At 39.0% G+C, this 71,021-nt stretch overlaps 2 protein-coding genes across 4 annotated transcripts; both read left to right on the top strand.

The window, feature by feature from the left end:
* The first annotated feature begins 14,869 nt into the window (after positions 1-14,869).
* Positions 14,870-63,206, top strand: PIK3C2A (phosphatidylinositol-4-phosphate 3-kinase catalytic subunit type 2 alpha). 3 transcript variants are annotated; one of them, XM_072338190.1, is made up of 34 exons: positions 14,904-15,005; positions 17,962-18,133; positions 26,134-27,308; positions 32,456-32,556; positions 34,191-34,348; positions 37,165-37,285; positions 37,910-38,021; positions 38,571-38,650; positions 38,752-38,815; positions 41,355-41,498; positions 42,865-42,907; positions 42,995-43,208; positions 43,289-43,411; positions 45,032-45,199; positions 47,456-47,564; positions 48,322-48,464; positions 49,081-49,269; positions 49,355-49,448; positions 49,714-49,808; positions 50,121-50,301; positions 50,909-51,013; positions 51,959-52,051; positions 52,786-52,915; positions 54,426-54,562; positions 55,315-55,484; positions 56,372-56,528; positions 57,044-57,153; positions 57,694-57,901; positions 58,803-58,927; positions 59,313-59,430; positions 59,527-59,608; positions 60,091-60,200; positions 60,390-60,515; positions 61,058-63,206. In XM_072338190.1, the coding sequence occupies exons 3-34, from the start codon at positions 26,220-26,222 to the stop codon at positions 61,238-61,240; spliced, it is 5,082 nt and encodes a 1,693-aa protein (XP_072194291.1). In that variant the 5' UTR covers positions 14,904-15,005; positions 17,962-18,133; positions 26,134-26,219; the 3' UTR covers positions 61,241-63,206. The 3 variants fall into 3 exon arrangements, with proteins under 3 accessions (XP_072194290.1, XP_072194291.1, XP_072194292.1); XM_072338191.1 differs by lacking the exon at positions 17,962-18,133 and adding an exon at positions 20,975-21,041 and having other exon boundaries at positions 14,922-15,005; XM_072338189.1 differs by lacking the exon at positions 17,962-18,133 and having other exon boundaries at positions 14,870-15,005.
* Positions 63,207-63,340: 134 nt separating this feature from the next.
* RPS13 (ribosomal protein S13) lies at positions 63,341-66,797 on the top strand. Its single transcript, XM_072338367.1, has 6 exons — positions 63,341-63,442; positions 63,663-63,711; positions 64,845-64,923; positions 65,359-65,528; positions 66,145-66,245; positions 66,717-66,797. The coding sequence occupies exons 1-6, from the start codon at positions 63,420-63,422 to the stop codon at positions 66,748-66,750; spliced, it is 456 nt and encodes a 151-aa protein (XP_072194468.1). The 5' UTR covers positions 63,341-63,419; the 3' UTR covers positions 66,751-66,797.
* Positions 66,798-71,021: the final 4,224 nt, after the last annotated feature.

The following is a 71,021-nucleotide window of genomic DNA, read 5'->3' as shown; positions in this document are numbered from 1 at the left end:
CCAAGTCTCCCTCCAGACAACCTCAGGATGCTCTGCCATGCTGTCTTGCATTTGAATCAATGCTTGCAAGACTGCAAGGTAGATCAGTTTGTTGCTGAGTATTTTAAACATATGCTGCTTTTTTCTGCTGCCTCTACTGGGAGCAGTACAGAAGAAAATTAAGGGAGATAGAGATAGAACCAGTATTGACATCTGATCTGATGGCAGTAGAGGACATCCAATGCAGTTTTCTCTTGTGGTGCCCTGTGCTGAGCTGATCTGGAGTTCTTGAGATTAAAATATCTGTGGCAACTTACACAAACCGCCTTTAAACCGTCAGGGTGTCCAGGCAGTGTTCCTATCTCTATTGACCTGATCAGTATGTGAGATGCCCTGGAGTGCAGAAAAATACATCTTGGTGTTTGCTGAGAGATTAAAATATGCTCACTTTAATGCATTGTCCAAGTATGTTATGTTACATGTTCCTGCTTTATTTCCTGCTTTCTTCTATTATGAGTTACAAGATGGTGATACACTTAAAATAGATTCTTCTTTTTGCAGCTATTGCTTCCCCCTCCTCCCCCCCACTTCCTGTATTTCTGTGGGGGGCTTTTGGGTCTCTTTAGCTCAGATCTTTACTGACTCTGTCCCCTTAGCTAAACCAAAAGCTGTTTAGTTTGGAATATGCTTTTCAGATTCTTAACTGTTATTTCAGTTTCAACATGCAGGAAGTTGCAACGTTTGAGAATGGCTTAGGATTTCAGTATTGCAAAGGAAGCAGTTAATTTAATCTGATATTGAGAAACATTTTCTTGGATCTAGCATGGCAGAGTAAGAAGGCTGTTTGTAGGCTAACACTGCTATGTTTATCCATTATGTTAATGTAAATGGGTGGAATATGAAGAAGGGTCCTGGATACTAGTGTGCTTGTTTATTATTTTATTTAATAGAGGGTTATTGATACTTAAACTTGGTTCAACAGAGCAGAGAATTAGGTAGTCAAATGTCTCTGATGCGGAAGCCCTAAATTCTCACTTCTAAGAATTCCCTCTTCTGTGTCTCTGCTCCATGGAATACAGAGACAGATGCCTCTTTTTCCATTAACGGTGGCAAATATTATGTCTTCAAAGTGGATAGAAAGGCCAACTCATTAGTGTTAGCTTCTGTTTTAACCACAGGCAGCTGGTAATACCAAGGCTGTCTTGAGTAAGTGTTGATACTACTTTATTTCACCACACAGTCTGTCCGCTGGAAGCAACAGCACTGAAAGAAGCCATATTGTAGCCATGTAATGATTTTTCATTTGAGTTAGGAAAATACAACGAGAAATGAAGGGGAGAAAATAAGCTTATTCTATGTGCTTCTCTGACCATGGTAATGATGTTACTGAAAAAGTGATGCTGAGCTAGCACAGCATGTGGATTCCTGTGATGTGTACAGGCACCTACTAGCCACTGAAGTGCTGCTGCTGAGGTAATTTTCTGTTTCTCAACAGCAATGGATTAATAGATATAACCACAGGCCTGAAATGGAAATGAAATAGTAATGGTAAATTTAAGAAGGTTGTGGTTAAATGCCTAATTTGTCCAGTGCAGGGAGGCTGTGGATTAATTGACTGCTGAGACTCTGCTGGGCCTCTTATTTGCTTGGGGAGGCACTGGTTTCAGAAGAGTTCTGTGAGGTTTCTGTTAGCTTAGTGTATGGACCAAATGTTTTCTTTTTCTTTTGTACTTAGGCCTGGAGTTTTTCCCCAGTTTGAACAAGTACAGCTCACATCCTCCCTGATAAATACTATGCAGGTTTATCTGTGTATGTAAATAGTTGGAAATGCTTTTTCTTTGCTAATTTGTCAGTTAGGGTTATATTCTGACTTTCTGGACACTGTAAGAGTTATATCTTGTGGTGGGTGTTGGCTCCTGTTGTGACAAGGGTAGACGTTCAACAAAATTACTTCCTTACGTTTAAGCCAGGCTACAAATTTCCTGAGTAAAATGGATGTGGAGGACTTATGGCTTACTTTAGTAGCATTCCTAAGTGAAAACTCAGAGAACTTCAGTCTGTAACCACTGCTTCACAAATCAAAATGAGCTGTGTTTTATATATATATATATATATATAAAATTTCTTAGTCTCTTTCCTTTAGGCAGGGAGGAATATTTGCCTCAAAATGTGTTGACTTGTATGTAGATGATGTTCTCACTCTAGTAGATAGTATGCGAATCTGATTTATTATTTACTGTACACCTGAGATGAATTTATTGACCAGTCTTTCTATTCCAGAACTGCAGTAGCTTTGTGTATTAATTTTGGCTACTACAAGCCAAATAATATGTAGAACTTAAGAGTTTGGATAGGGCAACTCAAAAGCAGCAATTTAGAGTTCAAAATTGCTGTCACTTTTGAGGAGATCTTCTAGCCTGGGTTGAAGGAGTATTTCTAACCTGTTGCCTTTTAAGAAAATGGTATGAATTCATAAGTTTCTGTGAATTAAGCCCCAGCATGCCCTTCTGCCATGGCAACTGTTCTGAAACACAGCTTGAGATCTCTGCTCTCAGTAGTAGAAAAAAGCAAGCAACAAGGTCTTGTAGTTCTAGAAACATGACCAACAGCTGAAGTTTGATCTTATCCATTTTCTCTCAGGTCCTATGCTGTTGTAAGACTTGCTGCTGCTTGGTATGGAGAAGACTTCCATCCCGTTGTTTTTATGCACTCTCTGACAAGCTGGTAAGTACTGTAACTTTGTTTTCTGCACATGCTACAGCTACTTCATCTCAGACTGTTTTAACTGAAGGGTGTAGAATTTCTGGGTGGAGTGGATCCTTGGCTATCTGGGGCTGTGCCAATACCCTTTTCCGTAATCAGTGGCTCAGCTGTTGGTGTGACTGCAGCCAGGGGATGGGATGTGTGCCTATCTGGTGACTGGGAGTGCCTGCACTTTGGTCTTGGTGGATCTGCTACTGGTCATGTCATATGATTAATTGGAACAAATTACTGGGTGGGTTGTTCTGGTTAGTTGATAGAGGCCTCTCCAACCTGTTTTGGTGTTAGTTATCATTAAATTACATATAATGATAATGTATTTATTGCATCTCCTGAGGAGCATTTTGTTAGACTAGTTAATTTGGAGAGTTAGGGATGAAATTCATGCTCTAGCACTAAGGGAAAAAACAAAAAAGATACAATAAAGATGAGTTATCCTTATTAATGTAACTGTTTGTGGCAGCAGGAACTCAAGGACCCCTTTATTTTAGGTGCTGAACAGCTCAGGCACAGAACTAGACATCTTTATAAAACTTTGTAAGTCTAAATCCATCTTGTGTTATGTCATCTTCTGCCTGTCCATTCTTGGGCTTGTACTGAGTTGTCCTGCTAAGGATTTTATTGTGCAGTATATTTACTTCTAGACTGGATTTCTGAGTGAAAAAAGTAAGAATTTGTCTGTTTCTGTGTATTGTAAGTGTAAAGTTCAGTGAATGTGGAGTTGGAAAGGGGGAGGATGAATAAATGTTTTCATGATAATAAAGTTTTATTTACTGAATTTTAATATGGGGCTACACGAGAACAAAAATAATATTAGTCTGATCCATGAGGATACTGTTGTAATTAGATGTGTTTTATAAAGGTAAGCGTGCTTAATTACATGCATCTGTTTTAAATCTAGCAACTCTTGCACAGAAATTTATCAGTCAAATGACTTTCTGTGGGAATAGACACATTCATGCCTTGGTACAGCAAAACTCACAAGCATTTGTTTAGGTCTGTGCATACTTTTGAATGCTTCTTTGCATTTCTATTAAAATTATAGATGTATTTCTAAACAAATAAGTCAGTGACTCAGCTTATGGGTTTAGCAGTAAGAGAAGAAGGGTTTCCTTCACAATTTTACCATTATACTGACTAAAAAGAGATGGCTTTTATGCTGTAGAGGGAGATTATTCACATGCACATTAATTAAAACCTGGAAAAAAAATGCACGGTACTTCAGAAGCAAAGGAGGTGAGACTAACCATTCCTCTTATATCTCCACAAGGTTTATGCTTAGGACTGAGGCAAGGCCTAAAATGTATTCTGAAGAAAAGAACAGAGTAAATTGAGGAAGGAAGCTTAGTTTAGAGGGAAAGAAAAAGTTTATGGTCTTATGAAATAGCTGTAAAGAAAACAGAAGAGGAATGATATCTTGCTTAAGGAGCTAAGACATCTGAGTTAGTACAAGTTATTGTGATGCTCACAACTGAATAGTGGGTGGCTTGGAAATTAGATGAGGTAATAATGAGTAGCGATAGAAACAAGAAGTAAAAGGTAGGTTGCTGTGGTTGCAGTAAGATTTGTGTCATTTACGGCACTTCTTGGGCTTCTGATTTCCTTTAACGGAAACATTAGAACAAATTGTCTGTAGCTAAAGCATATGCAAAATACATATCTCATACCAGTCTAATGCTGAACAAGAAGTGGTATAAATTTCCCATTACTGGAAAATCCTTTCTTTTTTCTTTTCCCTTGGTGCATTGTTACTTTTTCACATCATCTGCAGTTTGTACAATAGAGGCGTAGTAGAGGTGAGGAGCACCTGAACATCAGGCAACAGTTGAATACCTTCCAGATATTTGCAAGATTATGGTATGCGTTTTTAAAAAAGTCTGTCCTTTTTATCTACTTCTTTCCTGTCACAGAATCTGAAATAAGGTGTGCAGGTCTGATCCTGTATGAGTGGCATGCTGTAGTTACATAGACACGTTCACAGTTTCTCTAATTCTACAAGAAAAAAGGCCATCAAATAAACAATTGGGTGACAGATTCAAAAGTTTGTGCTGTGCTCACTTTTACCCGTGTTTTGCTGGTTTCACATGTCTGCTCTGTGAAATTATCCTGCCTTATGGGCTGGGTTATCAGAGTTAAAGTATAAGCTTTTTAACTGCTTTGCTAAGAAAGATGTGGTAGAGTCTGATGTATCTGAGAGATTAAAGTTCAGCACACACTCTTCATTTTCCTACATGTGTTGTGCAAAGTACAGTTCTACTCTTACAGGTGAAAAGTGCTATTACTTTGCATTTTGAATCATGCAAACCAAAGGTCTTCATTTTCTATTAATCTTTTAAATTAACCATGTTTAGATTCTGGTGTATTTAAGTACAGACAAAATAAGAAGTGCCATTAGTGGAACTCAAGGTTATTGTTAAGCATACAAAATGCTTAGCTGAAGAGTGACCAGTTGCTTAAGTAAGAAAATCTCAGGAGAGAGGGAGAAGCACCTCTGAATGTAAGGAGGTGCAGTTGTGTTAGTAAGTACATGTGGACATGTGCAATGGTGGCAGAACTGAGTGTGCGTCTGCAAATGGACGCATGGGAGCTGTGTGTGAATGTAAAGAGGCATCAGTGTGAGTGCACAGAAGCGTGTGCAAGCGTGAGCTGGAATGCAGATGAAAGTGTATACTAGAAGTGTTTTTCAGGGAGTAAGAAGGCTGAGGAATTAAACCGGAATTTACCACTTTCATTTCTCTGTGCTGCAGCCATGCTTGTGCAGAAGTGGTTCCCACTCCCCAGTCCTTTGTGTGTTTGCAGTTTGGACCTGCTATTATTCAATTGGGAATGTGCTGAAGACTCATCTTCCCTTGAAACCATAATAAGAGCATTTCTGGTCTCCTGGCTGCTTCCTCATTTTATCCAGACATTCTATAGAATAAAGCAAGTACCTTTTTTTTCTGTCTAACCTGGACTTTAACATGCATGTTTGTCAGCACTGTTCAGTGGTTTTGGAAGTTGAAAGAAATGCTTTGGTATTCTCATCATAACAATGAGTTAAACTGTAAGCGTATGCTTCCTCACACTGGAAAAAATGAACACGCTGTAGCAAAATGTATTGTTGGTGTCCTTGCTGGGCCTCTGTATTATCTTGTTCCTGAAAAACTTGCTGAGGAAATGTGAATGGGAGGATATGGTTTGCTCCATCCTGCGTTGGTTCAGGTCCATCAGGAGGCATTTTGCCTGCATTAGAAATGAAATGTTTGCCCTTCAGTAGCAGTGTTATGGGCAAGAGGTGTAAATAATCTGGCAGGAGTGATTTTGTTATAGAAAGGGAGATCAATCCAACTTCTCTCTCAGATTAAACTTTAAAAAGGGATTGTTGCAGAAGATGTGGCAGAGTGTTTATCTTTGATGTGTATAAGCTCTAGCTAAGCACACAAATATTTTAAAGGTAGTTTCACACTTTATCTGTTATAGGTTGCACATCATCATCTGTCTTTATTCTCTGGCAATTCCAACAAGTATAACACTGCACTAGAAATATTTTTCCTTGCCTTAAAAAGTACCCATAAAAATCAGATTGGGTGAGAATATTTGAAAAAGCATGGTATGTAATTCTTTTTTTCTGTCAAGTGGAAGGGCTAGAAAATAAAGATGCAGACTTGTACCTAATGGAGAGGAATGAAAATAAATCATTATGACCTTATTCAGAAAAAGCTACATATCCTGGAGCAGGCAAACTGACAGACCAGAATAACGTTTCCTTGTACAGGTTGATCTTTATTTTAGAAGGCATTGTCTGTACAGACATTTCCTTTGACATCTAACTGGGCATTTTATTGAATATATCAGATGTGGATTAAAAGTTCTGTGACCTAGGTGAGCATTTGGAAGGAAAGGGTATGGAAAACATTAGACACTATTTCTGCTTACAGTTTAAATACAAAATATTTCATAGCAGTTACTATTCATACTTACTGTGTGAGATAAGCCAATAGTTTTGTAACTTGTGAAGCAAAGAAGTTATTCTACATTGTGTACCAAGCATCACACGGGGAACTGGAAGCTTTGATTCCAAGTTGGTGGATACAGTTTAAGATTGTGAGAGTTGTGCTGTGACTCATTACCTGAGAGCTTCCTAGAAAGGTCAGTTAAGGGCTGCTTGCTTTTCTGGTGTTGATGTTGGAATAAGGATAGCTAATACTGTCTGTCTTAATGGAAACTTGCAACTACTGGAAATGTTTACAGTTGTGAAGGGTTGAACTGATAGGAATGTTGAAACATGCTGACCTATGAAATGGAGTAGAATTCAGTGACAGTTCTTCTGGGGTTTACTTCCTTTATGTTACTTTTTTCTGGCCTAATTCTCTCAAAGCATTTTGCTGTGCCCTCCACCAACTAAAATGTAAGGTGCAATTTAAAAGCTTTTGTCAGCAAGACAAACTGGTTTGCCTGTACAAGTGGGATCTGTTGTGTTATCCAAGTGTTTTGGCAATCTCATACTGTAGTTGTGTAACTTCATCTAGGAAATCGTTCAAGCTTAGTTGCCTTGTTACTGGAGGACCAGCAGGTTTACTGAGCAACAAATCCTTTTCATCTCTCCTCTAGTTTGTCTCAGCCTCTCCTCAAAACTTCTCATGCAAAAGAACACACGCAGCCTCTGCAAATACTCTGAAAGGGACATTCTTTCAAACTGCCTTTTTAATGACTGCAAACATGGGGTTCCTCATGAGACTCAAGATTTAAGCAAGAATTGATGTTTTCTGTGTATTAAAATGTTTTGACTTTTATATCGCTAAAGGTTATACTAACCTCCATCAGGTTATTTAATTGTTTGAGGATTTTCAAAGCCAGTACTAGATCTTTGTAAATCCTAATTTACAGCAGTAGCCCAGAGCTTTCATTCCCAGTGCTTAATGGTTACAGAGTGACATACAGCTTAAGCATGGGTTTAATGAGGGGAAATAAAAAAAGCTTTCAGTACAGGCTCCACCTCTGTCACCACATCTGTCTGCCTTTTGTCATTAGGTGAGCAGTGTCCGTCTTTCAAGTCTCTTATTTGCAGAGGTGCTAGGCACACACTATTCGTACAGTTTAGCTTCCATGTGTTGTGGTCTATTCTGTGTGCACTCAGTTGACAATGTAGTACAGGATTTATTCTTTTTTTGATAATTAGTGGTTTGTTTGCGGGACCTTTAGTATTATCTAAGTGCTTTTTGGTTCTAAATGTCTTGTCCTAGGGTAACTGCCTGCAGTGCTAGGTGAAATAACTGTACGCTTATTTAGAAAGGGGAAAAAAAATACAGCCATGGAATAATGTTGTTATTGGTGGTTGTGCTTGTGAAGGATACTGACTTCTCAGAAGTAGGACATGTGAAACGAGACTCAAAAATTATGAGGCTTTCTGAATCCATTTAGGCATGAAAGGGAGTTTCTGCTAGAGCTGATGTGGGGTTGGATACCTGTGTCCTGGTTTGAACCACCTGCTACCACATTGTGTAGTTTTCAGAGGTTGGCTGGAAATTTCCTATGTGTAGGGATCGCGTGTAATCTTAGCAAACTACTTGGACACATGTTGTCACAGAATCAATTTCAGCGTTTTTGCTCTGGTACTTAACTTTTTCCCTTCTCTAAAAGCAATATAATGCTTTTTGAGATTGCACATAACTGATTCCAAACTTCCAGGGAGGCTTAGTTAGCAGTGAGATAAACCTGTTCATTTTGGTGTAAATAGAAAATGAGTAAAGCATGTTTTCCATTAAAACCAGATTAAAGACAAAAGGATTGTCAGATGTTTTCAGTGTAAGCCCTCTACAGCTGTCAGGCTATCTGCCTTTTTTCCATAGACTATTGTTTGGTGACTACAGAACTCATGGAACTGTGATATTAAGGAGAAATACAGAACTGAGAGCTGGATTTTAGCCTGACTACTCCAAAATGTGGGATCTGTGATAGTAATAACTTCAGCACAATAACAAAACCCTTTTAAATGTCTATCTTGGCTCTTCAGTGAAAGCTGTAGGAACATACTGTGTACCTAATCAAAGCCATCTCAGAATTCTAGAAGCCTAGGAAGATGATAGCTTCTATGTTTCTTGTATTTTGGGGCTTGAAAAGAATTCCACTTCTATTTGACTTAAGAAGAAATTATGAAAGTTTTTCCTAATCAGAGAGAGATCAGTGCATATTTTCTGCTGCTTTAGAAAGTGTAGTAGCAGCAAATACATGTATAATACTTCACTGTGTGACATGGCCTCTCTGTAATTATAGAATGATGTAGGTTGGGTGGAACCTTAAAGCCCATCCAGTTCCAACTCCACTTCCATGGGCTGGTTGCCACTCACTAGATCGGGCTGTCTTGGGTACCTCCAGAGAGAGAGAACATGCAGCTTGTCTGGACATATTAATCTTAATTTAGATTTCAAATCTAGAAAGGCTACTTGTTTATAGAAGGAAAAAATGACTTTTCTCACTTAAACCTTGCAGATTTTGGAAGGCTTTTAATATCAGGTAGGAAATTAATAAAAAAAATAAATTAATTTGAGGACTATAGTTGGACTTGTTCTTAACTGTGTGAAACTAGTAAGAACAGGATGACTTCACAGAGTATAGACAAATAGCTGGAGAACCTAGCTGTTAATTAGGTTGGCATTTTAATAGTCTTTCACAGGTCAAAGATTCAGCCTGGTACCTTTAGGGGGTGCCAGAACGTTGCAGGTAGATTCACCAATTGATTCTATAGGAATAAAGCAAAGATAATTTATTTTATTCTTTTCAGGCTCTTCTTTAAATGAATCTAAAGGAAAAAAAATAAGCATGATTTTCATTTTTGCATTAGTGCTGCTGTGATATCTCGCCTGGCACGGTGAGGGATTTCTGCTCTATGGAGGAGATGCTCTAATGGAAATATTCTATTGGAAGTAGTAGTTGTATTAATCAAAGCAAAAGAATTTTCTGTTTTAATGGAAAACCACTTGGACCACTCCATACTTTCACCAAACACAAGCATTAACTTGAATTCTTGCTGCGCTGTCGAATAGAAGGTATTGTAGTCAGAACTGGTTTTTGCCACTACACTGAAATGCCATACTCTTTGTGTTCTCATTTGTATCCTTTACCTACTCTTCAGTGTGTTTCTCAAGCAAAGATCTGCTTCTATTTAAAACTTAGTATTACATATGTTTTTAGAAAATAAGTAGTTTTCTTAAGGTTAATACTAGGCTTGCAAGTGCTTCAATACTGCTCTTAATTAAGATGAATACTGTATTTTTTTTATTTATTTTTTAATGACCTGGTGCCTCACTTTGTAGAAGGATGACTATGGATCCTCAGATTTGTTGACCAGGTGATTTCTCTAACTGACTTTTTGGAAGATGAATTCTGTTCATGTGTTCTGCACACCCATGTTTGGGCACATAAATCTGGTCCTGACAAAATAACTGATAGATCTGGTGGGATTATCCTGATAGGTGAGGAGCATCTATGAAGAAAGAGTTAATAATGAGACTGTGTATGGTATGCTGATGGGCTGGCCTTCTTGAAGTTCTCAGTGAGCAGGTGAATTCATAAACGTGCTGTTTTTCTTCTTCCATACACATGCACACACACATACTCTGTCTTAAGTTGTTCAGGTGAGTTGCAATGTATATTAATACTGCTAGCTTTTTTGGCTGCTTGCTAACTACTACTATCCTATCTAAAAAGTCTTCCACTGAACTCAGCTCAGTTTCATTAAAATGACATTCAGTTTTGTACTTCAGATGTATGGATGTCTTTATATGTGTTAATGTAAACAAGCAATAATAATGTGTATGTGTACTGGATAATGTGTACTCTTGTAGGCAGTACCCTACTCTTACATAATCATCATTCCTAAGCATGAGATGCTTATTTACCAACTAAAGCATCTTGGCAATGATTTCGAGCAATTTGAATTACTTCCACTGCTTCCAGCATCCATTAGATAAAATCTTGAGTTTGAATGATTGAGCTTTAACCTGGTAACCAGTTTTACTAATGTCCTCCAGGAAACACATTGTGCGCTTAACTTCCCCTGTGGAAACTACAAAAAATTGTACACCAAAATACAAGGATTAAGGGCCAAGCCCATACCAGAGTCAGACTTGGGCAGAAAAACTGAGCTTTGATATGGTAATTTCTTCTCAGTGTTATATTCTGTGCAATTATGAACAAGTCTGTGACATAAGCAATTGTTCAATCTTCCTTAAGGGTAGAATATTTCCATTGAGTAACAGTGCTTAAAGGACTGTGAAGTCGTGTTCCTGATGAACATGGGGTTACTACAGGGAGCCTTGTGCAGTTAGCTTGTATCAGGATTTGGGCAGCTGAAGGGAGACAAGAGTATCCTTTCTAATGGCGACCTGACAAAGAGATCACTGTGGAAGTCTCATGCTGAAGGATTCCTACAGCTCTTGCTGATTTTGTTTTCTTTTAATTCTTTGACACAGGGCAGTTCTAGTGAGTAGCTGGTATGAAGCTTTATCATCCTCTATCTTTGGATATCTGATTAAGCATGACTTGCTGTAATTGGGATTTTAAATACCTGATTTGCCACAGGTCTTCCCGATTACCTCTATTACCTTTACCCAAGGACTGATAGCTGTTCCCAGGTATGCATCCTGTTGTCCACAGTTTTGCCCTCAGGTTATTCTGGCGTCATGCTTACATTAATTGCCCTTGCCTTTGTATACTGAAAACTATCCAATGGCACCTGCAGAGCATATTGCAGCACCACCACAGATTCTACATGTATTTTGTATCCTGCACTCTGTTTTAAGAATGTTCAGAAGCTTATTTTTATTTAAAGCTTTCAAACAATACCAGCTGTGCATATGTACAGTTAATCAGTCATTCCTATCCAAAACCATTTCATGTAATTTCTTCTCTATGTAAAGTATCTATAAAAGAAAGTAACATGAAAAACAAAATCACAGAATATTAGCAGTGAGGTCAGTAGTAAGGTTTAGGAGATTTTCTGTTCTTCAGTTCCCTGCTCCAGCAGCTTTTGTGGATATAATTTCCTTTAGGCATGTGAATATGAAATGCATGTAGCTAAAATAATTTTGTGGATTTTGGAAGCTGTATGTGGACCTTATACAGTGAAAACCTGGAACTGTTGCTTAACAATGAAACAATAAAAACATAACTATGGCCAAAGTTGTTCTTCATTACCAACACCGATATCCTGTTTCTGCCTGAAAGACCTCCACAGTGAAATATTAGTAACTTACCTCTGCAGATGTTAATTCAACAGTAAGCAATAGGTGTTTAAGCTTGAACAAACACTCAGAGCACGCAAAATGAGGATTGATAATGAAGTTCAAAATTGCTAAGAAAAAGCTTTGTGAGACTTATGTAGGAAATTATGCTGAATGCTCAGAAGGTTTGTTTCCACAGAAAATGTGTTTTCCTTTCTTCAGGAGTAGAAAAGAACCTGTCTCCCTCTGCTGGTTTTAGAGAAGAGAAATACGTGTAGAGACAAAAAAAACTACAGCTAACATTTTGATTAAAACCTACTGAAGATTGCACAATTAGTGGTTGAAATTTGTTGCCTGTAAGTAAGCTGGTGATGTTGGAACTTTACCTGTCTTGATTACTGGAGACTGGTAGATTGTTGGAGAAGCTCAAAATAATAGGTTCTAAGTAGTTTAAAACTGTTTGTTTGTTTGCATTATTAATAAAATGTAATTTAAGATTAAGTGTTTAGCTTCTAATTCACGCATCACCCAATGTCATAGCTGTATGATGCCAATGTTGGGCTGCTTTTCAAGAAATCTAGATGAATAAATTTCAATCCCTGTGTAGTCTGAGTATTTCATGAATATACCTTTTTCTTTCAAACCTGAGTTCCTACACTACTCTGTCCTTGTAAGTCACAGGCCATGAGGCTTTCCAGGACCACAGACCCAAGGAAAGCTACACTTCTCCACCTTTGACAACTGCTGAGTTTCCTTGAATCGCATGGGGACTGTGATGTTGAAGCTGAGTGCTTTGGGATGAAGTGTGGGGCCAAACTGTAGCTGTGGGCCGTGCAGTGCTGTTGCTGCTCTGGGAGGCAGTAAGAAACCCTGGTGTGGTCTGCGCTAAGGAAAGTGCGCAACAGGGTGTGGGTGAACTTCATGTTGCATTCCCACCCTGATGAACAAACGTTTGGGAATTTCCTTGGAATAGATGTGCATAAAGTAAGCACCATGTTCTGTAAAGAGATTTTTGTCCTTGTTGGGCTATGCTCTTTCTATTTGCAGAGGAAGCATGTTTTGTCCTTTTAAAATTCCCATGCTGCTACTAACAATTTCTCATTCTCAGAAAGGATGCTCTAACAATAGACAGCGAGTTTATTGCTTCCAATTAATGAAGGTCAAGTAGGAATTCCAGTAGTTATATTAAGGCATTCATCTGTTAAATTTGGAAGGCTTACGTCAATGTGTTTCAGGCTGAGAAGAAAACGAAGGGAGTTTTCTTTTGAAAGATGTTTGTACTTCCGTATGTTATGTTTGCTGAAGCTTTTGTTTATGTTTTCATTGCGTGTAGTTGTCCTTTTGATCCGGGTATGCATAAAGCTTCTTTATCATAAAAATGGTTTTAAAAGGCATCTACCAGCTGCGGTTCATGAGATTTCTGGTTAATTCCAGTATTAGTCTGGTTATTTACATGAGGTGATTTGCTCTTTGCATATGTTACATTGGAGTTCTTTTGTGAAGTCTGAGTATTAAGGGCGGTCAGCACAGTGCTTATTTTCTCCAAATATTTGAACAAATGCTCTCATGTTTATTCTGCCTGTAACATATCATTTAAATTTACTAAAAAATGTCAGTAACATTATATGGATATATATATTTTTAATTGCTTGTCTATCTGCAGTATCTTGTCTTTCTGCTGCACAAGATGTTATGGTGTTTCCTGAAAACAACCAGAGCAACTGTGACACTGGAACAGTGTATCAGGCAACATATATAGTAACAAGATAGTGAGGCTGCTGGGACGTGCACCTTGTGTGCTGCATCTACAGCCACATATTAGTAACTTCCTGTGTAAGAAATACTTTCAAGCTGACGTCGTGTTCTCATGTGGTAATGTGTGGCCTGTAATTACCCATTCAGAAGGCAGTCTGCAGGCTATGCCGTTGTTCCCTTTATTGACTCAACTGGGGGTAGCGTCCTTCTTCCTAGAAGCCCAGCTCCCAGGGCCAGACAGTTCTCTCTCTGGAAGCAGAACTGTTCTCCCTCCCCATCACTAAAAGCTAAGCTGTGGGGAATGCTGCTTGTCATCTGATGTATGACTGCTGTTTCCAAGGGCTGGCTGGTAATGCTTCTGGTGCACACCTGTGCATGTAGTGTGGGTGTCATAGGAGGAGGTGGAAGCAGGGCTAGCAATGCTGGCATTGGGGTTGCTCTTCAGTTTGAGGAGTGTAAGCAAGGGAATGGCGTATTTGGTTTGTGTGTAGAAAATCAGTACCTACTTAATGAGAAGTACCCTAAGAATATGTAAATGTACTGGGGGGAAAAGCACTTAAAAGGGTGAGCTGAAGTTTTAAAATACATGCTAAGGAGCTTTGCTATTTAAAGAAAGATTCCTACGTATTTTCCAAGGAATGTCTCAGAAGATTCTCTGGTAAACAGGCATGGAGATGGTCTGAAAGTCTGCAGTAGTCAACAGAAGGAAGCAAATCATCTTTCTTTCTTGCTGCTTCTGTGGTTCCTGTTTGCCCAATGGCACTGCCGTGCACTGACTAATGTTATGATGCAGTTAGTCAATCGAATAGCCGTGGTCTGGTTGAAATTGCCCGATAAGATAGCTGCTTTGTACATTAACGCACCTTAGGGATGGATTCACTTATGTTGTTGGTTTCTAAATGGATGCTTTTCACTTGTCTTCTGTGTTTAAGCAGGTGTTTTGCATTGTTTGGAACTTGGTGTATGAAATATCCTTAGTGAATGGAACTGGATTATTGGAAGTAGTGTCTCCTGGCTGTTAGCTACTGAACGGAACATGAGGCTGTTGTCTGAGAAGCACTAGTGCTGCCAGCTGAAATCCGAAGGGGTGCAGGTGAGGCGGTGTCGGGGCGCGCCCCGCCCATCTCCTTACAGCGAAGCCCCGCCCTTCTCTCCGCCCCTGCTGCGCGCCAGCGGTGGGGGCCGGGGCCGGAAGTGGGCGCGCGGTGGCGGCGGTGCGGCGAGAGGGGGGCGACGAGCGCGTAGCGTGCAGCCTGGCGGCGGGGGGCAGGAAGCGGAATGGCCGCGGCTGCGGGGCGGCGGCGCTGTGAGGTGGGTGGTGGGACGCGGCTCCGCTCCGCGCCCTCCCGCCGGCGTCCTCTCGCTCCTCGGGGGTCGTGGCGCCGCGACCCTCGGCGCGGCGCTGCCCGCTGTCCTGGCGGGTCTGAGCGCGGCTGGCGGCGCTGTCCCGTCTGCAGGGGCCTGCGCCGCCCCGGAGCCGCTCTCCGGTTGCGCGGCGGTGCGGACGGAGCCGGTGTCCCCGTGAGCGCGGGGCCTCCCGCGGGGGGTGACAGCGGTCGGGGCGGGAGGGGGCTGCCTGGTCCCGGGAGAGCGCGGGTCCGCTGCCATGAGGTAACAGTTGTCGGCTGCTTGTGTTTTGTTACTTTGGGACGGAACTGAGGGTGGAAGAGAAGCTCAGTACTGTTTGTAAGAGTTCGTTGTGCGGTGCGCGGGTGGTGGGGATGGGTGGTCTGTGAAGTATCCCAAAGGGAAGCGGAGGGCGGGGGAGCGAAGTAACCGGCAGCAGCGCTTTGCCCGTGGGGTCTGGGGCTCCTGGGGCCTGTCCCTGCTCCTCCGGCGCCTCAGCGCTGCGAGTGGGCCTGGGAAAACTTCCTTTGTGCTGCGGGAGGAGAGGCTGCCCGGCACGGGCTGATGGACTGCATCTGGTGGCAGAGACTGCGGCGTCCACCGGGTTCATAAAACAAATCAGAAACAAGTTGTAGCAAAACTACTGAGAATAGGTGGACGAGAAGAGGAAGTTGCATAGAAGGTAAAGCCAGCGGGAGAAAGTGCAGGGAAGAGAAGCCAAGTAACAAATGTTTGAAGTTGCAGCCTTCTGTTGAATAAATTAGAGGTTGGCCCTCTTTGATGTTGTGTTGTGTTTGGAAATCTTTTCTATAAAGGCAGTTGAATTAAAATAAAATAAAAATACATAGGTCTCAAGAAAGGAGAAAGCGAAACACCCTACTTTTTTCCTGGTAGTTCCATAAAATAAATGTGACCTACTTAACCACAGTGTAGTAGTACTCCTGGTTCAGAAACTTGAGATTCCTCTTTTGGGATGTTGTTATGTTCATGAACAGGGTATAAAAAGGCTTGTCAGTACAGTTAACCAGTGTATATAAGCATACATTGGGGATTTAATTGCTTTGGTTTGTTTTTTAATCTTCTTTGACACTCTATACAGCAACAAGGGAAACTGAATGCCTTGAGTAGGAAATGACACCTTTCAAAATGCCAAGTAAATAATTTCTTTCTGAATGTGTATTCTTCTGTTTCGTACTTCTCAAACTGTGTGAAATTGCAACTTCTGGTATTCTTTAATCATATGCTGCTATTATAAATTTGTTCCTGCTGTCTAGCTGAAGAAATTTGAATTCAAAGCTTGCTTACAAACATAAATATGCTGGGGTGATGTTTGGGATTTTTTATCATGTTAAGTTTTGGTGTGGGACTAAAACTAGACCAGTATGGGGCTAGTTAGAAAAACTGATGCTATCAAGAGTTTGGATGTAATTAGAGAAGGGTTGCATACTGTGTGTCTTTTTGGTCCTGATCAATCTGAAGGTTATCCTGTGGGAGCTTTAAGAAAGACCAATAAAGCAGCACTGATCGGTAGCATGCTGTAAGCATAACGTATCCTATGTTGTTTTGAGATCGCATTGAGGTAAAGATATTCTGCTTTTGAGACTGCAAGCAATGATTGCCTCTTAGTGTTCACAGTTAGTGCAGAAGTTACACAAGGATGGATTTATTTTTTGGCTAACACAGCAATTAAAAATGAGCAAAAGTAGCACAAATGTAAAGTGTTGGCTTTGCAGCAATATGTCTGTAAATATATTCCTCTGCTGTAGCTGCAGATGTGTAATTACTTACCAGAACCAGAGTTCAGTTTTATCAGCAGTGACCAATAACGTCAGTCATCCATCTCATACAGCATTCATTCAGCCCCTTTGTACATGGAAAGGCTGCAGCATTGTCAGTTTCTTCAGAAGAATGCAGAAGTTGTTTCCAGACTAGGCAAGTAGGCGAAGGAGGAAATGTTTCTAAGCATGCCAGTGATGTATAAATCTCATTTGTTCTATAAGTGACTTAAAGTATCTTCCTCAAAGTTCACATTAAAGAAAAGCCATGGGAAATATTACTTTTATCTATACTTCTTAGTAGAATTGGATTCTGCACTTATGTACTGCAGAGTAAGCTCAGTTTGTTCCAAGTGGTAGACATTTGGGAATGCTTTCACGGAGACTTTGGAATAGAGAGAGGAAGTGTGTCTGCACGTTTCATGTAGCTCATACTTTTCAGGTTCTTAGCATTATAGTGTCACATTGATCCATTTAAGAAAGAAAAAGCTTGGAAGCCTGCAGTCTGTAGCACATGAGGACCTTTAGATATCTGTGTTGAGACCGGTGCCAGCTTAGATCCAGAAACTCCGTGCTGCATGCTGACCTCGATGAACTAACTCAGTGTGCACTGAGCAGTAGCTGGTTGCTGCAGTGTTGCCACTGATGCTGGTAGTTTTAGCAGACACGTCAAGAACAGGTGAGTGCTGACTGATGCACTCTTTGCTTAGGTTGTCATTGCAGCAGCAAAGTACAAGGTGCTGCCAAGTTTACTTGAGGCCAGTGTGCAACTCAACAGATTCCTGGAGGTAAAATCCAACTTGGGTGTTAAATATTAGAAAAGTTATCTCAGGATTCGGGAAGCCTTTGAGCTGCTAATTAGTAGAAACTGGAAGAGTATTTTGGGGAAAAGTTGTTATGTGCTTGTCTTGTTCCTGTGCACTTCTGAATCTACCCATAGAAGCAAGGATGAGATAAACTTGTTGTCTGACACAATATAACCATCCTGTCACCTTTCTACCTACCAGTGTAGAGTCTTGCTTTTATTTTTTTGTTTTTAAAAATAATTAATACATCTTAAAAGCATTTTAGTATGTACAGCTAAGAGGTCTGTGTAAACAGTGAGTTGGCTCAGTCACTAATCAACAACTGTTTAATACTTTCAGACATACCAGGTTGGTGACTGAGAAGCATCAGCCAGTTGTAACTGAAACTGTGCAAGTTCCCTGCCTGCGGGGAAGCTTGTCTGCTGAAGCAAGTGGCAGAAGTAATTTGGCTCCTGCAGCAGAGTTGAATTTGGTTGGACTGGTAGCCTGGTACCAACACAGCACTGCAGAGGTAAATCCACAATAGAACGGTGATTGCATGGTCTTCTCCATATTCTACTGTTCTACTTTTTGCTATGTTAAAGGTGCACACAGTTAGTGCAGAAGTTACTCTAGGATGGACTTGTTTATTTTTTGACTAACACAACAAAATAAAAGTGAGTAAAAGTGGTGCAAATGCGAAGCACTGGCCTCACAGCAGCATGTCAATGAATATATTCCTCTACTGTAGCTGTGGACATGTAATTACTTATTAGAACTAACTCTGCTTTGAGCGAGGGGTTGGGCTGGACACCCTCTGAGGTCCTGTCTAGTCTGTCTTTTTCTATAATGTATATGTGACATTCTAAAGGGAAATTATTTTGCAAATTGTGGATTACTGAGTGAATTATTCAGTTGGGAATCAAGTTATTTGGGGGCACTGGCATTGCTTGAAAAGAAGCCATGCCCTAAAGCAGTAGCTAATGTTGATTCTATGTGGTGTATTTTCTCATTATACGTGGGTTTTCAAGTGTACTTTGAAGACAGAGATTGATGGGAAAAGTGCATGAATCGTATGAGTGATCTGGAGAAAAGCTCAACTTTAGGGTGGTTGAAAAGCAGAAGAAACCATATAAAAGTTATTAATCAGGAGTGGATATGAAAACATTATTCTGTAAGAAGAAACATTGCAACAGAACCAAAATTCTTAGCCTTTGTCTAACAATGCTGGTAATAGGCTTGGCTGTAAGGGATGGAAAAAGTCTTGACTAAGTGCAGTGGAGTGAAACAGCCTGGGATGCCATCAGTTTCATGATTGCTTTTTCTGCTATCTGCATCCATGAAGTGCTGTGCAGGAACAGAACTGCAGCTGTAGTGTTAGTGAGAACAAAAAGGGGAGAAATACGGAGATATCAATGTCAGTTTTACAGCTGACAAAATTGATGTTAAGTTTCCTGTTGATCTGTGTCCTCAGCTTAAAGAGCAGCATGACATGATTCAAGTATTTATAAAGATTCTTCCAGTAGGAAATCTGCCATGTCCAATAATTTAAGTTCATGTTACTACTTTCTTCAGCTGTGGCACCGCTATTGGCTGCCTTGAGTTGCTTGATTTTACACAGCCTGGTGGAATTTAATTAAGATCTCTATCTCTTTAGTAGACAACTGAAATGGTAATTCAGAAAGGGGGAGTGTAGCAGCATAGATATGCCAGAGAAGCTCACAAACTTGCTGTACTAATCTGTGTGTATCTACATCCACTGCTGGAATGGCTTGTGGTGGCTAGGGATGCAAGCTGCTGGTTCAGGAAGGGGAAGAATGTATTGTGGCCATGAAAAACATCTGTAGGTTGCTACAGCCGCTTGTGTTGGCGTTTGGCTGCGACACTGTGATGGGTGCTTTCTTGGAAATGTTGTCTGGGAACATTGGTCAAAAGTCCCAAGTGAACAATCTGACAAGAGATGCTGTGTCTAGAATCTTCTGCAAAGTGCTATGGGTGATAACTGACCAAAGTAGACGAGTTCCAAAGTGTTCTCATATGCATTGAAACAGCTGATGCTGTTTTCTGTTTGTTTGTTTTCCAAGATACTTGTTGCCAATGTTGAAAGACTTCAAAGCATTCCTGGAGGCTTCCTATTCTAGTATTAGAATCACCCTATTCTTACTTAGCTGTTAAAATCAGAAGCTTTGTGATGAAATTGTACTTTCTGGATGGAAATGAGTTTTTAAAATCTAAATGAAGAGGTGCAGTTGTTGGTCTCAGAACAGCTGTTTGGGTATTTAGAGGCTGGATGACTGCAGCAAAACAGAAGGGAGCACTGTTCCAGAGTTTGTGCCCAATTAAAAATTGCACCCTTATTTAAATTACTGAAACCATCTTTGAAGATCCTATGGACGTGATCTGAAAGGAATTGGATTTGACCTTTTCGGCCAACAGTTCATTTCATCTCTAAGGAGGAATCTTCCAGTTTTGCTACAGTGAGTTACATCAAGGAGCTATTAATTTTTGGTGGAGATATAACACAATAGAACTGTAGCAGAAACCCTGACCTTTCAGTCTTGTACACCTTATTGAAACACTTGGAACAAATGGTATTTTTAGAAAGTGCATGTCTTGTCTGTTCCAGAACTTGCACATCTGTTGGTAAATTGAAGAATGTTTCTTTTCAGTTTATTTGCAATATTTTACGTTTTGTATCAGGTGTATCTGCAGCATGTAAGTTCTTCCAAATTAAAGCAGTAGAAAGAGGTGGGTTTTTGTTGTTGGTGGTTGCTTTTTTTTTTTTTTAAGAGATGGTGCTATCAATCTTATTTTTATACTTCTTGCTTAGGCTGTTTATTTGACTTTGAAAGTCTTTCTAACAAATAAACAGTTCACATACTTTGTGGAGAATGACCATGGAAATGGGAATAATTCAAGCTCAGGACAAGCATGGAAAACCACTTAATACGAAAGACTCACTTGATGTGCAGCCTGTCACACAAGAATCTGTTTTTTCCCTAAATTTTAATGTTCCTGGAGACCATTATGCTATTAGATGCATGGGAGGGATAAACGTTGGAAGCCCAGCTTAATGCATATACAAGAACTAAATATCTGGTATGTTAGCTGCTGTGTGTACGTGAAGCAGAATAAGGCCTTTGTTCTCTCAAGCATTGCTGGGCTGATTTCTCTGCTTTTTGCTGTATCTTCTGTTTTCAGCCACTTCATGCATAGCGATCATACTGTCAGAATCTCTTCCCAGTTAACATTTTGTCATACTTCCTTCCCATTGCCTCCCCCCCCTCCCTCCAAAGTTCCCGCACTACAAGTCTGTAACTCATCTGATTTACTTAATTTGATGAAATATCTGTTCTGTTTTCTCACTTCCTAGCAATCTGTGAATGCATCTGGCTAGAACAGAGGGCTTTTGAACATCAAAGTTCCTGTGCTTTTTCTTGGTAAGGAGTTTTCCTGCTGTGGCAAACGTGTTGTTATGAATTCTTTTCCAGGCGAATAGTACTTTCCATAGTATATTACTGTCTTATTTTGCTGAAGTTTTCGCTGCTATTCTGTAGAACTGCTGCTGTCTCTGCCACTTTGCTAATTCTTAAGTTTGCTGTCATTCAATAGTAGAAAGATGCTTTAAATCTGTTTTAGTTAATGGCAAAATAACCACAGGGAGTTTTTGTGGATACTGCTCTTGTTTTGAGGAAGCTCTGCTTGAAGGCTTTATAAGGAAGGCAGGAAGCGGTCTGACATGTTATCGTTGCTTCTGTATTTAGTGCTGGAACTCCAGGGAGTTTGTGCACCCATGTGCAATAGCTGTAACGTGTTTCTGAAGAATGCAATACAAGTAGTATGAACACTGTGCTTGTTTAGCACTAGAACAAACTATAAATAGAATGCTAAAAGCCTTATTTTCATACTCTTGCTTTTTGAGAAGAAAAATGTTTGTGCAGCTCAGCTTAAGTGGAGGAATAACTTGTCCACGAGCAGATGGTGAGATTACCTCTGCTTGAGGTGGTAGGATTTGTTTCTAATAAGGACATTCCCTGTTCATTTACATAGGAAACCTATTGAGATTAGTCTCTGTCATGATAGAGATATAATGTCCCGTACGTTTGTTCTCATGGTGATTCTTACCAAAAGTCTGTACATTTCTCATTAGGAAAAATGGCTTCATGGTCCAGTTTTGTATGAATGCTGGAGCAGTGTGTATGGAGATGTTTCATTTTTATGCAAATCTCTGTAAATGAAAATGTTCTTGAAATTAATTTCAGTCCTGTGTAGAGGCTTTGATCTGAAGGAGATTGCCAGACATCTTCCCGCCTATCTCTTAAAAGGAGCACTTGGCTCCTTTGAAATTCTGATTAATGAGCATTGCTCTATTAAATAAAATGACACGGCAGTGTGCAGATACTTGACTAAGTGAACTTCACACTCTGAATATCTGAATACATTTGAGTACGTGTAAATGTGTGTGTTCTAAATCGCCATCAAGGAAGTGCTGTGTTTAGGGAAACTGCATGACTCGAGTCAGAGGAAGAGGTCTGTGGGTTTCTGCCCTACCGCATCTGATCAGATACTCTCAGAAAATACTGTATTTGAGGTGTTTGTCTGATTCTTTATGTGTTTGGAAAGAGAAATGTGCCTTTGAAGGTGATCAACTGCTGCAAAGCTTGTTTTTAAATTGTTGCTTAGATTAGTGCTCGGTAGTTGAAGAGAACGATCTTGACTTCAGAGATACTCCTTTGAGCTCTGTGTATGCCTTCAGCTGTTGTAGAGGTTTGCTGATTGCCCAGGGTTCAGCCCCTGATGGTTCTGGTTGCTCTTTTTCCTGCATCTGTGCTTAGAACTGAAACCTTTGGGGGGTGGTTGGGTGGTTCCTTACTTTGTCCCTTCTCTTTGTAGGTGTTGAACAAGTTTAAGTTTTGCTTCTAGTCTGCTTTTGAGTTTAGGTGGCTGCAACTTCAAAAGTTCAAAGTGGAGCTCATCTTTTTAAATGACCATGTTGGCTGCTGCGGTGTAGTGAATATTACAAGGTAGGCTTGCCCTTTTTTTTTTTTTTTTATTTTTTTAGTGACCTTTAATTCTAGGGAGCTTCTGATCTTTTCTCATGTGAATGTACTGTTTGAAACTGGCATGCCGGATGAAGTTTTTCAAAAACTATTGTAAAGATATCAGATGTTTATACACTGTTTTAGAAGTGTTGGAGGACAGGACTTAAATACAAGCCATGTTTGAGCACAGAGCAGCACACCTTTACCTGCTGGCATGGTTCACTTAAGCAGAAGCTTCTTGAGAGGAGGAAGCTACTTTGCAAGCATGGAGATTTTCAGTAGAAAAATAAGGCTTCCTGGTTCTTAAGGAGCCCAAGTTATTGTTTTTTGTTTATATATGGTTACCTTGAAGGCCATGTAATCTCAACGTCTTTTCTCCTTCAGAAAAATCACTTGTTCTCACTACTGTTGTTATCAGTGGGTACCAGGATGCACCGATAACCTTCAGAGTTGTCCAAATAGTTTTCAGCTGTCTTAGCAAGTGTGATCCTGTTTCCATTTGTTTGAATAAAATTCAGGGAAAAGATCCAGTTGCTATTGAGAATCCTTAGGTGCTCCGTGCTGCAGCTCCTTGGAAAAGCCAGGTAGGAATTACTGAGAGAACTTCATAAACTGGGAAGAATGGGGTGTTCTTGCTTCTAAAAATGTGACATGGCAATCTTAACCAGCTGGAAGCTAATGAAGAGATTAAATCCTGCTTAGATATCCAGGCAGTCTGAGTAGCTGGTGTAAAGCATATTAAGCTTCTCGTTAGAATGTTGTCTGTGGCTAGTGGGCTTAGATCATCTATGAAATACATCTTGAGAAGATGGAGGGAGACTTGTGTTAGCAGGAGGATAGAAGCTAAGTGAATGTTGCTGAAGGCTGCAGCTGAGCTGTAATCTGGGTTGAAGCCTGCCCAGATGGCAGAGTAGCCCGGCAGCTCTGTGTTCCTCCTGACATCCCTGATCCATTCAGCACTCGGCTGTACCAATGGGCAGCAGGTGGGACAGGACTTCTTTCCTCTGACAATAGCTCTGGCTTTGATGAGACTCTAACTGTGCAGCCTAATGTAGAGAGGGAATGCATCTGGAGTCTGCTTTTTTCCATAGATTTCCCCTGCATCAGTGAGCAGTATTCATGGGATGAATTCATACGAGTCACCACCAATGCTCCTCTTCAAGATTTTATTATCCAGGACTTCAGTTGTGTGGTTTTGTTTTTGTTTTTTTTCTTAACTGTGTTGGTCTGTCACTGTTTCAGTCTTTGTTAATCAGCACTTTTCTGAAACATACAAAAGAGAGCAGAAACTTCAAAAACATGAAGTGTTTTTTCAGCATGGTGTTGACTTTGAGATACACTGTACATAGGGGCCTTAACACTTTTTAACAGAGCTATTAAGAAGTCAGGTTTTAGGTTTTAATAGAGAGGTTACATTTGCTGTCATTCATCATGTAAGTAAATTTAATGCTTTAGCTAACTTGCGTGCTGTTTTGTTTTGATTTTCTTCCTTTTTCTCATTTAAGACAGTGCAAGTTTCTTTTTAAAGCCAGAATAAACCTCTCCTTGCTTGGCTTATACCTAAGGGGTATAACACATTGATGTGGAAAGATTATGGTAGCTTTTAATTAAGTTGATGATAAGCAACTGAGTTGTCTGTTAGTTCTTTGGGATTTAGTTGAACTAAGGTCAGAAAAACATTGTATTCTTGAGCTGCCAGTGGCATCTGTTCAATTTGAGGTATGACTTTCAGTGCTTTGCACTAAAATATTCCTATTTCCTAAGGGAAATCACTGTTTTTGACCTAGGAGCATGCTGTAGGCATTACGGATACAAATGTCTTTTTTGTTTGTTTGTCTACTTTTTGATACAGGTTGAGATGTTATAAACATTATCTGACTCCTTACTGAAGCAGGCTTCATTTAAAATAGAAGAAGGGGGGAACATCTGGTAGAAGGGGAGAAAAAGCTACTTTTCCTTAAAGTCTTATGGTACCTACAACATCAGTTCTGGTTTAATGTTGATTTTTGACCTGAATTTGTTTTCAGGCTTGGCTGAAATATAGAATAATTTATAAATATGTCTATCCTTCATAGTATAGTCATTGAAATGAAGTAGATCAAACAAAAACTTGGCTGGAGTCTTCAGGAATGTAAAGAATCTGTTAGAATTCAGTTAAGAATCTTGCTGTCTGTGGCCTGTTGACAGAAGTACAGTCAGTTTGTCTGAAGCCACATATCTCTGGTCTGATTCAAGGAGGAAAAGGATGTCTGATTGGTGTGAATAGCAGTATCCATGTATTAATACAGTATCCATGTATTTAATAATTATGAAATGTACTGTGTATTACTTCATACAGATACTTCTATTTTTCATTTGTAGATTATTGCATGACTTAAACCCATGATGATTTGCATCCAAAGGGCACATTTAGTTCAGTGAAACTGTGTTTAAATGAGGATTGCTGTTTACATAACCCTCCTAGCAGAAACCCATTATTCATGATTTTTATCTTGCTACTTGATATGCAACTAGCTGTTGCTGGAAGACAGCTTATCTCCTGGAGTCTGCTCTATCCCAGCTGTGTTTAAAAGCTGTAGAAATAATGCTGAAAACCAGCACGGTTCTTCTGGTGACCTGTTGTAAGATTATCTTAATAAGGAGGCACAGATATTGTGGTGAATGCAGGAAGCAGTATAATAGTACCAAGCACAAGATTGGAATTGAAGGAATGCAAGATGTCATTTTCTTGGCAATGGCCTTATGCAAAAGTAACCTTCCAGAGTTTCTTCCCTTACATAAGTGAGTGACACTTCCTTTAAGGGGCTGTTAAAAGAATTACTTAATGAGAAGCTGTACTTGAGTAATCTTTTGCGCTTGTCCACAAAATGACATTTCCTAAGTGCTAATTCTGTGCTTAGGTGGGTAACGTAAAATCCAAAGGAAGCGAGGTTCTTCAGCTGTTCGTTCTTTTCTTATTCCTTTCTTCATGGCCATCGTAATCGTGGTACAGTTATCAGTTTGCTAGGGTTGTCATTTCTCTAATATGTTGAAGTAAACTGAAAGGCCTCTAGATAGTGTGCTTTATCAATGCTGGAATCTACTGTTTCCAGGAAAAAAAAAAAAAATCAGCAGTAATCTTTTTCTTTTTTCCCCCCTGAAACTGGTTAAATGTGCAGAATTGCTTCAAATGTGAAGCTCATTAGGTACCCAGGTACATCTTTTTCAGTCTAAGGTTTAATGGCACAAAAATAAACAAAGTGCTTACTCTACCGACCTGTAAGTACCAATAAGAAAAGTAAGTGGGTCTTGTGGAATGCTTGGACTGTGAATGTAATTGTGTGGCTTCTCTGAAGTTGTGTTTTAAAAAAAAGATTGTGATGTCTTTAAAAATTTAAGCCGTAGGTTTCTGAAGGATGGTTACAACCTTGTAATTCGGTGGTATGTGGCTTAGTAGTTCTCTGCATATGATTTCTGTTATGCTTTTTCTAATGTTTCATTTCTTTTCCAGAGCTGGTGAACCAATTCTGAAGCCAAGGGTAACCTAGCAGTACAAGGGATTTGTTGCTTCATTAAGTGGACATTTGCCCTCGCGGTATGGCCCAGTTATCCAGTAGCAATGGATTTAAGCAGCGCTCATCACCTTCTTTGGCAACTGCAAGGTCAAAAGACGTGGACAAAGAGGAGGCATTGCAGATGGAAGCTGAGGCATTAGCTAAGATGCAGAAAGAAAGAGGTATAGCTGGTAATAAACAAACTTCTCATTCTTTAAGCAGCACTGGGCAAAAAGCACAGACACATAGCAAACAGGAGCATGATCTCATGGTGTTTCCTGAGTCTGATGCCAAGAGAATGGAAGATAAACTAAGTACCATTGACATAGAGAAGCTTACTCATGCTGAACTGGAGAAACTGCTGCTGGATGACAGCTTTGAATCTCGTAAAGTACCTGCGTTACCAGTAACTCCAATTTTGAGCCCATCTCTGTCTTCACAATTTTATATTGGGCCAACTGCTCAGAGAGGACAGTGGACACCTGGGATACCAGCGCCTGTGACATGCACTTTACCTCCTGTTTACCCCTCAGCTTCTTATATAAAACAGACTGGTGTATTTCAGAATGGATTCCATCCAAGTATGTCCTCTTATCACTCTAGAGAACCTATTTATTTTGGTCTTCCAAGGCAGTCACAATACATTTCATATCCACTGGCAGCTACTACACCTTTCCATCCACAAGGAAGCCTACCTATATATCCTCCAGTACTTACACCAGAATTGGCAAAAGTATTTGACAAAATCGCAAGCACCTCAGAATTTCTGAGAAATGGGAAGTCAAGCACAGACTTAGAGATGACTGCTATAAAGTCTGCAGTTTCCAGCCTACCAGCCTCAGAAAAATGCAGAGACATCAGTAAATTTGACTGGTTAGATTTGGATCCCCTCAGTAAACCAAAAGTGGATAGCGTGGAGACTCTTTATAAGGCAGAGGATCATGGAGAGATGGCATGCGGTATGACAGCTGAAGATCCATGGGATGCTGTGCTACTAGAGGAGAAGTTGTTAGTAACTTGTCATCTAGAAAGAAAAATAAATGGGAAGTCTTCTGGAGCAACCGTTACGAGGAGCCAGTCCTTAAACATGAGAACAACTCAGATTGGGAAGTCACAAGGCCAAACATCACAGGTGTGTAAATCAATATTGTTAAGTAGTGGTATAAGGATAATGATTAGTCACAGTATTTAAGGACACTTTAGCATCTGTCTGTGAAATACTACCTGACTTGTCCAGATAATGTGATGTTACTGACATATGCGTGCTTCAGCGATATTTTAAAAACTTGAACATTAGTACTAAGCTAAATCTAAAGTAAATGCTACTCTGTTATCTTTCCAAATTTAGCAAGGAAACTGCAGTTTTCCTGCGCATTACAGAAGAGAAATAAAAATAACCTTTGCAGCAATTAACTATTTAAATCATATTGATAAATGCTTAAACTCCTGAGGAAATCAAACAGGGCTACAAACTAAAGGTCGTGAGGTAGATGTTGACAGCTTTCATCTTGAGCAGGCTCTATCTCAGGCTCTGAAAAGTGGTGCTTTCACCTTATATTTGAACCTCTGATTTATTTTTTTTCCTTCTTAAAGAAAAAAAAAAATTACTGTATTCAAAATGATTTTCTGCTCTCCCTTGCAGTTTTTCACAGGATCACTGTTAATTCTCTTCTGGTAGACCATTCCTCCACCCTGTTTAATGGAGGAATGCTAGAAAGGTGGTAACCAAAACTTGTAGATAGACAAGCTGTTCTTGAAGGTGGGATTCTTTGTAGGTACTGATAGGTCAGAAACTTGTATTTTTGTGCTGGAAAACCATCTTTGTGGGATGTTAATTGCCTCAGGCAAGGCAAAAGGCTCATCTCTGCTCTAGGACCACAATCTCTTTCAATAAGAATTCAAGAGAAAGGTGTCAACAGACCCTTCAGTTATGACACTCATCCTTTTGGACCCAAAACATATGCATAGTTTCTATTGAAACTAAACTGTACAGCATGTGATCATGACTTTATTGGCTGTACCATCTGGGTAATTATGTACATCCTGCCCTTGCCCAGTAGAAGTCTGGAAAGTGAGTGTAGATTATTTAGCTTTTCCTGTATTTTTAAAGTCCTCTTTTCATGACATTCCTTAAAGATGTAACTTTATAAAATATTGGTCATTCACTGTGAAATGAATATGAAGACTGGTGCATTTTTTTAATTATTATTATTTTTTTGGTAGACAGAGTACAGAGACTGGGGAAGTTTTCAGTGGAAAAATCTACACCCTGGCAAGGATGGTGGTGGCAGGAAAATCACATTTGTAGGGACTGGCTGGAGGCAGGGATTAAAAGATTTGTTCACCTTGGTGACTCAGAATTGCAGCTGTTTCAAATCTGATGTATCATCTTCCTAGGTGTTTTTAACAGAAAAGGGACAAGCTGTAAAACTAACTCTTATCAGTCAAGGATGCTTTCCAAATTGCTCCTTAATTCCCCAGTCCCCACCCCACTGGGCCATTTCACCCCCACCCCCCAAGAAAAGGAATATTTGTGAGGCTGATTCTTTATGTCTGAATTTCCATTAAGGTGGAATTTCTGGCCACAAATGTGGAGTATTTCCTGTTTTTCTGGGCTAGTTGTCAGTGTTCTGGCATACATCTATTTGAAGGCCTAGGAAGAAGAAACAAACAAAAAACTTAAAGGAAAACATAATCCTTTACTTTTTTTCTGCATCATAATTTTTAAAATAGTGTGTGAAGATCTTGGATCTAACTTCCTTTTTCTTTTCCTGTTCCTCTTTCCAGTGTTAAGCTGTGATATCTCAGCTCAGTTATTCGCTAGTGTTTGTCTGGAGAGGCAGGTAAATTCGGGCTCTTCAGCAGTTTGCTTCTTCAGTTTGTCAGTTTATCCACTGGTGTGCATTGTCTGTCTTCCGGTGATGTTTAGTTGGTTGCAGTGTTACTACTGGCCGTTTGTATTGGTTGGTGCTTCCGATGTGCTGTGTGCAGAGAGCAGTATTTGACTGATTGTTGCTGAGTCCAATCTGTTTTTTCTGTGAATTCCAGGGTTCTCTCAAGAATCAGAATTTAGAAGGGTCTTTCTTGCTGATTAGATCCACTCCCATGCTGTTTGCAGAAAACCCAGTTCATAAAATGCTCACTCTGCCTTTACATGCTTTATTTTTTAACTCTTGCTGCCTACAATGTAGAGGCTATTCTAGTCCCTTGCTGTCATTGTTAGTCCTCTGATTTTCATTAGAAGACAAGTTCTTAGTTTATGGCAGTGGATGCCCAGCTGCCAGCTTGTGATTTACTTCCTACCTGTGTTCCTGCCTTTGGTGTAATATTCCATATTCTAGCCTCTATTAGAAGGTTACCTGATGTTCTACAGCTGGGATGTTTCTGCTTCTTGTCTAAGCACAAGTGTCTCAGACTGATATAGTCCCACTTAACATGTTGCTTTTGCTTGTCCTTTGCACACTTACATTTGTTGTATAAATAACATTTCATCTTGCATAGTATGAATCTGAGCTATTTCACTCCTATTTCTGGCAATTTTTGTGTACTTTATCCCATTGACTTCCAGCAATACATTTCCTTCAGAGTATTTCCTGGAGTCTTGCACCTTACCAGTATGAATCACCTTTTCTGAATCACCTCTTAGTTCACTGCTCCTTCAGACAAAACTATTAGTAAGACTTTCCAGTGATAATTTTGATTCCGTAATGTTATTTCTAATCCCCTGAATCAATAGAAGGATTTGAGTTTTGATTTATATTCAGTAAAGTATCTGTGTGTCCCCTTTAAATACTTTGGTGTTCATCTCTCTCCTTTCTGAAAGCAGAGGTAAAATCATCATTTTGTCCTATTTTAGATGCTGCCTTCCTAGAAGTTGAAGCTGAAGTCTTTTGACTTTATATTCTTGTGGGGTCCAATTCAATTTGTCTTTTGGTAGCGTACTGAACAGCTTGTATCGAATGTTGAGAGAAGCTGTATTTGCAGACCACTTCTATTTTTGTAGGCTGTGCTGAATATGAGGCATTTTTCTCAGACAGCTGTTTATTTGTTTTGGCCTGAAGTGCCCTTCCTTACAAGTTATTTCCTGTGACTGCAAGTGCTTACACCTCTTAAATTGGCTCACCTAGAAGGTAAAGAAATTCAGATCTCCCTTGTAGCCTGAGAGCCCAGTCACTCACCTAATTAGTCCAATGTGTGTTAAACAAATTCTTACTTCATCAGAGCTTGTCCTCTTGAAATCATCTTCTGAAGAATGATCAAAACCGAGTAGTGAAATGTAACTAAAAAAACAAGTGGGTATTTCATGTTCTTGGTGTCACGCTAGGAGGTAATTCCCAGCAAAACATATCTATATAACCTTCAATTTTTCTTCTCATTCGAATGTGGTACTCAGATCAACTGGATAACCAAATAAACCTTTTTTTCTTGACTCGTTATTTTAGAATGTATCTTACATAGGCAAGTTTAGCTAGGGTGAACAACTGGTTTGTAGTTTTCAATACTTGTCTGAGTTTAACATCCCACTAACCTGTAAATTTTGTTATTTGTATCTTGAAAGTGTCACACAGTGTAACAAGGGAGTTTTGTGGTGAGTTCTCACCAGCAGTTGGTTGACTCCTTATCAAAGATGTTTACCTTTTGCTTTGTTTGTTAGCTTCCTGTTCCTTGTAGGACTTTGTTGTTGCTATTGTGTAACTGTTTAGCGAATTCATATTGTAGAAACAATAATGCTTGTCAGCAGGTTTTATGCAATTGGTCAGAAGTATTTTTGTGTGATAGAACTTGTCTGAGAGGTTAGAATGAAGCTTTCTGGACTTAAGATCCATACCTGTTCATCAGTCTCTTTCTTGGTCTTATGGCTTCCCAGCTTCCTCTGGATAATCCCCATAATCCCCAGCTGCAAAGAATTTATGAGAACTGATCAGTGTTTGTAAAACTGACGTTTTTGCTGAAATAAGTAGATTTAAATGCAGTTCAGATTACAAACACTGGGTGTGTATTTATTTTCCCTTCAAAGTTAATGCTGTAATCCTTCATCATTTTAATTTAATCAAAATGAGCACTGAAAGGAAAAAATCTTAGCTCTATATTTGTCTCACATTTGTCTCTCTCTCTGTCTGATTTGTCTACATTGTCAGGTTGTACCTGACATGATCTAATTAAAAGAGATGCTCAGCTCATTTTGTCAGCTAATAATGGACAACCCACATACTGGATAAGTAGTTCTTCTCTGTTTCAACTGTGAAGAAATAATTGAGATGACTTTCAGAAAGACAGTAGCATGCTCTCCTTTCATTCTGGACTTGTGGTTGGATTTCTGTAACGTTTTATAAGCATTGCAAAAGCTCTGGATGCAGAAGAATTGTCTGGAAGGCATCATCCTCTGAGTGTGCAGTGCGTCTAGGTCAGGTTCCTCAGGATCAGCTTATTCTTTAGAGCAGCTGCATGGAGTTCTGCAAGTGCTTCAAGCTGCTCTTGACTGCTGGGCTGTGAGTGGTTAGCTCTACCTCAACCCTGCTGCCTGTTCCAACTCACACAGGCATCTGTATGGCTATTTTGTGTATTGTATGTAAGTGAATTGGAGCAGAAACAAGGTTATATTCAAAACTATTGCACTTGTAAAAACAACTGGAAAGCTCTGTTTGCTATGGGGTTTATTTTTTCAAAATACAGGTCACTTTTTAGCAATTGTTTTTAGACTGGATTCTTGGAAGGAAGGTGGCTTGCATTATTGGGTGTGGTGGGGAGTGCTGGGGACATAAGAGATCAAAACAGCACAACTTTGCTACCATGGGATTAGTTCTGAGTTTGCATTCTGAATGCTGCTTTAAGTGTACATTTATCTTGTCCTGCTTTGTAGGCGGAGGTAGTCACAGTTAGACTGGATGTGTAATGGGTCTTTGTGGGACTCCATACTGAAGGTTGAATGGCACAAGTGGAGGAAAAAAAGCAATTTGCCCTCCTCATTATGTTCAGCAAAGTCTGGCCAAATGCCCAATGTCATTGCTCACTGCTGACAGCCCAGGAGCTGTTACACTTGTAGCTTATTCTTAACTAATATTGATGCTGTCAGATAAATAAATTACTTTCTTTGAAAAAGTCTCTGTTCAGTGAATATTTTTCAACTCGGTAGTGATGCACATGTTTCCCCTTATATAAATAGACATAAAACTGATAATAAAACTCAGTTGTCTGAAATTCTGTGTACTGCATGTGGCTTTGTAGGCTCCAGGAATGTGTTTGCAGCTATTTAAATACTGTATTATCTTTGAGTTGCAGAAAGACAATGGGACCACTGGCACGCTGACAGAAAATGTGCTTCTCCGAGAAATTGAAGGGCAGAATCAAGAACTGTCAGCTTTTTCTCAAGCAGTTACAAAGTAAGAAATTACTGGAAGTAGTGTTCAGAAGAAGAAAAAAAAGCTAAAAAACTCATTACTACTTTTGTATTGGAAACATGTATAGTCAGGAGGACTACTGCTATTTTTTTTTTATTTTTATTTTTTTTTTTTTTTGCTTGATGAAGCAGACTTTTTATATGCTTTCTTTTCCCTTTGGTTATCCCAGTTTTTCTTGTTTTTATCTTGATCTTCAAAAATGCAGCAAAATCTTGAGGGTGTTCAGTAGTATGAAGCCTCCTTTTTATTCTTCTGATCCTGTGACTTTCCTTAGTCACTTTCCTCTCTCTGTTTTTTTTCCTTGGTTTTGTAAAGCTTTTTATTTTTAACCTTGAAGTATTTTCTGCATCTTCATTATATCTTTATCTCCTTCTGTTTTTCAGTATAAATTCTTTTGAAATAACTCAGTCTTTTTCTTTACCGATGGACTTCAGCAAATCCCATCATCTGTGTGTCTTTTAAACCTTAAACACTCTTCTATATCTCTTCTACCACTGGAACTCTGTAGAAAAAAGCTAACAAAAACAAACAAAATCCCCTGTGTTTTTCCTACTTTGATTGGGTGGTGAAATTTCTTATGCATGGAACCAAAGGAGATGGAACTTGATAACTTGGTGTTCCTTCTGTTATTTTTATATACTGCTGCAATTTAACGAGACGCATCTGTTTTCTTCCTAGAGAAAGACAAACTAGGAGTCTTGCCTCACCCATTCAAAATCCAGTAAAACAAAAATGGGAAGTTAGAGGTCTTTGGATTTGTTGGTTAATAACTACTTTGTAAAACAGGAGTGTTTATGAAGTGAAATGCAACCTCCGTATAACCAATGACAAGTCATGTACAATTTGCTAACAACATTGACAAATCTTTCAAAATAAAGCAGGCTTATTAGAACGCTTTCTAGTTACATTTAATTGCTGCCCTTTCTCTCAAGACTTAAAATGCTTCTGAACTTATGGCCGCATAAATAAAGAGATCCTTTTTTTTCTCCCCACTCATATTCTTGTCAGGAGGCAAGATAATAAAGCAGGTGATTGCTGTGAATGACGTCTGTTCATAATCTCCTGTAATGCTGCCTTAACATTAATGGATAGCTAAATTATTTTGTTCAGGTTAAATAGTAGAAAGTAAAAAGCAGGTATCAAATGGCTGTGTTTCTTACAAGGTGAACATGTTAATAATGTTTGTGTCCTAAAGAAAAGCCTTTCCCTTAATTCAAGCCTCTCTCAACTTCCAGAGTTTAGAAACTGCTCAGACGTTCAGATTAGACATCCAGAATTTCAAACGTGTAAAGAGTCTTGAAGTCTTTTGTACATGAAGGAATTTACTCTGTTTCAACTCAATTGTAGGCAAATGTTGTGGATTAGTTTTTAATCCCATAAGCTACAAGGAAAATGTGTCTGACTTTAATCTCATTCTTTTTCCCCCTCTAACTACTAGTATATAATTACTGTGTGCAGCGTTCTGTTGAGAGTAGAAAAGAATGCTTTTGTACACATGGTTTAGGTAAGAGCAATAAGTGTTCTTTACTGCTCTGGCTTGTGGTTATTACTGTGTTCTTTTGCTTTAGTCATAAACTTATCCATTGCAATGCTTCATAAACTTTTTCTATTTGCAGATTGAGGACCAAATTTCCTTACACTAATCAGCAATCAAATCCAGGCTTTGTGCTGAGTCCAATCATGCTGCAAAGGAATATAACTGGGGAGAGTGCCAGTATCAAGGTTTCTATAGAAATCAAAGGATTCCAGCAGCCAGTAACTTTTACGTGTGATGGTATGTTTCTACTTTTTGAACTGGAATTTACTTGTAAGGCTTAGTGTGGTGGATTGAGACTGCATACTTGGTCTAGTCCAGTGGCTTTTTAAGGTCTTGTAAGCCCTGGGTTTCAGTTACAGGCATTGCTTGCAGTGAATGTGGGAAAGGTAGCTGATGGAAGAACCTAGATCTGTGTCACTAATTCCATCAGAAAATATTTAGAAGCTGACAAATTGGAACAGTTTTTGAACAAGAAAACCAACCAAACCAGAAGCACTGTTCTATCCACAGCTGGGAATGTTAATATAACTTCTCAAGAGTTTGACCTACTTTATGATCATCTGGGAGAGAAGGGTGTGGAAACAGATTCTGAACTTTCATAATTTTTTTTTATTCAAACGTTTGCTAGAATACTCAAAGCTATTTCAGATTACCTGAAAATTCAGACAAATTGCTATTGGGAAATTATTCTGGCTATCATGAGATCAATATATGCTTGTCTACATGTGTCAAAATGATTCTGGCTTGCTGTACTTCAACTAGCCAGCCCAGTTCATTGGTAATGAAGCATATTAGTGTGGGATGGGATTTAGAGGCTTGCCTTGTCCTTGGACATAAATTCGTGTTCTCTGTGCAGTCAACACTGCACTACAGGTCTGTATTAGGGCTGTAACTTCGGGTGCCATCGACTTATGTGAGTTTTTGGTGTTTAAATAACTGCTGCTGATAAGAAATTACCTTAAGAACAGCTTAGAGCTTAGTCTGTACATTTCTGTAATCTCTTAGGCTTGGTGAGAGCTCTCATTCCCAGGCCAGGTCACCTGGCAGTAGTTCTGTGCTGCAGCGCTTCTTATCATTCACTTCTCTCTGGAAGCGTAGAACTGGTTGTTCTCAAATGATATGAAATTGATCTGTTATTCCCTTGACCTAGAAGCTCTACTGGAAAAGAAGCTCTCAATGCATAAATATTTTCATTTAATTTTAATCTGCAAAACCTTACAGTTATTCTGCTTTGATTTAATACTCCTCTGTTAAGGGTAGCCTAGGAAGGGCTTGTGCTGTTTATCTGTAAGTTTGCACTTCAGTTATATTACAGGCTTAATCCTTTCCTACAAAAGGTTTTAGTAATGTAAAGGGATGTTATAGCTTTGGCCCTTTGTTTCTTTGTTCAGTGGAACCTTGGAATGTGGTTTGTTTCTAGCCTCACAGGTGTTCGTTCTTTGTACTGCCTGCTGACATCCTTTTTTTCTCATGCTGAGATATCACCATTAAACTTTGAATCTTTTATCAGTAGCATCTGTAGACATCTATAAGCACCTATAGCATATACTGTGATTTAGACATGGTGTGTTTAAAGCTGCCCTCTTCCTTTAAGTCCATCTTTTCTTGGTAAATTCTTGTATATTTTCACTTCCTAATGCTGGAGCAGCTTCATAATGGCTTTCAGTCCTGCTTGGATGGAACTGTTACTTCTCAGTGTTCTTATGACTCATTGTGTAGAGGGAGGGAAACAGGTCAACTTCAGAGTTCATTTGGATATACCTATATACCTTTTGGTTCTGTTTATAAGACTTTATAGGGAAGTACAAATCTACTTGAGCAGTCATATGTCAGAAAGAAATGAGCCTCTTTCAGTAAGATAGAAGGGATAAAAAGGTAGTAATGTCTTCATGTTAGTTTGTAATGTATCACAAGACTGACAGATCTTAAGCAACAGAATCTATGACTACAGCACTTAAGGTGTGAGCTGTTACTGCACCTTTTCATTCCATCAACCATCATATTTTCTGCTGAAGTCAGTCTTTCTGAGTTCATACTTACTGTTACTTGCTGTCAAGCTATTCGTATCCTTCATGGGCTACCAAATATCACTGTGCTTATAGTAAGTCATATGTTAATGAGATGAAGCACTTGTATTCTTATGGAAAATATGGTTTGAATTTAGCTGTGAATCCACCATAGTAGTAGCATTTTTTTATATTACGAGTAAGAAAATTCAGAAGTTTAGGTCAAAGGAAAAAAAACAACTGAGGGTACTGCTGAAAAAAAGAAATGCTTCTGTGTAGTGTTTTTTAGAGAGCTTTGAGTAACTGACATTATTGGCAGATGATTCAAGGGTGATCAGAAAGTAGGTAGGGAGGCATAAGGAATGTTTTTTAAATAGACTTTCTGTGTTAAAATGTATCTGTCTTTTCTTTCTGTGGTGACAGCTGGTGCCTTTAGGGAGGATGAATGTGAGGCTTGACTGGGGTTATTCTTTTGCTGTGTGTTTGGTTAGAAAGGAAAATCTACTTTCAAAATATTCGATACCTGATAAAAAGGCAATGGTAGTTAAGAACTGTGTTTTGCAAAAGGTTGGTGATGCTTACTACGGTCTGATCTACACAGTGTGAAAGCTGCTGTGCAATTAAAAGGGAAAAGGTTTCCAGTACGATTTCTCTCTGCTACAGCTGGCTTTAATTTCCTCAAAAGCAGTACAAATACGGAAGTTCTGTCATCAACTTTAGGATAATGATTTTTAAACTTCAGAGTGCTCAGGACTCATTTAATCATTTGTCATCTTTACTGTTTAAGACCATCTTGTTAGAAAATATATTCAAATGCTTTTCTTGTGTAAAAACTTCTGAAACTACAGGCAGGTTTCATAGTGTGCCTTTCTTTGCAGCAACAAGAGATTTCAAATTATGAAATTTGAGAGCTTATAGAAGCAAAAAAGTCTTCTCTACAAGTATAAAAACATAATTCAAGGACAACTACAACTTGTTAGTGAAATATGTTTAGAATCATTTGCAGTGCACCTCTATTTAACTTCTAGATGTCATTTCTTTTAACAGTGAGCTCTCCTGTTGAGCTTATAATAATGCAGGCACTTTGCTGGGTGCATGATGACTTGAATGAAGTGGACATTGGCAGCTATTTCCTGAAAGTCTGTGGCCAAGAAGAAGTTTTACAGAAGTAAGCAGACTCTTTTTCGTTTATGTTTAACTTCATACATTTTAATGGCATAGTTATTGGCAAATATGTTTTTAATGATTAAATGCATGAAAGTAGAAATCTTGAAAATGCAGACACACATTTTACACAAATATCAGAAGTTTTAGAGCTCCTGTGGGATAAAGCAGACTCTCAACATCTTCCCAGATATCTGTTCTGAACTGCTGTCTGTTGTGTGGAGCACAGGTTTTTCAGATGCAGACTTGTAAAGCATTTCTGTAGATGGATGGTTTAGTTTTCAGGTTCTTTAAATGTCAATAACCAGGAAAAAATCTACTGATAGCTTCTAATAATCTGTTGTTTCTTCAAAGTGAATGACTGGCAAATCCCCATTCATTTTCTGGATTAGAATGTTTTTAATGTTAAGCATAGTAGTTCAGAACTTCAGCAAAAATGTTGGTATCTGTAGCAGTGTACTAAAACTCCCACTGAAGTAAAAACCCGATTGAGCAGTATGAGGTGGAGACTGATTTACCACTTCTTTATTTCGAGCTCATTAGGTTGCTTTAAGTTTTCCTCGTGAGTTCTCTGAAAAGCGCTGAATATTTTTGGTGTAAATAACTATAGCTTTCATTTGCTCAACAGTAAGCACTGCGTAGGAAGCCATGAATATATTCAGAACTGTCGGAAATGGGATACAGAAATTAAACTGCAGCTTGTGACCCATACTGAAATTTGCAGAGGTCTGGCACGAACAGTAAGTACCTCCTTAAACTACAGTGGCAATTTAATCTTAGAGTTTGAGAGTTTGCATCAGAAGTGATGGATCTGAAGTGAAATCTTCTTTTGTAGTTAACAAATCCATAAATCTGTATGATGTTGGGAATTGTGTTCTCCTCTACTAAGAGCAAGTGAAACATGGATAATGTATCTTAAGACCAATTACTGCAACTAGAAAAAGTGCACAAGTTTTTTCATCTAAACTTAAGTCCTTAAAGGGAAGCAGCAGATTTCAGAGTAAGATATAATCTGAGGATGGTTTTTGAGTATTATTAGAGATACATACCTGATGATTGAAGAGAAAAGTAGGGAGGAACAGAGTTGGACACTCAGTAGCTGTTTCTCTTCTTTTTCACTGTCTCAGTGTGAGCTTTTGGAGGCTATCAATTATTTCTTTTCACTTTTGAATAATAACTTCATATCTTTCTGCTTTTATTCCACAGTTATTAGCAATGAGATGCCTAAAACATTATTATAAATCATAGAAACTTAGGAACTGTACTCAATATATAATATTTTACTGCAGGAAGAAGATGACAGAACACCCATAGACCTAACCAAACACCTCTACAAAGTGGAAAAGCCTTTCAGAGAACCTAATATAAGGTAATATTATGTAGGTTTTTTAATTGTCAAGTCAATGCTGAATTTCTGACCAAGATTGTTATGCTATTGCGGATGTGTTTAATAATTACTGTATTTTGCAGATCTTCTATTGAAGAGCTTCTTGATATCTATCATAAGCAAATTGAAATAGCTCTGAAAAATGAGGTAAGGTCATTGCAAATTATTGCTGAACCGCTGAACCAAAAGTAGCATGAGAATGTTTGCTGATAAGACAGTTGGAGGGAAAAAAATTGCAGGTGTTTTTGGGGAAACTAAGATCTGAACAAGATGTCAAATGTGAATTTGGAATAATTGATTTTTAGATTGCTTTTTAAAATTTTCTTTCTGACTTTTTCTGTGATCTGATAGTTATGTAATCACTGCAAGTAGCAATGTGCCTTCCAAGGCCTCGGGTGCAAAATAACCTTGTCCTCAAAAATGCTGGAAGAGGTGAATTTAGGGGTAAAAGTCTGTATCTTGACTGTGTTGGTTGTTGTTATTCATGATATATTGCCAGCAGATCAAAGTCTGTACAATTAAACAGTAACACGTATAGTGGAAGTTGCATTTTTGGAACACAGAAGTTAGTTTTACACAAAGCATAGTAACATCTTACTCTGCACTACTGGATTAATTTAAAAACCACAGTCAAAAACTCTATCATAGCTAACTTGAAGCAGCTTTATGTGAAACAGTTTCCCAAATACAAAAGTCTAGCTGAAGATAACCTACTTTGCTCCTTTCTAAAAGGACTAGTGTCCTGGTTTCCACTGAAACAGTGTTAATAGCACACTGATGCTCTGAGCAATGGGAATGTGATGCTAAGCTGCACGCCAGGCTAAACCACAATAACCAGCTTAGGTTAACTCCTGATAGTAATTTAGCTTGGAGACTGAAACCTTGAATAGCTTCTATAAGAAGTATGTTTCTTAAAGTTTCTATAAGGAGCAGTGTTGAAATGGAAGACTTGGAGGAAATGAAAAGTATTATAATTAAGTCTGTTGAATTAACTTTGTAGGAATGCAGGTCTCAACAAGCTGCTCTCTGCTATTTACATATTCCCTTAATACCATTAGTTCTTATGATTTTTCAGTTCTCTTGATGTTTCACAACATTCTCACGGGTAGTTTCAAACACAGTCATATTATAGAAGAGTAAGATGTTAAGTGCTCCTTAATATGATGATGATGGTTTTTGTTGCTTTGCTCTTGCAGCTGCCTCACATTGCTTATTTAACTGTGATTTCACATGTTGAGGTGAAGAATATAAAACATTGCAGCTCAGACTTATGTTCTGTTGTTCCACAGAGTCTTTTTGAAGATGAGAGATGCATTGTGTAGGTGTCAGCTAAATCCAAGTCTCAACAGTTTTGGAGTTCACATTTTTTACTTCCTGAAGTGACTTCCAATACATATTCACTAGCTGAAATTTGTTAATCAAAGCAAGGCAGGGTGAAGTCATCGGTAAATAACTCGTATGTAGCCTTTGAATTTACATCTGTGGACACATTCAAATGTAAGCTAGTGTCCTTGTAATAATTTGAGAGCTGATGAGGAAAATAGCAGTGGAGGTTTTGCTTTTTATATGCCGAACAGCTGTTGTCTTCAAGTTGTTAGCTTGGAAAGCAGGCTTAAACATTTACAGTGTCTTCCAATTTCTGGGGTTATTTCCTTACTAGTGCAAAGTTAATTGTTGCCAGGTAACTCCCAATCTCAAAACTTTTATTATTCAAATGGCTGCTTTGTTATCCGTTTACATGAAGGTCATGTGAGAGTGTGTGCATGTGAAGGGAATCACTTTATATCTTAGCAAGACAGTATTGCACCAATTCCTCTTATTCTAAGTAATCATGACTCATGATGAACAGAACCTATACATTAAGCCTTCAGAATGTGAACAGAGACATTGTTTTGAAGCAAATATTTTCATTATCTGTATGTATTTTAGACAAAGACTGCTAATGCTAAAAGAAAATCTAGAGTTCTTGGGTTTTAAGCTGAAGGGTGTTTTGTTTTTTTGTTGTTTTTTTTTTTGGTCAATCTGAAGAGAATGTTGGGAGGTTCTGTTTAAGTGTACAGTCCTCCTTCCTTTTGACCCCCAGGATGGCAGTTTGCAGTTGTTTGATCTAAGAACCACTTAGGTTGAGTAGTACACAAAGCAAACAGTTGCAAGCAATGTTTTTCAAACAGTAGATTCAAGTGAAATCAAAAGATAAATATGTTCTGTTACGGAGGCTATAAAGTAGTGTAAATGTAGTTTAAATCTTTATGTTTAAAAGAGCTGAAATTGAAAAGCTTTTTCTTTAGTGTGATTCTTTCCTCACACTGCTTGAATATCTTTTTTAAAATCTACTTTTAAGAAGAATCACGTGGGAATTTGAGTTTAATATCTCATTAGACAATATCAGCCTTGAGCTAAAGGAAAAAATGATTGGAGACCTCTTAACATCCCTAGGGATGCCATGCTGCACTCTGTACTAGTCTTTTTATGGCATTGCTAACTGTGCTGTAAGGAAGTTTTCAGTATGGCGGCTTTTTGTTTAATCACACTGTTAAACTATGGGTAAATATAATTGAGATATGCATCCCATAATAAAATCTTCCTGTCCATTTTTTTTCTTAAAAGAAAAAAAGAAAAATTAAAGCAACGTTGTGCTTTGCAATAGTGACCGTCTCAATCTGTTCTTTCTTACATTTCCTATTAGAACCAACATAAAGCAGTGGATCACTTGATTAAGACTGTCAGAAAAATCTGTTCTACGTTGGATGGTGTAGAAACTCCTGCAATAACAGAATCTGTAAAGAAGCTGAGGAGGGCTGTTAATCTTCCAAGGATTAAAGACACTGAGGTAAACTTGCACACTATAAATTGCATTCTGAGGTATGCCTTTTAAAACCAAAGGATAACATTTCATAGTCTTTGGTAGTTGCAAATATTAGCAACAATTTAGACAGGGTTATGTTTTTTTCTTTCTTTTTTTTAAACACTTCTTTTAGTTGTACCTGCTAGTTTCAGTGCCTTTTTTTATAATAGTCATCACCTTTTAAAGTATTAATCACTTGGAATCCAACTTGAAGGTTGGATTAAAGAGGTTAAAATACCTCTTTAAAGGGAAGAACATGCAAATAAAGCAGCTAAATAGTTTTGCAATGCAATTTCAGGCCATCTTAGAGGGAATTGTGAATCTTGTGTTGTTTTCTTGGTTTTTCTTGTTTGCTGTTGTCTGCAGTTTAGTTATGTATTTGTAATACTAAGCTGGAATCTTGTAAAATCATAGGCTGTATAAGTACAGCTCACTAAAACTCTTGCTGAGCAATGCAGAGCATTTATGTAAAAGGTTAGAGAAATTCAACATACATAAGGTTTCTGCCTTTTTTTTTCTTTAAAAAACGACAGTTTTAAGTTTTTGACATAATGTTGACAAGATGTTCAGTTAATGCATGGAAGATGTAAGAAGAGCTTTCGTTCTTGTGCAGTTGTAACAGATGTCTTAGCAGTTTTCCCAAATTTTAGGGATTCAATAAGTTATGCTTTTAAATCACCAATTCAGTTTTCATTAGAAGCTTCAGTTTTTATCAGAAGTTGAATTTGGCATGAAATCCTTCCTTATTTGAAGGGAGTAAATTCCCACGATTAGTCCAATGCCTGCAGGCTTCAGCAGTGTCCTTGATAAGACCAGACATTGTCTTCATACTGTATCATGTTTAGACTCCCGTTTTAGCAGACAGAGGAGCTAAAAACAGCAGGTAGTGGCAGTACCTACTGCTCAGCTTTCTTGGTTTTACTTTTTTTTTTTAAATCTTAACTATTCCTACAAAAGATGCCTTTGTAAAATGTCACAAAACAGCTATTTGAACTTCAATTGATGCATAATTAAGCTACTAACTTCTGCTCTCACTTGTAATAGCCCTGAGTTTTCTCTCTCCTGAGAGACGCTTGAGTGCTCTGAGCAATATTCCAATGTACTGAGCCGTGTAAGATATGTCAGGATAGTTGAGACTTGACAAAAAGTTTTGAGCTTGGTGAATAGTTTCTACATGATGTGGAGCTTGTGACACTATCAGTTATCATGAGGAACTTGAATTGATTAAAAAGGTGTATTAAATGAACACAAACATGGTCCTAATTTACATGACTAATAATTTCTAATCAAGTTGATTTTTAAATGAATATAGGCTTCTTCATATTGAAATTTGCTATGACTTACTGTGTAGGTATCCATGAAATGTGGCAATGATGCTAGCAAGAGCTCATCTGGTGAGTAGAGTTCTTCAGTTTTATTAAAAGTGGCTTCGAGGTGGCTATTTTAAGGAAGATATGCATTAAAGATCACTTACAATTTAGGCTCGCCGCAGCCTGAAAGTCCTCTGAAAGTGAGTATAGACCTGCTGACAAGAGCAGTTGAGGCCCTTCTGCGACTCCACATGAATTCATGTAGCAGCAGTTCTGCAGCAGTTTCTCCAAAAGATAAGACTACCAAGGAAGCATGGGCTGCCACAGAACATCTCCAGTTCACAATATTTGCTGCACATGGAATTTTTCCTGATTGGGTATCCAAGTAAGTAATATTTTAGTTGTAGAAAATATCCCTTTATGGAGTTATTTTTTATTTACTTTACTTTTTTTTTTTTTGTCCAGTTTTGAGAAATACTACTTGATTTGTTCATTGACTCATAATGGAAAAGATCTCTTCAAACCTGTACAGTCCAAGAAGGCTGGCGCATACAAGAATTTCTTCTACTTGATTAAATGGGATGAACTGTAAGTGACTTTAGAATGCTAACTGCCAGCTGCTGAATACGCTCATTGTCAACTCTAACTCCTGATTCTACCCAAAGTGTTGAAAGGACAGTGTGTGAGGCTTGTGACCCAACTCAGAAATACTATTCTGATAGGTATTTGATCTCTCATTTTAAAAGTTGGAATGGAAGTTCTGGACAATTGCCCTGTGCTAATGTATTTATAGAGTACAAGTATAATGAATGGGGAAGATTGTAGGATTCCTTGTAATGGGAACAGCTTGCACTGCTTAAGGAATGATGAATAAAGCTTGTTTCTAAGCAGTTCTCAGACTTTCTAAATAGGGAAGAAATTTCAGTTGACTTCTGTTGACATTGATGCTGAATAGCTTTTGCTCCAAATATATTACAGCAATTTTGTATCTAATTTATAAATCTAACGTATTTATATAAAGAGATCAGATGCATAAGTGCTTAATCTGTCTATAGCATATGAGAACATTTCAAGCTACTGAAGCTGCCTTTCTTGTTATGGAGCAGGGAAAGAGTAAGAAAGGTAGAGGGAAGGGCATGCAGAGGAGGAACACAGAATGGCAGGTGGTATCTGAGAGGGGAAAATATTTTTCATTGTTTTTGTGTGTGTGTGTGTGTGTGTATATATGTATATATGTGTGTGTATATATACCCACACGCACACAACTTACTCTTTTTGACTTAGTAGTTATTGGGCAGTCTGTCATTATTGAAGAGTCAGGTGAGTTTCATGTTGCTCTGTACCTTGTTTCCTGACAGTTTTTTAAGCTCAGAGATTCACTCTGAAGAATACTCCAAAATCCTGCAGTGACAAATGATTGTAGACCAGAAATGAGAGCTCCAGGTTCTGAAATACCTGCCACCTAAGACTGCTTGGACTACCATTTTTGGATGATGCAGTGAATTAATTGTTGGTCTTTTGCTGATGAGTGATAGTAAATTGCAGTGAAAGATGTTAGACAGATTGCTTAGAAGCTGCTTAATATAGTTTAGGTGTTTTGTAGTCTGGATTAGTAATATGCTGTGAGTACATACAAAAAAAAAATCAATCTACAAGTTACAGAAAATTAAAGAAAGAACACTTCAAGCAGTGAAAAGTGCCAACTAAACTCTGTTGTCCAGTGAGGTGTGTACTCCTCAGCTGTGACCTTTATGGTTACCAGCTTTGTGCTGTTTGGTGAATTTAGCTTACAGTAGTTCTTAAGGGATTATTTCATTGCGATGGGAAGCTACTGTCAGTCGGAGGTAGGTAACATAGAATTGTACGTGTCCTGGTGGTGAGCAGAGTGGGAAGACAGGTTATGCTAGAATGTGCGGTTCTGTGCAAGGAATGTGATTTATTAGAAGATTAAAGAGGCTTATTCTACTGCCTATTAAAAAGGATTGTTCTGAATCTAGCTACTGTACAGAATTGTAGTTTAGCAGATTTTATGAACTACTGGTGCAGAAGACACTAGAGCGGAATGTAATTGCACAAAAGTTTATCATTTGTCCTTCAGAAATTTGAAAGCAAAAGGCATTGACAGATTCTATGGATGACAAGCCTGTAATTTACTAATAATTGGTTTTCTTTCTATGACTGATTTATTTCAACATTTTTATTTTATAGAATAATTTTCCCCATCCAGATTTCACAATTGCCTTTGGAATCAGTCTTATGCCTGACTTTGTTTGGAATCCTAAATCAAAGTAGTGGAAATTCTCCTGATTCAAATAAGCAGAGAAAAGGCCCTGAAATGTTGGGTCAGGTTTCTCTACCTCTTTTCGATTTTAGGCGGTAAGTATCCAAAATATGGATAAGCTTATTAATGATTTATTCTATATAAAGTTTAATCTGTTCCCGTAATTACAGACACTGCTTCTTTGCTGCTGGACGTATTAGAAAGTGACAAAGGTAGCAATCTTAAACTGTATTCATATAGAAATAACACTGTCAGTTAAATATGTTATATTATTTCCTTTTAACTGGTGAAAAACTTACCTGTAGGGGTATGTTGAATGTTTGGATCAAAGCAATTTTAATACTACTGCTGACCAATGATAACATGGACCAAAAGAGGTCATCTTAGCACCACAGTTTGTAAGCAAGCAGCAGTTGAGGATATAATCACAACTTGAGTAGTCCTTCAAGGAATCCACTGACATTCAGATCAGGATCTGTTCCTTCTGAATTATACGTGTTTTAAGTATCAACAGACATCACTGCCTGCTGAAATGATAGCCTTTCTTCTACACTGAAAGTGTGTAGTCTTGATGAGAGTGCCATTTCATGAGTTATAAAAGTATGTTATATTGGCCAGAGACAGTTCAGTTGCTATTCATGTATATTTTAGCAGATGAAGTGCAGGCAGTCAGTACTTGAGTGATAGAGAATGTAAAAGAAAATGTTTGCAGCAAGCAATGGATTCAGTAGGAATAGTGTCAAGTGCAATACAAAACAGACAGAATCCTGACAGCAGGTAAATGTACCATCTTTCTCTGTCACTGGATAAGAAATCTGCCACAGACTTCTTTGAGATAGGAAAATTAACTCTTCTTCACTCACTTCTGTTTGTAAATCTAAATATGGTGATGGATCAAACTTTTGTGGATAAAATACTTCTAATTCGAGGTCTGCAGTATAATAAGCATTATATAACTTTTTTTTAGAGGCATCTTTGTCTCTTGGCTGTAAAATATTTCATGCTGTATGTTACAGTATGAAATTTGTATGTAGGAACCAAACTGGAGGATTAAGTTTGATGAAATATGTCTTACCTTTTGGAAAGATTATTTATTCTGGTCTGATAATAGAATGGTAATAAATAATCCAGCAAGAAAAAAAAATCAAAACACTGTGTTTTAAAGTATACATACAAATGTACTTTCATAAATAGGCAAAATGAGCCATTCATGCTGTTAACCTGTATAAGCAAACAGAAACCTTTCTGGTCTGTCTTCAAGTGCAGTTACAGATCCTCTTATGATCTTTAATCACTTAAAATGGAAAACATCATACAGTTTTCCTCAGTTAAGTGTTCCTGGATTTTCCTTCTCCTTGTAACTTCCATTACTGGGTGTATTCCAAAATGCTAATCATTCTGGTAGCTAGTTTATGAAGCTTTAATAAATAGGCTTGAACAGTGGATACCAAGATTGGGTGAAACATTGCAGAAATGATCACACCATTGCAAAATAGCTTTGGAAATAACGCTTGGAATTTTATTTTTGTAAGAGATTCTGACTTCCAGAACCTACTAGAAGCTCATATCATCTAATTGTAAACGAAGACTCCTAATCTTTCTTGGTCTCTTACTACTCTGTATTGCTTATATCTTTACATGTGGTTTGCATCCTTTGCTTCTACACAGAGCTCTGTTTGTCTATTTCTGCTTTTGTATGCAGATCATTCCAAAAGGCTGCAGCTATGTAGCAGTTCAGGGTTTCCTGCACTGCAAAGATAGCTTGCAGCTCCTTTCTGTCTCCAATGAGAACTCAATCTATTTTCATAAATGGCTTTCCTCTCAGTTTTCAATTTAAATATTGCACTTAGGTTTCCTAAATGCTGAATTTCATAGTATGTGACTACAAGCATCATTTTTATTTTATTTTAAATTGCAAAATTAGTCTTACTTCATGCTGCACTGTATTGTCATAGTAGTTAACCTGGGGAGAAAACTGTGTTTTCTGTTTATATAGCATGCTGCAGTGTGTGTTGCACAAGAGAACGCTGAATGGTTTGTGTAGGGCAGCTGTAGAGTTGCTAGAGTCCAATATACTTACAGTCTACAGAAATTAAATCCTGACTTCTGTAATTAAAGATCTGAGGCACATATTCTAGTTGCAGTTGGAGGCGGTATTGCTAGTGGGTAGGAGCTAAAAACTAACTAACTAAACCATGGGAAGAACAAAAAGTCATAGATAGGCTTTAACATTTCTGACTTTTTTTTTCTCATAGCAACCATTGGGCTTTTTCAGATGGTATTTTAATAACTAATACTCCATTGAAGCAAACAGGTTGTGACATAATACCTGTATCTGCTTTTTCTCTCAGATTGCTGTCCTGTGGGACAAAGCTCCTGCAACTCTGGACCTCATCACATCCAAGTCATACTTCAGGGACGGCCAGTAAGAAAGAAAATATGGGAAGAATAGTGCTGCAGGTTATATGTGCTTCTGATTTGTTCTGACTGCATTTTGTGAATATTGTGACTAATTTTTACAAGAGTGGTAATAGATCTGTTGTTTTGGGGAAGGCGTAGATATTAAGTCATTTGTTATCCAGCATAGAATAGCAGTTAATAAACTTTAGGACAAAGAATGAAAAGCTGCTGTAAACATATGTATTTATAATCACTCTGTTGAAGTTGAAAAAAAAAAAAGTTGCACATGCCTTATGTTTAGATATTGATTGATCAGTACTGGTAGAGAATATCTGTTGAAACACAGCCCATAGAGATGTGTGTAAAAAAGGGAATTGTCTTGGCCCAAATGACAGCAGTTTTAGTTTCTTCACAGAAAGCAAGCGCCTTGCATCTTCAATTCAGTGTCCAAATTTCCCTAAGAGAAGATACTTTGTTAGGCATGGTTTCACAGTCCCAATAGTCATTAGAGGTGATGGTTAGGTTGAAACCACTTGGTGTGGGTTTTTTTTATTGATTCTTGGATTAGTTTCAGCTCTAAGCATCCTCATTTTGCTTCAGAATTGAACTCTACGTATTGGATTGTAAAATAATGCAGTTGTCATACAGTTAAGGGCAGTAGTTACATAGAATGATTAAGATGGGGAAAACAATTCAGGAGCCATACCTGAAAACCATTACACTTGCAGAACTAAGGAGCTGAGATTCCCAAAAACCTGATGCTGCTGGAAGGGGAAGCGCTCTGCACTTTTCTTAGGAGGCTGTTGGTTTTTTTTAGGTTGATTTTCCATCCCATGCTTTTGATATTGAATATAAAATTCCTCAAGCTGCAAAGACTACTGTGCATCATTCCATAGACGCATTAGAAAAACCACTGAGAGAACGTCTCCTTGCCATTCTCTCTAGGGATAACACTATTGGGTATGTTCATCTCTTTGTAGCTCTGGTCTGTATGTACATGACAGTGTGAAACTAGGGTGTAGAATTCTTGAGATTCTTTATTATGCTTCTATTATATTTTTGAAGGTCTGTGGAGATTTAACCAAGAGATTGAACAAAACCTGTAAAATAATGCTGCTGACTTTATATATTCTTTTGTATTTTCTGTGGCTAGTGCTGTAATATTCTCATACTGCTCTGATTGCCTGTTGTCTATGCCTGTTCCCACTTGGTATTTCTTCAGTTACAAGGAGCATTGGCAGTTTCAGTGGAGGCTGTTCATACTCCATGAGAACGTTTCTGACAAGTTTTCCTACTCATCTGCACCAACCTAATGTTAACTGCCTGTTTTTTGTGGGTTTTTTTTTTCCGACTTCGCTAAAATCTATTCTTGTTTTATGCAAATTACAGCTTTTAACAACTGTTTCCATAACGTTTGAGATTTGTTTTGGCTCTGCTTTAGACTTTCATGGAGGAAATAGCCATTTTACATCATGTAATGTAATATGTAAAATTGAATACAGTGACCGGTGGCACTGGGGTTATGTGGGTGATGCTCCTTAACTTGCACTACAAACCGATGTGCTTTTGTCTGCAGGCTATCAAAAGAAGACAAAGAATTTTTGTGGGAGCAGAGACATTATTGTCATAGTCATACTAACAGCTTACCAAAAATACTGGCTAGTGCCCCACACTGGGACTGGGCAAGTCTTCCAGAAATATATTCATTGCTTCAGCAGTGGCCTCCTTTATCACCCTTAGCTGCACTGGAACTACTTGATTCAAAGTAAGAAAACAGAGTAAAGTTTTGTTTATGTGTCACAGAAACACAAACACAATAAACTTAATGTGGATGTGCGGTGACTTTCTAGGTTTGCTGATCAGGAGGTGCGAAATACGGCTGTAAACTGGATAGAAACATTGAGTGATGATGAATTAACAGATTTCCTCCCTCAGTTTGTGCAGGTAGGATTTACTGTTGGCACCATAGCTGTACTTTTTTGCTCTTGAAAATCCAAGGGAGTCCTGAGCTACTAGTCACGGAAGTGCAATCACAACTCTATACTTAATTACCTTAACTAATGCATTGGGTGGAAAACAGTGTAAGTAGATGGTTGCTCTGTGACTGTCTCCTCAACTGGTGATGGTTCTATCAGTGCTTCTATCATAAAATCTGTTTTCATCTGGAATTAAATTTAAACCCCATTTATTTCATTTTCTTTGTGTTTAGGCATTGAAGTATGAAACCTACCTGGACAGTGCACTTGTCAAATTTCTTTTGGCTCGGGCATTGGGAAGTATTCGAATAGCACATTACCTTTACTGGTAAGATGTTCTCTGTTCCATCGTTCATGTAATGTTTGTTGTAAGGGTAGTATTTTAAGGAAAAAATATTCTATCTTAATATTAAGGTTCATAACAATGCATGTTACATCAAATGGAAAAGTAGAGAAAATACAGATCCTGTTTTCTTTGTGAAGAAACAGACACTGCCCCTACAAAGTACAAACTTCTTACCTTTTATATCATATATGTGTATGCATATAATATGTATTCATTAAAGTCAATTACTGTTTTAGTACTGCATTGTTCACACTATCTTCTATGTGAAAATTCAATTCAGATCTTTTATTTCAGGCTTCTTAAGGATACATTATATGATCCAAAGTTTGGCGTAAGATATGAGCAAATTCTTGGAGCCTTTCTTTCAGTTTGTGGGAAAGGGCTGAGAGAAGAGCTGGAGAAGCAGACCAGACTGGTGCTGCTTTTTGGAATGGTAGCAGAAAAAGTAAAGCAAACAAGTGTATCAGGTCGACAGGTGTGTATATTAAATTTTAGTATTGTTAAAGAAGACTGTTTATACTCTCAAAGCAAATCACTCAGTTACCTTTTTGGTCTAAATTTGATAAAATGATTTATATAAAATATATAGGAAGATCTGTGAGTCTGTCACTCTGCCTTTTAGCACAGTAATGGGTTAAATAAGTCAGTGTCTGTCAAATTGGTTATCGGTTGAAGCATAAAATCGTATGAGGTGATGAGGTAAGAAAGAAGGATGATTCCTGTGTATGATAAGCTGGATTTGGATTTAATGCTATTACTGCTGAAGAAAATCCAGTTACACGAAAGAATGGGGATATCTATTTGTATGCTAAGAATGAGTTAATATTTTGTTAGAGTGCAATGCTATCCTCTGAGTTAGTGGGGAAAAAAGTGTGGTATTAGTATTGTACTGCCAAGTTTATACATTTTTAATAGGTAAAACAGCAGTTGTTTTTACCTATTAAAAGTTCTTTTGATTCCTTTGATGCTGAGAAGCTAAAATACTGGCTGTGATATGTTTTGGGATCATTTTGTCCAGAAGTTTCCCATAAATGCTCCAGTTAGGAATTATCAGCTGAAATTTTTTGTTTGATTGTTTGCAGACTGCCTTACAAAGTGGTATGGAACGTGTGCAGTCATTTTTCTTGAAGAACAAATGCCGTTTGCCTCTCAATCCCAGTCTCGTGGCAAGAGAACTAAATATTAAGGTATGGGATTTTGTTGTTTGTTTTTGCTTTTACAAATAGCAACATTAATTTACTTCTTTGAAAGTTCTTTACTCTAGTTGGAGAGTTTTAATGAAAAATGCTGATTGAAAGAGGGAGTAAAGTTAATTAAGAAAAGAAAAATTATACAAATACTTATTCCAAGGGAATTCATTGTTAGTAAATAATTAAGTGATTATTTCTTCAGACCTTTCTGCTCTGAGACCAATAATTGTGGCTGTGGGAGAGGAGTACTCAAGTGTATGAAAGGTCTTGTTTTCATTAGTAGTCAAAAGAGAAAAGTGAATAATGCTATGAAGATAAAACAATGAATAAGTACCTTGAAATCAGTGAATGTGCCTGTTACTGGTTGTACCAGGGAAGCAGACAATAGCTTTATTTCATTATAGAAGTCCAACAAATGATAGTGTAGAAGCTGATATATATATTTTTTTCTGAACTCTGCAAAGTTTGACAGTGTTTGCTTTGACAACCTTGATTGCATGTCATTGTGCATAACTGAGAATCTAAAGGTCCATGAGCATTGGATTTAATCCAGTGTAGACACAGATCTCCTTTTGCTTTCCTTCTCTAAGTGTTAATTAAATCACGAACATGTACTTGAAAACAGATAAATGAGAGCATAGCAAAAGACACGAATATCCAGTTTCTATAGTCTAAGTTTTAAAAAGTTGCTGTTAAAATATTTATCCTTGTTTTACTCATTCTTCTATTCAATACAAAACATTGCTGTGTTGAACTGTTGGCTTTTGTACAGGAATTGAACAAATATCAGCCAAAGGGCCCTTTGTTCAAAGGAAACATATTCACCACAATTGCAACGTTACAAGTCTGAATACGCACATTGTGTCATATATGCTTGTTGTCAGAATGTCATGTTTCCTGGACTAGCTATACTGTGAATAGTAACAATAAATCTACTCGTAGGCGTGTTCCTTCTTCAGCTCCAATGCAGTACCACTGAAAATTGCACTGATAAATGCAGACCCTCTGGGAGAAGAGATTAATGTGATGTTTAAGGTAAGCCTTACATGCAAATTGGAAAAATGTTAAATGGTAGTTGATACCAATGAAAGAATGAGTAACTTCAGCATAGATCAATAAGCTCAGATACTCTGTAGGCTTGTTCTTGTATATCTAGAAACCATCTCAGTTGTTCCACATGTCTGAAAATGGCTAGATTTTTCAGTAAGCAACTCAATTTCATAACTGTACAATAGAAAACTCCCACCCTAGTGCTGATGTGATACCACATAAATCAACATTTCAGAATCTTGAAAGTATCCACAGAATTAAATTTTTGGCTGGGTAAGAACATATCTTACGATTCATCTGTCGTAACTGCTTAAGACTTCTTTCAAGTTGTGTAGAAGGACTGGTAGTGGTAGGAGTTACTGCTGCTCTCTTTTAAGGACAGGTATTCCAGGGGAAACAGTGCTCTTGCATCTTCTCAGAGCGAAGTCATAAGGCTTTAATTATAAAAAAGGAATAGGAAGAAGTGTAGCATTTTTGTAAGATAGCTTTAAACATTCCAATTTCAGAAGCTAACTAGCATCTGAACAGGTTGCTAAATGTGCAAGTCACTATATTGCATGTGAAACCGTAGCTTGTATTCTCACTGTCTAAGTATGTAGCTGTAAGGAAATAAGTAGGGTAATGTATCCCGCACTTAAAATGCAAAGCAATTAAGATCTCCAGTTCAGTTCTGCTGAAAGCATATCGTGTTTCTATTTAACTTCTGTATTTCCATTAAGGTTGGGGAAGATCTGCGACAAGATATGTTGGCTTTACAGATGATTAAGATCATGGATAAGATCTGGCTGCAGGAGGGACTGGATCTACGGATGGTCATCTTCAAGTGTCTCTCAACCGGAAAAGATCGAGGTGCAACACCAGATGCTGCCTATAATTTTTGTGTTTGTCTTTCACCCTGCCCAAATTTTTATCGTGCTCGCAGAGAAAATTTCTACTCAAAGGCAGACTCAGGAAACACTGGAAGGCCAAAAGCCTTCCTTATAAGGAACTTCAGTACTCAAAAGTCTATCCAGTTGAATTGTTTGGAATTTCCTCATGGCAGAGTTGCATTTAAATGTTTTTTCTTGAGTTCTGAGATTCTTAATGCGTTCTACTGTAGATGAGTAGTGGCACGAATGTCACAATAAAAGCGTAAGGTTTTTCCTCACATCCTTACTGCAGCACAGGAAATCAGTGGTGCAACAGCAGTTTGGATTATGAAAGTTATTTATGGACTAAGAAAACATTCAAGTCAAAACTGAAATTCCAAGGTATTTGGAATCTGCTGCAGTTGAGTCAGGGAACATTGAAATGCGCAAAAAGAAGAAAAACTGAACTTAATCCCTTTCCCACACCCCTCTCAGAATTACCATCTTGTGCTATGCGGAATTTCTTGGGATTATGAGCTTTTCAAGTTAGAAACTTTAAAGTTACAGAACTCTGAGTATCAATGCTGCCTTACATCTTGGACATACTTTATGCAAGTTAACTCACTAATTCTCTATAGATAACCAATAGGAAACACAGGATCTTTAAAGAGAGTCAGCAGAAACTTACCTCTTCAGTCAGAGCAGTGTGATGAAAACTCCCAGATATATATGAGAGAGTTGAAAATTCAGATTGGTGAAACTATACCAAAAGCTTCAATTTATGGAAAGCTTTTGCTTCTTAAAGAAGCAGATGGCATTTCTTCCTATTTGGAGCGGTGACTTGATTGCATAGCAGGTTGCATTTTTTGTTGGTACTAGTATTAGTATCGTTAGAGTACTTGAAGGATTGAAAAGTAAAAATAGACATAAATTGCAGATTTTCTCATAGTAGCTCTTGCCAAGATAGAATTCAAACTGTTTTAATAAAATGTTTTCTTTTTATGATCTAGCTCTACAAATATTTCTAGTAAATGATGTCTCCAAAATAAGGCCACATGTCAATCCCACTTTGCCTTATTTATGAGGGCAGGCTGGTCTTATTTCAACACTCACTGACCATTAGAAGTTACTGGGCTGCTAGGCTGTGTCTTTGGGAAATGACAGTATAGAAATATTTTACAGCTGTTAGTAATAGACCGATACTAATTTATGTACTAGAGAGTAATTAAGCGGTAGTGCTTTGAGTAAAAGTATAATATATGTGTGTATTTTAACAATCATAACTAATTGTAATAAAGTAAACCTAAATTGAATCTCTGCTTCATGGCAAAGAATTATATTGTAGTCTGCAGAAATGCTTCATAAACTAATAGCACTTTTTACATCTAGCTGGATTTTGAAATAAGCTAATCTTAAATTATAAAGTCAATCACTGTCAATAAACTTCCTACCAAATAGTGAAAATACAATATAACTTACGGAGATGATATTTTGTTATATTTCATATAAAGGTATGGTAGAACTTGTTCCTGCTTCGGAAACACTTAGGAAAATTCAAGTGGAATATGGAGTGACAGGTTCTTTTAAAGACAAGCCTCTGGCAGAATGGTTGCGAAAGTATAATCCTACAGAGGAGGAATATGAAAAAGTAAGTTTTTTTCAGTATTTTTTTTGAAGGCCCTGCAAAATGGGCTAAATAAGGTTTGCTCTTGTGAGAGCAATTCTTGTTCTTGATCTTATGTTGAAGTTTTTGTTTTAAATCTTTAGGAAACTTAATTTTTTTTTTTCCTATTCTTCAGGAAGAGTTAATGAAAATCCCTTATGAGGTCTGATCCAAAAGTAATGCCTTCTGCTGTATAATGTTGGCTCAGAGGCAGATGTTGCTGGTACAGCAGTAGAGGTTGAATCTTCCTGTCAACATTCCATTACATCTTGTTGACAATAGGAAGGAATGATAGCTGCTCTTCATTGTGGTTTAGGAGCAGTGGTCTCTTGGGACATAGGATGCCAAGAGTAAAATGTTTCCTACTGGTTACGCTGCTGTTAATATGCACTAGAGAATAAATCTCATGTAGCCCTCCCTTTCTGCATACTACTTACTCTTTGTCATTTGCCTTCAAATCCTCCTTTATCTTGCATTTATTTACAAGAAAAAAATGAAGCAAGCACTTTTTTTTTTTTCCTGGAGATTATGATTTCTGAAGATTTTTGCAAAGAAATCTCTACCTGGAGACAGATTTTATTCTCTATCTGAAGAACACTGTCCAGAGAAGGGCAAATTTTAGGACCTGTTTGATCTGGCTTCGGTTTTACCTTTGTAAAGATTGACTGTTGAACGTATTAATGCTGTTTCTCCATGGACGTTTATTCTCAATTCACTTTCTTTTCTTTTCTTCCCAGGCTTCGGAAAACTTCATTTATTCTTGTGCAGGATGCTGTGTTGCTACTTATGTGCTGGGAATTTGTGACCGCCATAATGATAACATAATGCTTCGAAACACAGGACATATGTTTCACATTGATTTTGGAAAGTTTTTGGGTCACGCACAAATGTTTGGTAGCTTTAAAAGGTATTTTCCATTGCTAAGCAAAGTAGAGAATGAAGTGGGTTGGGTTTTTTTTGGTATATTTTAATAAGCATTAACATTTAAATTCCTGTTAGGTGCTGTTTTTAGTATGAAGCTAAAATCTTCCAATTGAGTTGCTGAGTTTGCAGAATACCTTCAAACTTGCTAGTATAGAATTAATTCTGAGAAGTTTTCTGTTTTCATAATCTGATCTCTAGATTTATTGATTTATTGGTTTATTTATTTTTAAGTCAAAGCACCTAGGCATAGCTTTCAAATGAATGACTGTCTTAGCTTCTGGTAGGTTGAAATAAGGATCAGTATTTAACTTATGCTTTTCAACATTACATTAATTCTTTAAAAATTTCTGTGCTAAACATGCTTAAATCTCGGGGGATTTTCTTAAAGCACTTAAAGCCAGGCATCTTGTGTTTGTGTGTTACGGCTTCTAGAAATGAGGGGATTGAAAATGAGGGCTGTAATTTAACCTGGTCTCCAAGTGTTGCTTTAGGAGATTCTGAAGCAGGTCCATGTGAATGTGCAGGAAACCTGAGTAGCTGAATCCAACCCAAAAAAAGTAAAGTGGTATTAATGGGTTGTTTGATATCAGTGCCTGGGGATGGGATTGGAGGGAAGCACATGACGGTGAATAGACCTTGTGAGTAACGTAACTGCTTCTCTGAAAGAGTGGTCAGGCAGTGGAATGGGCTGCCCAGGGAGGAGGTGGAGTCACCAACCCTGGAGGTATTCAAGGAACATTTGGATGTTGTGTTGAGGGACGTGGTTTAGTGAGAACGATTGGTGATGGGTGGATGGTTGGACTGGGTGATCTTGTAGGTCTTTTCCAACCTTGGTGACTCTATGATATGAATTATGTGCTTTTCGAACAGGGATCGGGCTCCTTTTGTGCTAACGTCTGATATGGCTTATGTCATTAATGGTGGTGAAAAACCCACTATTCGCTTTCAGTTGTTTGTGGATCTTTGTTGTCAAGCTTACAATTTGATAAGGAAACATGCAAACCTCTTCCTTAACCTACTTTCCCTGGTAAGCATTTTTATTAAAGTTGAAACTTGATCTGTAATGTTGGCTTGTTATTAAATCTTAAGTTCTTCATGCTGCAGGAAATCTTGACGCATTCCTTTATAAGCCAGAAATATTAGATGTACGTTTTTAGGAAGGTTGTATGTGATGATTTTTTTTAGGTTTAGGTAAACTTCTAAGAGTTTAAAATTAAGAAGATATTATAAATTACTCTGCATAGGAGACGCAATTTAGCAGGGGACTTTTAGGGTAATATGGTCATGTTGTGGTTGGACTTTACGATCTTTAAGGTCTTCTAACCTGAGCAATTCTATGATTCTGTGAAAACTTTGTTAGCTGCTTTTAACACAGCAGAAATACAGAGCTGCTGATTGGAAGTAATTATTGACTGCCTCTGTTAGCATTAAGCAATCTGTCACAGCTTCAAATGACTTTGAAGGTCTAAGAGTTTAATTATTTCAGTATGAAATCACATTTTATTTGTGAAATAAAATATTTGCAAATTAATTTTCCTGCAGATGCTTTCTTCAGGGTTACCAGAACTAAGTGGGGTGCAGGACTTGAAGTACGTCCAGGATGCTCTCCAGCCTCAAACAACAGATGCAGAAGCTACCATTTTCTTTACAAGGTACTGGCTAAGTGTATCCACCAGCATCATCCTTTTAGTGGGAGCTCTCTGCTTCAGATGAATGTACTAAAGATGTTGCAAAGGTGGCTGTAGTCAGGTTATGTAACCCAAGAATACCCATCACCTAACCAGTGAACTGCAAAGATAAGATCAGTTTCATGTATGATTAGTACCTGTGCTAAAATATTTTGCCTTTAAGAATTACCTTGTGCAAAAGAATTGCTTGAAATAGAGTAATTCTGTTGTGCTGTTTGAGAGTTGCATTTTGAATACATCCCAGATTGCTTAGTAGTGGTGTACGTGCTGATATCCTTGAAATGCACACAGAATAAAGAAGTTTTCCCAAAAGCACTTTTGCCCACTGGGGAGGGAGGGATTACACTTCCAGTAAGAGCAAATCAGTGTGTGCATATAGTGTAAGCTACTTGTTGCTGTGTGTTAGAAAATGAATTGTTCTGTCCCACTTTAAACAGGGCTGGAGTGGAGTGATGAGGAAGATTTTATGTGTTCTAGAATTTGAACTTATTTTTTCTACTCTAGGTTGATTGAATCCAGTCTGGGAAGTGTTGCCACAAAGTTTAACTTCTTTATTCATAATTTGGCTCAGCTGCGTTTCTCAGGACTGCCGTCTAATGATGAACCCATCCTCTCATTTTCTGCTAAAACATATTCTCTTAAACAAGATGGCCGAATCAAACAAGTGTCTGTATTTACGTATCAGAAGAGATATAATCCAGATAAGCATTATGTAAGTGTGTAGAATTTTTCTCCGCTCTATGCAACCATATTTTCCCCTTTTTGTTTTTTTTTTCCTGTTGCTGTTTGTTGTCTTGGACTGGTCAGCCCAAGCTGAATTTTCCTCAAGTTGCTTTATAAAGTGAGCTAGTGTATATCTATTTCCAAGTTGTATTTGCTGCAAATGACTTAATCTGGCAGTCACCACTCAGATAAGGTAAAGCTTACAGAAGAAAAGCTTTATATTGAATCACTGCATTATGAATGTATTTGAGTACTCCAGTTCTAAGCCAAAGCAGGGTTTGATCTTTAGGAAACTGCTGAGGTAATGTAATGTCCTTATGTTTAGTTGCACATTTTATTAAAATACACATTTGACTCATCTATTAGTTCACTGAGCTCAATTTTCTGTGCCATTTCTCAGCTTTCATTTTTCCTTACTAAATAATACAAATTACTGAGGGCAGTATCCCAAGCATCTGAAAGATTTCCTTTTATATAATGCAGCGTACCTACGTTTGTCTAGCAAATTGTTGCTTTAAGAGTATGGGCCTGTAAGCTTTCACATCAGTTCCAGCTGTTCCAGATGTGTTACAACTTTGTACACCTGATACAGAGTATGAACTTACAGTGAGGCTTAAAATGGGGAATGCTGACAGCTTAGCTTTAACTGCGTTTTTCTCATTGTCAGATGTAGATCTGCATTATAGGAAAATCACAGTGTTACTTTGCAGTAACATTTCAGTAGGGCGGTTTGTAATTCAAACTCCAGTATAAAATGCAAACACTGGGAAATTAATGTGGGAGGAAGATTACCATAGTAGGAAAAGCTGAATGTTAAACCAGAACAGTATTTAAGTCAATTCTATAACATTTCTACTACTTTCTATCTTTCTTATGTGTATTTTTGGCAGATATATGTGGTGAGAGTTTTGAGAGAAGGACAAGCTGAGCCAGCTTTTGTTTTCCGAACATTTGATGAGTTCCAGGAGCTCCACAACAAACTTGGCATCCTTTTTCCACTTTGGAAGCTACCAGGGTATGTTTCTCACTCATTCATTGCTATTATAATGAATTCACTAAAGAATGATCCTAGCTAGAGTGGAGTTAAAGATAGCTGAGACAAAAGTGCTGAGTAGTGAACTAGACTTCAAAGGTGGCAATTAAAGAGGAAAAATATATTCTTTAAGTTTGAAGGAGGAGAACTAGAGGAGCTGCTTCAATTTGTGATTTATCATTTGTATCAATTACCTATAAAAGTTTCCTTGTCTTTCTCTAACATTGTTGTATATTAGGATGCCCGTGTGTCCAATTGTGATTGATGTCAAAAATAGATGTCAGCACTTCAGGGTGGAAATTAGAATGAAATTTAACTGCACTGCAGAAAAATTAACTGGAAACTTCATCTTGTTCTTCTCTTACAGCTTCCCTAATAAGATGGTCCTGGGAAGAACACACATAAAAGATGTAGCTGCTAAAAGAAAAGTGGAGCTCAATAGCTACATACAGAGCCTGATGAACAGTTCTCCAGAGGTGGCAGAAGTGAGTTTAAGTAGCTTAAGCAAATCCAGGGGAGGCTTTTGGATCTTAGTGCTCATTAACATTTAATCTAATATATAAAATTTCTTTCAAATTTAGTGTGATCTTGTCTATACATTTTTCCATCCATTGCTTCGTGATGACAAAGTGGAAGGAATAGATGGAATAGCCAGATCTACAGGTAAGTCATGTCTGTGGGGCAGGAGGTGGAGTATTTATACACTGGGTAACTATAGTATGACACTTTAAAAATGTGATTTATAAAGAATCTTTTGAAATTAACTGACTTTTATCCTCGCTGAGAAGTGTGCACATCTTCCCTTCCAAATATGGTTGCATACAATTCCAAGGAAATAAAAAACATGCCAAGAATTACAACAATACACGTGATCACTGTTCTTGCTTATGGCTTAAGAAAATTATTCAAGTTTTGGCTCGGATTTTCCAACAATCTTAACAAGAGAATGCAGAAATCTTTACAACCTATGGCCTTGCATCCTCTTGGGGAATTAGAAACGTAAACCAGAAACTGAACTTAGTCCAAACCTTGCATTTATTCCATTTGTTGTTTTTTTGTTGTTGTTTTTTACCTGTATATAATTAGTGTGGTACTGATGAACGCATACAAATATTCACAGAGAAAATAATTGTGCATTTTTTCAGATGCAAATCCATCAAGTCCTACCTCAGGCAAAGTGGGTGGAGAAGTGAAGCTATCCATATCATATAGAAATAGCACTCTGTTTATCATGGTGATGCACATCAAAGATCTGGTAAGTAAGAGAAGAGAGAAGCTCACTGCCAAAAACCAAAAACTCCAAACTCTCTCACTGTGAACTTACATCAGCTGCTGGTTTTGATCTGCTTGATGATTAAGACTAGCCATTTGAACACAGTCATGTAAGCATGCAATAACCAGTTTTCCAACTCATCTTCTAACATGTCTTGGTTTTGGATTCCAGGTTACTGAGGATGGTGCAGATCCAAATCCCTATGTAAAAACATACTTATTGCCAGACACGCACAAAACATCCAAGCGCAAAACCAAAATCTCCCGGAAGACAAGAAATCCAACTTTCAATGAAATGGCAAGTTATATTTTCTTGTAGCAACTCTGTATAGTTTGCTATCGTCTTTCATTCTAAGCAGTAATTGAAATCTTGTCTAAAAACACCCTGTAAATATATATATATAAATTCAAAATGAATTTGTTTCAAAACCTTTGTGCCCTGTTAAAGAAAAAAAATTAAGAGTAAAATGGGACTATGTAAATGTATTGTTAGAAATGAGCAGAAATTTCTTTCACTGACTTTGAGGAGTGATGGTGAGGAGTGAAGGAGTCTTAAAACTAAAGATTCTTCCCCTCAATTCATTGATTCAGCACGTGGAAAAGAATGAATTCAGAACATACTTACCACAGGTAAACAGTACTTCTATATGAAAACACTGGCCCTTTTAAACACTTAAGAGCACATAAAATATGCTTGGGCTTCAGCCTGGCCTCAGAAAAGCAGACGTACGGAAAGGTCATGATCTGCAATTCAAACGTCAGTGGTGGGGCAGGCAGAAAAAGGAGCCATCTGTGTCACTTCATTTGAATAACCAAAATTCTTGCCTTCTTACCTTCCAGCTTGTGTACAGTGGGTATAGCGTGGAAACTCTGAAACAGAGAGAACTTCAGTTGAGCGTCCTCAGCGCGGAATCATTACGTGAGAACTTCTTCTTGGGTGGAATTACACTCTCTCTGAAGGACTTCAACTTGAGCAAGGAGACTGTTAATTGGTATCGACTAACTGCTGTGCCCTATCTATGAACTCATTCCTACACCTGAGTAAGAATGGAACAGCTGCATTCACTTGTGCTTTGTGCATCTTCTGACTTGAAAATAACTTGTGCATCTTAAAAATAGGAGACTGCATTTCAACAGATAAATTGGACCAACCTTCGTGTAGCCTAATTCGGAGGATTTCTAGAAAACCATTGCTGGATTATCCTTATGCAATGTTATCAAAGCGTTATTTTGAACCTTTCTTAAGAGCTGCAGGTAAAGGAAGGGGATTTTAAACCATCTGTGACAATACGATGAACAGTTTGACTATGCTGGTTGCTCAAACCATAACTTAATCGTTAGGCCTGTGGATATAACACATTTTTGCTTTATAGTTTCCTTGTTTTATGTCATCCATGGCGTGATGCTGGAGGATATTAAAGAAACTACATATTTTTTAGGACTACTCTCACACTAGTAACTAGACACTAGACATCACAGAGGCTGTGATGGGTAAAAGTTTTGGTGGCTTCACACAATGCCTGTAGAAATGAAGGTTGAAGGGCTGGAAAAAAATCCTTAGCGTTGCATTTGCTCCCAGATGAATGCATCTCTGTGATTGATTGGAGTGAGTGCCAATAATGGAATTTGTAAATAATGGTGCCTTAATTCAAATGCTTCTCTTTACCTCACTTCTGGTATTTAAATATGTATACCTGTTAACTTTCTGCTCCTCAAAGAAGGAAAACGTTCTCATAACTTGCAGGTTGTACTGGGAGGCTTCTGAGATGTGTGCATTACCAATGGCATTGCTTATGCTGGTCTTCATACTTAGTGCAAGTTCTGATAAATATTTGTAACCCCTCTTGTATCCATGATCCCCCAAAGCCGAATTAAGAATGGCTAAATGTGATGCCGTAGGAAATGCATCCAGTTTTTTCAGTGTTCTGAAACGCTGTTAAATTTCTAGAATGACAATAGTGCAGTGATTAAATGTAGAACATTCAGGCAGTAAATCAAAGTGGCACTTAGCCCTAATTTACTTACCTGTATTTCCAGGATAACGATGGCCACTAGGCAAAAAGCACAACTGCTGGATAAATCGCAGACTGGCTGCATTAACAGACCTTTTGGAGACACAGATTTCATTGCACTTTTCTTTCTTCTTTAGTTGACAGCAACACTGATTCTAAAACAAAACGAACTTAATTCCAAGCAGCATTGAAATATGTTGTGATATAGTGGGGTACAAATATTGTCTCCTGTAAATACCCTGGGTTACTTAAATAGGTCACTTCTGCACTACAGGTAAGGAATTCTTGTTCACCTTTACTCGGTGTGGAGTGGTTGTATTTTGGACAAAGCAATAGCGTTAAGTTGCACACTTCAGTAGTAAACATCGATGCATATTTGGAGAAAGGTTGAGAGATGATCAGCGCCGGTTATGGATTTTTAGTGCAAAATATGCAGCGATGAAAGAAGACACAATATGGGAAGTTCATCTGTTGTCTGCCCAGCGCTACAAAGCTTCTTCAGAATCTGGTTTTCCTTCCCCCACTACTGACCAATCTCCCTTCAACACAGAAGCGAGAAGTAAACTTGAATCTCCTGGTGCCTCAAATAGTCATGGTCCAATCTCTTAGGAATTATTACCATTACAAAGCGAAGAATGTGGTGAATGTTAGAAACTGGGTTGATGCTGTTGGGCACTAACAAGTCCCAAACCCCAGTTTTAATAAGTACCTTCTGCATATTTTCCATTCAGTGTAGCCTGTAAATACTATTCCGTGGAACTAACTCGGCATTTCCTGCTCACTTGACGCTTTCGAGACTTAACTCCATTCCATCCTTAGAATCACAAGTCACTTAAACACAGGAAAGTAGTCTACTGTTTTTGTGAAACGTTGCGTTGTGAAATGAAAGGAGAGCAATACGTACTGCCTTTTTTGCAGTGTGCTATTGGAGCACAGTGACAGCACAGAGTACAAATAAACCACAATCATTTAAAACCAGCTGTTAAGTTTCTCTGAGCTCTGGTGGAAAGAAAGAGGTCGTATTGTAGTATTGTCTCGCCGCTCCTGATTGGCTGGCGTGCAGAGAGGAGTTTCGCCGGCCCTGATTGGCTGGTGTTGGGCAGGGGGGTGGGGCTGGCGGGGCTGACGTCCTTTCCGGCGGAAGAAGAGCCTCTCCCTCGCGCCGTTCCTTCTTTTCCACCGCCGCCATCATGGGTCGCATGCACGCACCGGGGTGAGCAGCGGGCACCGCCGGAATGCTGGGGGAGGAACGGAGCGGGACGGCTGAGGGGAACGTGGCGGGAAGGAGGGGGCGGTTGGGGCTGGCGCAGAGCCGCCTGGGCTCCGCGATGGCGCCGGGTGGAGGGTCCCGTTGGCGGCCCGATAGGCCGCGGGGTTCGTAGTGCTGTTCCTGGGTGCCCGCCTCGCTCAGCCTGCCGCCTTTCTCTCCACAGGAAGGGCCTGTCCCAGTCCGCACTGCCCTATCGCCGCAGCGTGCCCACGGTGAGTAGCTGCCCCGGAACGCGCTCGCTGTCGGCCCCGGCCCGCTCTGCGTGGCCGTGTGGTGAGATCCGGTAACAGCGGAGCGGCTCTTATGGGCCCTGAGCAGAATCAGAACAGAGTCGGGTGCTGTGAACGGTTGTTAAGCTGTATGGTTACATTGAGCTTGGTTTGCCAGGCTGTGGCTTGGAGGATCTGCGCTGGAAACAAGCTGAGTTCGTGATGAGCATGTGTGGGGCTGCGCGTGCTGAAAAGGGGTTAAAGCGGGAAGATGGAATTAAAGCTTAAAGATGAAACAAATGGATCATAGAGCTACTCGAAGCACTAATTATGTTTTCATCGCCTCAGTGATTGAGATGCTCGCATGTTATACTTGTTTTGAGCGTGCTTTGCATTTGCTTTTACATGTTTCTGTTCTGAATGATAATCTACGCAGCAGTTCCAAATGTGTGCTTCACTGTATGTTTCTATTTCATAATTTGATGCTATTAAAAAGGAGGTGAGGGATGGAAAAAACTCCTTGGAGCTTCTGTAGCTTGTAGTGAGAGCTGGACTTACTGAGCTTGTTGCTGTTATTTATCCCATAATAAGCACAGAAACAATGGTTCTATCAATGGTATAAAGTGCAATAAGATAGAAAAAGCACAGTGCTATCAGAATAAAGGGCAACCTGTTCATTTTCAGTTACTTTGTGTACTTGAGGTCAGTTTTTTTGCAAGATTTTTTGTAGGTGATTTAATAGGCAACGTCCAGATGGTTCTCAGCTTTAAAGGGGTTTCTATCCAAGGCTCAGAGGTAGTGATTTTTTTCTCTAAAGTTGCATCCATGTGCTAAGTCTGGCAGTTATAATAAAGCAATGGTAAGCATGGTGATACCTCCAAAGCTGCTTGGAGGCTCTGTGTGTTCAATTAAACAGGGACCTTTTAACCTCACTTCTTCTGCCCCCACAGTTTTCACAAGGATGATGGGTTTGGTTTGTAGGACATAAGTATGTTTCTGTATCAGTAGAAGTGTGGTTTCTTGGTTGTTTTCTTAAGCATTACAAAACGGCTGTTTTTATCACATATAGAAGGTTTTCATAGGTAGCCTGTGCCCCTGTGTTACTGCTATTCCTTAGTTACTCTATTTTTCTTTAGTGGCTGAAACTTACTTCTGATGATGTAAAGGAACAGATCTACAAGCTGGCTAAGAAAGGCCTGACTCCCTCACAAATAGGTAAGGTTTACAAATAACTCCTAAGTGGAAGTGAAACACCCTTTTCTGACCGTGATAATATAACTGTACACTCAACCTGTGTTCAATAACACGTTAAGAAAACACATTTTCTGCTGTAGCTCAAGTGGCAGCAGCCCTGTGTTAAGGAGATGCTGCAGTACCGGCCTGATAGAACGTTGCTCAGTACTGGGGCTCCCTCTAAAGTTTTGCTTACAGGTACACGTGCTGCAGCTTTGGCCGTGAGTTCTGCAGTGCAATTATGTGCTATGTGAATTATTGTATGGTTTTATTAAGGATGGTCTAGAGAGTATTAGTGATGTCTATGATGTAGTAATTGGGCTATTTCTTATTCTCTGTTTTAATAAAGAGCTTTTAAGAACGACATGCGTTTCATTGAGAACTGCTGTATGATGAAGATGTGAATGTTTGTTTCAGGTGTCATCCTGAGGGATTCCCATGGTGTTGCCCAGGTTCGCTTTGTGACAGGCAATAAAATCTTGAGAATCCTCAAATCGAAGGGACTGGCCCCAGACCTGCCAGAGGATCTTTATCACTTGATCAAGAAGGCTGTTGCTGTTCGCAAACATCTTGAGAGGAACAGGAAGGTGAGCGCTGATCTGAAGTGGAAACTCCACATGGTTTTCACAGATAATACAGTAGCTTCTTTATAACTTATGTTAAATTCTGAAACTTTTTGCAACTGATCCTAGGCATCTGGGCAGCATTCCTCTGCTGTCCTGTAAATACATTCTGTCTGCCTTGTTTGAGATCACTTTCAGCTTAAATACCTTGTAATCTTCCGGTGTAATGCTAGGAGGAGGGTTGTGGTTGCCGTTTAATTGAAGATCTCCATTTTACAGAGGAATTTGATGGTGGTCTGTTTTGTAGCTGGGGGAAAGAGGAATGTGAGGAGCTGCTCCTGACAGACCAAAAAGTTAATTGTACTACCTGTTCAGTGCCTTCTCTGAGTGAGTTTAAGAGTTTGGGGAGGCTTTTTAATGAAGGGCTTTGTACTCCTTGTGCAAAGGAGATTAAAAGCATTGCTTAAGCCACGTATTTCTTGTCCTGCTCTGAATGTACCAATCTCATCACAGTTTGGCAGTGGGAATGTGGGTTTCGTAGAAGTAGTGTTGGATATTTGACTTCACTAATGCTCGTGTGAGATGTATGTCATCTAGAAATCAAAACAGTACCTGACTGTACTACAACTTTCTTCTAAAGGATAAAGATGCCAAGTTCCGTTTGATTCTGATTGAAAGCAGAATCCATAGGCTGGCTCGCTACTACAAAACCAAGAGAGTACTGCCACCCAACTGGAAGTAGTAAGTCTTCTGTTTTATGTTGCTGTTTCACTGAGGTCTTGTAGAGCTGGCAAACGCTATGCCTGGTCTTGTTAGCAGGAGTATCAGGAGCACACAGCACATTATGATCAGATGCATAGATAAACCAGGCAGCAAAGGACAGTTTTCTTCATAAATATTAACTGAGAAATGGCACAGCAGCCCTTGCAAAAGCAGTCATTGGTAGCTGTCCCTTCTCTAGGAAAAGCTTAGGAGAATTGTTGTAGGAGTGTCGGCAAGCTTCTCTTTCTGAAAAGGCTTCAGTGCAGCTGGTCAGGGTTTTAAAATAAAATTTAGGTCTGTTATCCTATTTGTATTTTGTATCCTGTACAGAATTGTGTAGGAGATGTGATTCAGCTCAGGACTGATGGTGCTTTGAATTGATGTTTCTGGGAATTAGTTTGTAAAAACCGCCCCTGCAATTAATGTTTCTCTCTCTTTCTCTGTTTTTAGTGAATCATCGACAGCTTCTGCCCTGGTCGCATAAGAGCTGACAATGACTTACTGAAAAAGAATAAATTGTGATTAACTTTGTGTTGTCTCTATGTGTCTAATTGGTGTCTTACAAACATTTGCCCTTTTCAGGAAGCTGCCTGTAAATGGGCAGCTCTCAGACTGGAGTGTGACTCTGGCAGCACCTTCTGTGTTGCTGTCCTTCTGTTGCAGATCTGGGTAGTGACTCTTGCCGTTCTAGATCAGTTGTGTGGTTTGTCTACTTAAATTTGATTTTTTGGTCTAAATCACCAGATTTAGAGAAGTGATGGAGTCATTCACTGTGTGTATTTAGTTAACATGGGGCCACGTGATTGTGTGTGTCCTGCAGGAAGATCTGAGCAAGAAAACAAGAACAGGAGGGAGAATTGGTAACTTATAAGGTGGAGAGGAAAGGATTTGACAAGAGAGGAGGGGAGGGGAAGGGAACCAGAACTGGAGAGTTGTATGGATCATTGCAGGTTAATGTGCATCCATTCCTCTTGTGGAGGACCTATGTGAACCATTTCAGAGCTCTGTAGTTGTACTTCTCGTAACTGAGAGCATGATCTGAGTAACTGTTGGTGTCACTTGTAAGTAATTCAGGGATCATCATTGAGGTTAGTGTAGATGGGACAGTTTAGTGTTCCTCAGATGTTAAGTCTTCACTGAGGTAGTTTGCCTAAACCCGGGGGGCAGCGGCTGTTGTGCTGTCACCATTACTGAAGTTGTGCTTCCAAATCCTAAGTAATGGTGACCAAAAGAGTTGTCTTTCTGCTGAGATGTGGAGGGTGGGCTGACAGCTGTTGCCTCTTCTAGGATGAAACTGAATGGAGGTTGTAATGAGCTGCTGTAGTTGTTTCTGAATCTTGGTGCACTAATCTTAAAGAGCATTTAAGTAAATATTAATTAGACTAAGTTAGATTCGACATTTCTGTAAGGTGTAGCAGCTACTTGCTAAATGATAATGATTAAACTGGTACCTTCTGGATCCAGTTTTGCAGAAGGACATTTCCTTTGCCCTGATCGTGGAGCTAAATACAGCATCTGGGATTAAGACAGTTCTAAAGAAAAGCTTTGCACTCTGACTGAACTCTGTGTCTGCCTGGATCTGAGATTACCGGCTTCTGTGAGCTGTCAAAATACATACTCTTATTTCACGAGTGACTAGAAAGCGGTGGGTTGGGAAGGTGCTCTCCCAGTTTGCAGCTGGCAAGGCAAGGAGTTAAACTTTTTCTTTCTGTCTGTTGATTAAAATGGCCAACGTGTCCAAAAACCAAAACAAATTCTTAGGAATGTGACCTTTTGTTTCAGTGTTTTAGAAATGAACGACAGAGCTGTTAATCTGCAGAGCATCTTGGTCCACTAGAAGAAAGCAGAAGGGCAGCTCTTAGGGAATTTGAGCGTAGGGAGCCTTACACAAGTTGCAATATAAAGAGTTGTCAGATTCTAGGAGTGTAGTAACAGCTTTTCCCGAGAGTCTTTGCTGGTGGTTTTCCTTCTGTGCTCCTGATGTGCACCCATCAGTCTTTACCACGATCTGCTAACTGTTCTCAGCAGAGAATTGTGCGGTCAGCAGAGAATTGTGCGGATTCAGTGTTTGTTACTGTGCATTCACTACCTGTTGGTCACTAAAATACCAGCAGGTGGCGCTTTGAAACACTTGTTTTCCTTTTAGAAAGAAGTTCCGTATTGCAAACAGTGCCACCTGGGGGGGAAGTGCCAACGCTGACAGTCCAAGCCAGCAAACAGGACGCTTAGTATTGCAGTTCTAAATGTGTGTGGTACCAAATGATAACAGTGCTTTTGAAAACAGTACGATTGAAATTCACCCAGCTCTTGTGTTCTGCACTGCTGGGATATTTTGGTTTCTGCTTCTTCTGTCCATCATTGATTCTAGGACAAGCGTCCCTTGTTTACGAGAGGGGCTTAAACCAGGTTGCACCATGTTCCTGTGTCATGCGCTGCTACTGTATGTTGCTTACCCTGCCAGGAGAGGGAATGGCAGGGCAGCCTACAGTGGTGTATTAACAGGAGTGGAAAGAACGGGGAATGTGGTGTAAATGCTGTACAGTTGTGTCTGGGATAAAGTTGTGCAGTGAAGATGTTGCTCACAGTGAGAAGAAATCCCCATGTTGAAGTTACTCCTGCGGATAAAGGAAGGTGCGCTGCATTTGCTGGCCACAGAACATTGCATTCTCTTGTTGAAAGAACTGTAAAGATGTTTGTGCACTTATATTTCTCCTGTTCACATCGGTGAAGATTCTGTGCTACTTTTAAGTCACACATGCTGGCTCAAGTATGTGGTCTGTTCCCATTACAGTGGTCAGTCCCTTACTTTTGCTCAGCCAGGAGCGATACTGCACCAGGCCTACTCATTTGCTCTGGCAGATGCTCTGTTCAGCAGCAGAACATGGGAAGTGGGGCCTGGCCAGATGCGTGGCAGTGCTGGCAGGGGTCTGTCCTCCAGACAGGAGTGGATCTTGCAGAGTGTGGTCTTGATCAACATGTTTGGAGGGATGTGATCCTACAGTGTATGTCTGAAGAGGAGCATGCGACCAGGGGAACCTAGTCCTGTGGAAATGTCAGGTAAGTTTGATCTCTGGGGCTGTTACAGGACTCTGCCTGGGTGTCAGATTTTCTCTGCCATATCCAAGTACCCGGACAACATGGAACTTGTGATTTGGCTGCCCAGGTCTTATATATGTTATGGCTGCTTGGCAGTCAGAGAAGTCTTTCCCGCCTCTCTGGTTAAGAGCGCTATAATTTTCATTCACTAGAGAGATGCAGTAATAGAAGTAAATTCAGATGAACCACAACAAACCATCTCTGTTCATGGTTACCTCCAGGCACCAACCCAGCAGTCTGTGGCCTTGTGGTCCCACTGTTCTCTTCCTTGCTGTGCCTTGGCTTGAGTTTCACAAGTTGTATTCTTGTTTCTGCCTCATACCTAACAGTCTTGTCTGAACATCCAGTGTTGCTCTTTGCCTCCTGCTGTATTTTTGCTCCCTCAGCCAGTACAAATCTGAGTGATTGGTTTTTTTCTCTATTCCAGTGTGAGATTTTCCCCGTGTTGTGCCAGGGCATGCGTTGGAAAGGAGCACTCTGTTCTTCTGGGCCTTGGCACACAGCCTCCCCTGCTACCAGCTCCTCTCGTGCAGGGAGGCTTCTTTTTCCTTCAGAGAAACACAGCAGCAGAGCCTCTTGAGCCCCAGTGCACGGGGACCCCTCTAATGCATTGTAGCTGTTCTCTGATCTGACATGGTAAGGTTGGTTCTCAGAAGCCTCCCCCCATTTGCACTCCTGCAATCTGTCAAGGTCATTTAGTGTTACGGGGTGTATGACAGAGGCTTCTTTCATGCAGCTGGTAAGCAGCTGCTATTGAAAGTTTGCTGCTAAGGTATCCTGCCCTCTTGCAGTGTTAAGGAAGGTGGTGATGCTTCCAGAGCTGTGGGGGGGACACAAGAAAACTTGTTTTCCTTCAGTTACAAAGTTTTCCATTGCACGTGGCACTCAGAGATAGTAAAAGGGAGTTCTTTGGGATATAGTTTGCTTTTTCCATTCAGATTTCCATCCGTTTCTATTCCAGGTTCTTCCTTGGGAGCATGAAGCTTCCTTCTGTTGCCTTTCATTGGCCTCAGCCTGCACCTTTCTTATTCTAAGTTCTCTGCTTTGCCTGTGCTTGTCTAGGCATTTATAGCTGTGTACCGTAGTTCCCATTAAGGGAACCTTACTGCTTTGCAAGTCAGTCAGGCCAATGCTCTTCCATCCTTATAGATGACCTGAATGTAGCATACTAACAGTCATTAAAGGCAAAAAAGAATTGGATTTATAAACGTATGACCGGAGGTGCACACTCCTCTGCTTTTTCTGGAAAATTAAGCTTTTGAAGGATTCGTTTTCTACCAGTGAGCTTTCGACGACATTCAACTCAGAATAGTTGATGTGAGTTAATTCCAGCCGGGACTACTGGATGCACTGAAGGCAGGTTTGGGGCACGCTCGGCTCCGGGGTTCTGGTTTAGACCACTGCTGCCTCTCTTTCATGCCGTTGTTTTGTTTCTTTTTCAATGCCAGGATCAAACTAGTGGGAAAAAAATGCGCTCTGTTGCTGGGAAGTGCGTTCAGTAAGTGCATCGTTTGCATGACAATACATTGTGGCGCCCTGGTAACGTCCCTTTGCCAGCGCATACCTTGGCAACAGGAGCAGTTGGGCAGCGCTCACTGCACAAATGGGGTGTCTGTGAATGTCCATTTCTTGCTTCTAAAGGATTTCTAGACTTACTTG

Source organism: Excalfactoria chinensis, chromosome 5 (assembly GCF_039878825.1).
Source record: "Excalfactoria chinensis isolate bCotChi1 chromosome 5, bCotChi1.hap2, whole genome shotgun sequence".
NCBI classification, from domain to species: Eukaryota; Metazoa; Chordata; class Aves; order Galliformes; family Phasianidae; genus Excalfactoria; species Excalfactoria chinensis.
The sequence above is the reverse complement of the archived record's forward strand: the minus strand, read 5'-3'. Positions and strand labels throughout refer to the sequence as shown.

Excerpts from the sequence above, each read along its gene's own strand:
- PIK3C2A (XM_072338189.1), top strand. The coding sequence starts at position 26,220 with ATGGCCCAGTTATCCAGTAGCAATGGATTTAAGCAGCGCTCATCACCT. Across the intron at positions 42,908-42,994 it reads TGCTAGCAAGAGCTCATCTG|GCTCGCCGCAGCCTGAAAGT; the intron begins GTGAGTAGAGTT and ends CTTACAATTTAG. Across the intron at positions 60,516-61,057 it reads ATCCAACTTTCAATGAAATG|CTTGTGTACAGTGGGTATAG; the intron begins GCAAGTTATATT and ends CTTACCTTCCAG.
- RPS13 (XM_072338367.1), top strand. The coding sequence starts at position 63,420 with ATGGGTCGCATGCACGCACCGGG. Across the intron at positions 63,443-63,662 it reads GGTCGCATGCACGCACCGGG|GAAGGGCCTGTCCCAGTCCG; the intron begins GTGAGCAGCGGG and ends TTCTCTCCACAG. Across the intron at positions 63,712-64,844 it reads ATCGCCGCAGCGTGCCCACG|TGGCTGAAACTTACTTCTGA; the intron begins GTGAGTAGCTGC and ends ATTTTTCTTTAG.